Here is a 60948-nt window from a genome sequence, read left to right as displayed (position 1 = left end):
TCTGATGGTAGGGGGTTGGTTGCTTTATGGGAGGAATTTGTTCCTGAATGGGATGTGGAGGAGATGATTTGAGGTGTGAATGGCTTCTTGTCATGTCTGCAGTAGAAGCCATTCAGACGGTTGGCCAGGAGACGACTCTGTTCAGGATGGGTGGAGGGGCTCTTGTAGGCAGTCAGGTTTCTCAGACCAGTCCATACAGCTGAAGTGTCACCAGTAGAAAGGATGTTCTTCAGCTTCTCACTGTAGCTTCTCTTGGCTGCTTTGATCTCCTTTGTTAGTTTGTTCCTGGCCTGCCTGTACCACGCCCAATCTCCACTGCTGTGAGCTTCTTCCTTTTCCCTGCGCAGATTCCTGAGGTCTGGAGTAAAATATAATCATAATAAATAAAAACATAAGAGACTTCTTCATTGATTTTTTGTCCAATAAACAAATTAAAGCAGATTACAGAGAATCTGCGGGGGAATAAAAATTACTGCTGGACATAATGAAGCAGAATAAATAAAGGTTTTTAATCAAATGAGTGACAAATATGGTTTTATTTCTGCCCCAAACTGCAAATGATAAATAAAATTGTTTTTTTCTGCTCTTTCAAGCTGAATTAATGTAATTGTGTTACATGTGGTTATTTTCTGCAGTGGAAGCTACAATCACTTCTAAATAAACCACAAAAGGTCATTTATAGCTGTTACAGCCTGACGGTTTAAAATGTTCTCCTGCACTCAAAACCTTCTGTAATTAAACAACTATTTAAAATTCTTAAATATATGTTTCTCTTAATGAACAAATCTAAATAATAATACATTGCGATAATTTGGTTTTGTCAAGCAAAACCAACCTAATTTCTAACACCTGTTCTAAAAACATTCGTCTTCATTCAAAGCACCCAGACTGCATCTCTTCTGTGATCTTTCAGGATCTGAGGAACATGTTTGCTTCTACATGACATTTGATTTTGGATAAATCCATCCATCCATCTTAGTCTTCTCATTGTCTGAGTGTGGTTTACAGAAGAGGTCAGAGGTTACACCCAGCATTAGCAGTACTCCTGTGGGATCCCAAGGTGTTCCTGGACCAGGCAGGAATATTTAGTTCCTTCAGTTAGTTCTGGGTCTGCCCCTGGGTCCGTTTCCTGTGGGACGTGCTTGTGACTGTATGCAAGAAAAAGACAAAAGAAATTTCTAAAAAAATACAATTTATTAATCATCATATGGAGAGTCTGGATCATAGGAGGAACATATAAAGAAATTAGGGCTGGTTTAAGATGTTTTGTCCATCAGCTTGAACATCTGTCCTGAGCAGCTCCTCTGCAGCAGAGTTCATGTTTCTGGATCAAACCGATACTGTCATAAAATCCGCCCAGAACCAGGCTGTATGCAGAGCGTGGGAGTGGCTAGGTGAAAGTGTCCACTCGGCTTGCAGATCCTCAGCTGTGGGCACTCCACTCCACTCCAGTCCACTTCACTCCACTCCACGGTGATGTAACAGGAAGCAGTGGGCTGACTTCCAACGTCAAGCTGAAGCCGCTTGAGCTGCGCGCATAGATCCACCGGAGGTCCGCTGTGATCGGATCCCCGAACCGAACCCTGAACAGCAGCAGAGAACACTGGACGGAGCCGAACCCGCTGCAGGACCCCTGTGTCTGGTAAGGAAGCGGGAATGGAGTGGGTTTTGTTTATTCCCCTTCTTTCCAGGGATATTCCTGCCGATCGCGGTATCTGCTGACAGGAGTCTGTTTGGACCATCAGGCTCATTAACAGAAAAGGTTCTGGGCTCTGTGCGCATCTGGATCTGTCCCCATTTAATCTGCACCGTTCTGCTGTCAGGAGGTGTGAACGTGGAGGAGAATCCGCGGAAACAGCGTGTCAGTGGAAACCAAACTGAGCATTCCTGTATTAAATCCTGAGGGGAAACACAGAATGGCCCTTTAAATGGTTGCGGCAGATTGAGGGTTAAAAGCTAAAACCAGTGAGCTTTGTTATTAAACCTTCTACCTCTCATTGATCATAGCACTGCTGAATCAGCTGGAGGGTTTCTGCTGTACAAACCAGAGCTGCCATCCTTCCACAGATTGACAAATGGCCCCCAGAAAGCTCAACCCACCCAGGTTCTTCCACCACCCTGATTGTACTGGAGAGCAGTGGTGCGTTCAGCTCTTTCACCTCCCAGTCCAGCCATCATGCTCACCGCTGGCTAAATCCTCTGCACAGTTACATAAGCAGCAGCAGCAGATTGGACATGCTGGAAGTTTGTGGGCTGGACAGTGGAGATGCGGATGGAAGGAGATGATGGAGGTGCTGGTGATGGTTATGATGGTGTGTAGGAGGAGGATGTGAGGCACTCATGTTATTATGGTGGAGGTGAAAGAGCAGAGAATACTCCCAGTCCAAAGCTGGGTGGTTCTTCAGAGCTGCATGTGATACAGAACCCTGTCTCCTCTTCTGATTGAACTGGAACTACATACTGGCTTTGATTTCCACTGTCTAAAACGAACAGATCCTGAAGTTAGTCCCTGTGTGGGTTGACACCCTTTAAGTAGAGCGTCCTGTAGTCGTCTTTAGAAATCAAACACCATTTAAAGATGGGATGTTGCTTTTAAGACCTATCTGTCCCAAAGGAAGAGCTGATGCTCACCTTCTCTGCATAGAATCAAGCTTGATCCCAGTGGTGGCTGGACTCCACCAGGGCTGCTTCTGGTCTCTGATCCAGTCTGTGGTGTTCACGCACAACAGGTGTGGCTACATTTGGAAACCTCAGGGTCCCACCTTTGCTTTTTGGAGATGAAGTGGTTCTGGAGTGCAGTGCCATGTACAGGAGTTTGCAGTCCATGATGGCTGGACCGGTCTCCGGAAAATGAATCCTCCGCACGGTTACATAAACAGCATCAGCTATGGACATGCTGGACAGTGGACATGAAAACGGATGGTGATGGTGGTGCGTAGGAGCAGGATATGATGCTCAGGAGTTGTTATGATGGAGGTGAGATAACACCTCCATCATTATTGGGCCCAAACAAACTGATCTCTGTCATTGGTTCCCAAGTTGTGGTTGGTACCCCAATCTCAACTCACTCTAGGGTCTTTAGATGTTATCTAGCAGAGAAGTGGTCATCTTCATTGGTCATAATTGTTACAAGAGGTAAAAACATCAGCAGCTGTTTATTGTCATGATGCCCTCATCTGATTGGCTAAAGGTGTTTGTCTGCAAATTGTTTTTGTTTTACATCAGTGGCCCCTTTTCCGCCGAAAGCCCCAGAATTTAAAGCCCCAGGATTTACCTGGGTAATAGGAATCCCAGGGAATCTTTTCCCATTGCCACGGACCATTTATTTAAATCATCCCAATGACTTAAAACTCCACCTTCATTCCAGCAGAAGGCATGACTCCTTTACTCCGTTTAAAAGTTAATAAATCATTTTTTCTGTTTCAAGTGATAAATAATAGATGATGAGCAGCCTTAGAGTTATACAGTTGATGCATTCTTTCTGTTATTACTTAAGTTGCTCCGGATTCATAAGCAGGAAGAGTTTAAATCATTATTTTACTTTTTTTTTTTTTTTTTTACCAGCCTCCATTTGGCCAGAGTTGCTGCTTTACAACTGCATGATTCATTTACAGTAACTACAGAACACTGATTAACTAACACATTTATATTTCTTTTATTATCATCAGGTAAACTCATATTAGAGAACTACACATGTTTTTATTCTTATTTATTAGAATAAAAACTAGAAATAAAATGACCAGGGTAAATTTGTACTGAAACTGTACAAAGCCTGGGGCTTTCAACAGACAATGGAAATGGGCTAGTAAAGCTGTTACCATAAAATATGTAACTCTTTTAACTTTTTATTATCTTTCTATAACCCTAAACATTTATTTCATACCATCAAAGCCAATACATACACCCAGACACTCACTAATGAGAGAAATATGAATCCCTCAGAGGAACCGGTTCCGTTTGGATCTAATCAGATCCACATGCAGAGCAAAAACAGGCATGGAGGCGAGGTATCAGGAATGGGGTAATGTGTTATCAGGCAGTTGACAGAGCGTCCAACAGTCCCTTCAAATAGTGAGTGAAGGGCAGGTTTTTCTGAGAAGCATCAGGCAGCTTGACCAGCACTTGATGGAGTTTGATAGAGGAGGACCTCTGGGTTTACATGTGGGGGGGGGGGGGGGGGGGGGGGGGGGTAGAAGTTTTAGGGGTCTACACATCTTTAGCCTTGTTTTTCTTTTCCACAAATTTAGTTTTTTTCTCATTTATTTTCTAGATTCCATGTTTTACAATCCCACCATTTTTTCCCATATTGCATAACTTTAGCGCCCTATGATGTCATGCAAACCCACAATTTACCCACGTCAGATTCTGTCTGATAACCGCACTGTTTTATGCATCTACATGATGTCCTCTGTGTTGATTAAAAGCTGAAGAGCCATCAGGTCATTTTGGGAAAATGAATCTTAAATTGAAACATTTCACTTTGAGGAACACAAGCAGCAGTTTTATTGTTGGTCTGGAAAATGTTTTTTAACAGGAACCACTTCAGTTAGCTCTGGGTTTTTAGATGTCATAGATTTGATGAGAACATGTTTTTCCAGTCGTTAGAGCAAAAGAAGCAAAGACATAAGACTTGACTTAGACTTGGGAAAAATGACTTGTGAACATCTCTGGTTTGTGCTGGGGAAACATCCATGGGACACTGACGTTTTACTGCCGTTTAGTGTTGAGAAAGCAGCCATTAAATATGGGCATGTTTACAGCAGCGTTGTTTCCAAAAAATATGTGCAGTCTTTCTGTGGGGCATGGACCGTTCTCAAAGAGACGGCATCTAGGAGGTGATATCGGTGAAATCCTGTTCACACTGGAGCTGAATCTGGACCACAGTATTTCTACCACTGTGGGACTAAATGTTCTGTTTTACGACTTTAAGCTTTTGTTGGAATTTCTCTTTTTGCCTTTACTGTGTCATGAAAAGTTGTGCTAGTTTTTGTGTCAGTTTTGGTCTTGACTCGTCAGGTTAAAAAAAAAGCTAAATTCAGTGTTTTCTTTATGCTTAGATGGGTATCTGCCTGTGTGGGTCTGTGTGTGTGCACGTGAGCATGTTGGTGGGGGAAGGAGCAGTATTTTTGTTGATGCAAGAAGGGGGGTTCTCAGTACCATACGTAGGGAACCACTGATACGGAGTTTGGACCTTGTAGAGTGTGCAGGACAGACTGGCCTAGAGGAGCTCCACCAGTTGCAGTGTCTACAGCCAGGTGCTGCTGGGTATTGTCACACATTGTCCTGTTACCATGGCAATGCTGATTAGTTAGACATGTAACGAGGAAACAATTCCAGGTTGCAAAGTTGGACAATATAAGTATGTATGTAATTAAAATAAGGAAGGTTCTTGCCTTATTTTGTTTTACATACCATCAGGGTCTGATACCGTCCAACATGATGCCTGCTGGTTCCCTGTTTATGTGCTTTGTCCTGTTGCCAACATGGTTTACCGCTACAGGTTATAAATCCTTCTTTCAACTCTCCGCTGACCTCATGGTGAAGTTATCATGTTACTGAAAAACTCCAGCAATGATCCTATTGCTCTCTTTATGCATCACGGCCTGCGGTCGGTTCTGGATTCAGTTTCATGCAAAACCTTTTGAAATGTCTTATTCCTCTCATACATAATAGAGGAAAATTTCTCCCTGACCCAGTTCGACTGCGGCAGGGTTCTGCAGTGATGTGGCGGATGTTCTCTTGGTTCTGTGTTGTGGGAACTGTGCAGCTTTTAAAGGAATTATGGGTCATCTAACCTGAGAAGACTCTCTGAGAAACATGTTTTTTTACATATGTTTTAATTCAGATGGTGGATCTGTGGTGTAGTTTGCACAGTGGTTGCACATAAGCTGAATCTGAGTTTTTATTGTCCTGTGAAATAACCCGTTGCCTCTTTGGCGACATTTGACTGGAAGGTTCCTGTAGTTTAATGTTCCAGCTGCTTCAGACTGCTCTGGATCCTTCTTCTACTCCATGCTTTCTCATGCTATGAGCAAACGTCTGCAGCAGTCACTTGTCCTAAACCCCCAGTTAGTCAACTTACTCTGCTGTGAAAAATGGCCCATTATTGTGAAGCTCAGGCAGCTGCAAGCTGTGCTGTAACCTCACCAATATTACTGCAGTTAATTGATTTCCATGCTTAATAAAATGTTCAAATTACTGGAAAAATATGTGCTAATACTGGATTTCAGAAAGAGAACGATGTGATAGAAGCTGCTTTGGAGCGATGCAAGCTGCAGCTTTTTGAAGTCTTCATGATTTTACATTTTTCTATGTTCTGACATGGTCATCTTCTCAAATGTCCACAGGGTTCTTCAACATTCAAAAGTCCTGAATTAGCATTTCTCATGCATCAAGTATGGTAATAAAAAAAATCAGTATTGAAAATGTTCACATTTTAAGAAAAACTAAATATTTTTGTAACCAAATATGAAAATAAATCAATTCGTCATTGTTTTGTATTTAAATCAAAAGCTTATGGAACCAGTTTCCTAACATGGTCCCATCATGGTTTTATGTAAACAAACTTTACTTGCTAAAATCAATGGGGTTGTTGCAGTGTTGAGGCAGATGTTTCTTCAGATTATTTCTATTTGTTTACCTGTTTGGATGATTTTCATTATTTTTTCGTCTTTCTGGGACTGAAACTCCTGAGCCTTGTTTAATCCTTCATTGGTTACCCCACAGCTACCCATGATGCACTAGTGGCTTTTAAACCAGCAGCTGGAGGAAATGTTGAAACTTCAGTTTGATTTCTGACCCCAGTTTCCTTTGCAGGCCTTTCTTCATGCTGGACATCTGAATTTCTCTGTTTCTTGCAGCTGTGTGCAGGCTTACTGCTGTGAAGGATGGACTGCATCAATAATTTATCAGTGAAGTGACAGAAAATTAATCTTTAGCTGTTGAGATAAACGATGGACTAATTAGCTGCATTTAAAGGATAATGTTGTCGTAGTTCTGTTGCAGGTTTGTTTCAGAGCAGCAGATCTGAAGGTTCTTTTGTTTGTTGTTCCTCAAACTGAGACATCATGACAAAATATGTCCAATTTTCAGAATATTAATAAGGACTAAATGAATAAATTTAATGGAGAAAGTAAGGAGTTAGTAAAAAGTTTGTGGTTTGTGGTTTTGCAGTCAAGAAATGGCATAAAAGAAAGAACACCATCTCCTCTTTTAGTTGTAAGGTTTCACATATCAGGACATAACAAATGGATCTTGTTTTGATCAGGTTCTTTCTTTCTTTCACAACTGATTGCTCACTGACATTCATTTAACGTATAGATTAATCTAACTGACTGATTTAACAAACATGAAGTCAATGTAGAATAGCTATTTGTGAAAAAATAAGTAAATCAGCCAGGTTCTGGTGATCAGAACCATAAAAAAATTATCATCAGTGTGATCACCTCTATGAAAGCAGGAGTTTAATCAGTTTGCTGCTGTGGTGCACACAGCTGTGTGTTAATGCAAAGTTAGGGCAGGAAGACATCAGCAATGATCTTAGAAACGCAACTACAGCTGCCCATCAACCTGGGAAGGGTTATAAGGCCATCTCCAAACCATCTGACTCCATCGTTCTACAGAGAGGAAGATTATTCCCAACAAACATCTCAGACAGCTGCCAATCTTCCCAGAAGTAGACATCCCAGCAGATTCACCCCAAGGTCAGGGTGTGAAGCTCAGAGAGATGACCAAAAGCCCAAGAGCTCCATCTCAGACCCTACAGGCCTCTGTTAGCAGGTTAAAGTTTAAAGGTCATGTTGGAACAGTAAGAAAAACCCTGAACCAGTCTGGCTGTTTGGAAGGGTTGAAGGAGAAAGCTTCTTCTATCTAAAACAAGATGGCGGCAGGACTTGGGTTAGTAAAGCTGCATCTGAAGGACAAGACTTCTGGAAAAATGTCCTCTGGACAAATGAGACCAAAGCAGAGATCTTAGTTATTACATTTTGCAGCATGTTTGGAGAGAATTGAACACAACATATTGCCACAAACGTCTCGTACTGTCAGACACGGGGATGGAGGGATGATGATGTGGGCTCAGTTTGCAGCCACAGGTCACCTTGACCAACGTATTCTGGAGTCAAACATAAGGCTGCCTGGAGCCTGGTCCAAACTGGGTCATCTAAACAGAACAATGGTCAGAAAGAAATACTATTTAAAAATCCATTGTGCTCGTTTTTACTATACCATACCTCCTTTATGTATAAAACACCTCAAAATTAACCAAGGCCCACAAAGTGTTGATCATACTGTCTGTAAAAAAAACAAAATTAAACAAATTAAAAATAGAGTCAACCTCTCAGGATGTGCCAAAGTTTCAGCAAATAAATATGTTTTAAGAAGTTTCTTAAACTGAGAAAGAGATGAGGTCTGTCTGACATGCAAGCACAGATCATTCCACAACTCTGGAGCAGCTAGAGTGAAAGCACGCTCTCCTCCAAGTTAACGCTTGGTTTTAGGCACATTAAGGAGCTGCTGGTTGGTGGACCTGAGGAAGCAGGCAGGTTTATATGGCTGTAGCAGCTCACAGAGGAAGGGGGAGCCAGGCCATATCTGGCAATAGCTGTGAGTCCTCATCATTACAGTCAATACTACTCAATATCTGATACTTACTGTATGGAGCTTTGAGATTGATATTTATTGCTGCCCTCATTTGTAAACATGATCATGTGGAGTTTTTCATTTTCACGAGAAATTAAAATTCTTCTCGTACTTGTCGTCTTCCGCTTTATCGCGGGGGCAGCAGACTCTGCAGAGACGCCCAGACGTCCCTCTCCCCAGACACCTCCTCCAGCTCCTCCAGGGGGAGCCCAAGGCGTTCCCAGGCCAGCCGAGAGACATAGTCCCTCCAGCGTGTCCTGGGCCGCCCCCTGGACCTCCTCCCGGTGGGACATGCCTGGAACACCTCCCGAGGAAGGCGTCCAGGAGGCATCCGGTAAAGATGCCCGAGCCACCTCAACTGGCTCCTCTCGATGTGGAGGAGCAGCGGCTCTACTCCGAGCTCCTCACCCTATCTCTAAGGGAGCGCCCGGCCACCACACGGAGGAAGCTCATTTCAGCCGCTTGTATCCGGGATCTCGTTCTTTCGGCCATGACCCAAAGTTTCATGGCCAGAGGTGAGGGTAGGAACATAGACCGACCGGTAAATCGAGAGCTTCGCTTTTCGGCTCAGCTCTCTCTTCACCACAACGGACCGGCACAGTGCCCCCATTACTGCAGCAGCCACACCGATCCGTCTGTCGATCTCCCGCTCCATTCTCCCCTCACTCGTGAACAAGACCCCGAGATACTTAAACACCTCCACTTGAGGCAGGAACTCCCCTCCAACCTGAAGAGGACAAGCCACCCTTTTCCGGTCGAGAACCATGGCCTTAAAATTCTTATGACGCTAAAAAGAATTTCATGATGTTAAACAGTTTGACAATTGCCTATCCCTATCCCACACACAGTAGCAGAGCTACTATTGAGTGGCTGAAGTAGCAAAATACCAAGGTGTTGCAGTGGCCCAGTCAAAGTTCAGACCTCAACCTGAAAAGGTTTGGTGGGACCTTCAGAAAGCTACAAACCTCAAGTTAAGTGACGTTGAAAAGAAGAGTGGACTAAAACTTCTGTGTGAGACAGTAAGACAGAGAGCTAGAGCTGAGAGCTGCTGCTGAAGGAGGTGCTACAAGCTGCTGGATTATAGGGGTGTACTTAGTTTGTCACACACAGTTTGACCATTTTAACTTAATCTTTTTTGGAATCTGTTGTGGATGTTTTTGTACATTTAAGATCAGATTAGAATATTAGAACAAGATCCTTTTCATTTTGTCCTCATACTTGTAACATTTTCAGTGACCGAGGTGTACTTTCTTTTACCGCAACTGTACGGTTTTACTTTTACAGTAAATCAGCTTGTATGTCAGGCTCTTAGTCGGATGTTCGGCTTCCTGACGGCCAGTTTGTCTCGGCTCCAGAGCTATTTTTATCCCTGGGTTGTCCGTAGGGAATGGAGGAGTTCAGAGCTGACATTCGACGAGTTCAGCTGTTGAAAGAGTTATGTATTGCACAAAAGGAGTGAATAATGCATCAGCGACACGTTAAACTACCTGCTGCATCCTGAATGTGGCGGGAAATCACATGGAAAAGGATCTCCTGGAGTAAATGTGAGGTAAAGCTCTGAAAATGTTTTGATGGATTGACGGAGACAGAACTTGGAATGACTTTGGTCCTTGTGGCCCTAACGACATCCTATTGGGTTTTAACTTTTCCACAGTTAGAAGGAACACAGCTGGTAAGTGAGCTGTATCAAAAATCCACAGATATCTCGTGAAGAACCGCTTACCTGTTCAAGAATTGGAGAAGATGTACCACCAGCAGCAGGACGTGCTTGTTGTGTTTCTGGTCACTGATCAGTAAATCAAATTGGGGCAATAAAAGCTTTCTGAGAGCAACAGCTGGATAGGATTCAGAAACATCTCGGAGGAAGGAGGCCTTGTATAAAAGTTTTCATTGTTTCTTTCACTCGGAGCTGATATGTACCATTTACACCAGGATAAGTTATTGAATCCACTTTGAATCCATTTTAAAGCTGAAAAGTTTCACACCAAGGATCGTTCTGGGGGTGCAGTGCATGATGGAGCATGTTTTATTTTTAACTAAGTATTTGTGCTATGTTTTCCTTTGCGTAAAGCAGAGGCCTCTTCAATAGGATCATCTTTCTGTGGGAAGACCCTCTTTTAACCGCAGGACAACCGTCCTGTTCTTCAGCTTCAGTCAACATGTTAGACTGTTGTGTAATATTCAGACTTATCTCAGTGTTTTCAGATTTAAATCATATATTTGGAGCAAATATTTCATATGTGTAGCACCTCGCATGTGCTCGGAGTGTGTTCTTCCAGTGTCCATTCTTCTTCTTTCCATCATCTGAAAGCCTCTCTCACCTGCTGGTGTCAACCTCTGGACCAAAGCAGGACCCACTGTGCTCTGTTATCTTCACAGTGGACTCATGGTAGTTCTCAGCTTATCTTCTCCAGATCTCAAACAATCAGAAGGAGGAGTCATCAGAGAAAATAACTGCACCAGTCTTCTGGTGTCCTTCCTTGTACTTCCTGCCGACTTTCTGCCCATGATGGATTTCATGGACAGAAGTTACTTATTTGCTGCCCGTCTTTTCCAAGCAGGTAGATGTGACTTGCATATGCAGTCACACCTACCTGCTGCCACTGTGGAGCAAGCTCTGCACAGGTGGATACACAAGCCTGTAAAGACAGTCCTGGATCTTCCTGGACCTTCTTGCTTGTCTTCTCTGCATCTAAACCTCTCAGCTTGAAGTTCTTGGTGATCCAGAAAACATTTCTTTCATGTGCAATGTACTCTGCAGCAGTTTCTGGCATATGATGCAGAGTGATGATGGGTGCAGCTTCTTTTTGGAGGTAGCCAAATAACTTCAGCATCTGATCTGATTTCAGCTGGACCTTTTCATAGCTATACCTGGGCTGAAGGTCTGAGGGTACTGAAGCTCTAAACTAATAGAGCTGTTTGCAACAGGACTGCAGCTAATGATTATTTTAGTAGTGGGGGGGGGGTGGGGGGGTGGGGGTGTATAGGAACATTGAACAAAATGAGGAAAAAGGTTTGACTGGCCCCAGCATGAAGCAGAACTCCATGATGGTTTCTAAAGTTGGTCTGTCTCATGTGGTCCTTTTCTCTTGTTTAGTGTTGCTAATGCATTGGCAAACAGAACTGAAATGGCATTCGCTTCATCACATTTCTCACTGCATTGTCATGTCAACCTGATTAAACCCCCTAAAACTGAAGGAAGAATCAGTTGGCTGTGTGCCCAGAGATACAGCTCTGTTAAACGTTAAACCTCCCCACAGCAAAGGTGTCTGGCTGTGGCTCAATGCTTCATGACACGGCACCAAGTTTCCCCCAAGACCATCGTCTCTGAACAATAAAAATACCCACGGCTAAAGTCCTCAGATTTGTTCTGTCTCATGGTTCTGGTGTTTGAATTTCAGCTTCCTAGCAGACAACTATACTGGCAGAAAATGGAGATACTATTGTCCCCACAACTTCCTGCAGTTCATTGCACATTTCCATGGTTCTAGACGATGTGATGATGCAACTAATCGTTGCATCCCCAGTTTGCACTGATACTATCTGCATCTGAAAATCTGAACAAAGTTCTGAGTTTCTTCAGTTAGAGTATTGGTAAAGCCAAGTTAGGTTAGGCTTCAGCTATATAATCCAAAATGAACATAAATGGTTCAGATGTATTTAAAATGTTAAACCATGGAGTTCCTAATGGACACTGAGGTCAAAATTAAATATTGGGACCCCCATGGGGAATGTTTGACCTTTTAAAGCCACTAGAAATCTGTTTGCAGGACCAATGGCTCTCACAAGCTCCTGTTTATCATTTACTTTAATACAAATGACTCCAATTCCCAATTTAACCATCCACGTGAGAACTGTATAGAACTAATAGAGCCATCGAGTGGAGGGTTGGGACCATTTACTCATGTGACCTTAATGGTTCCATTGGAAGAAGTCTAGTTGCCTTTATGCAACCAGGGTGGTTGTGTCCCTAAAGACCGATGATCTACACCATTGAAAAGCCTAAATTCTGCGAGGCAAATATCAAAAGTAAGAGAATTTGAGCTACCACGCGTTAAGGAGTGATGCAGGCATAAGGAAATCACAAAATAAGATGGATTTTTGCCAAGGAGCAGAGAGATGGGAAACTGGAATAATGAAAAACATTAAAAGAGTCTGATGGGTCCCGATGTTCCAGAGTTCTGGGTGAAAGAAACATGCACCAGTCATGCATAGTCCCTACTGTACAGGGATGTAGGAACAGTGTAACGATCTATCGATCTACGATATATCTTCATCCATATTATGTAAGAAATCATGTCTGCCCAAATATACGGAATGAGCGGCTTTTTCTACCAGAACATGTTTTCATTGCTAATTTCTTTAGTTTTCCTCACAATTTACAACTAAAGCATCCAAAACTTCAAATTCAAAGGTTTTTTAATCAGAATTCACATTTATCCTGCGGACATTTATCATGTAATTTTAAAACTTGCAGCTGTGTTTTTTTCTCCCACAGTATATTTCCTGTGAATTACAAGGAGAATGTGATTCTGGTATGTTCGGTGCTGGAATAACATGTTGGAGATTGACTGAAAATGTGACGAGAACGTCTGCAGAAGCACTGTGTGTCCTTCTACCTGCCTATCAACATTTAATTCCTTACTTTTAAAAAAGGAAGGTGGTCTTTTCTGGCCCTGAACATGGGCACTGGACGGAGATTGGGAGTGACAAGTTCCTTTAATATTCATATACCCTTGGGATCCCTGGCTTCATTGTTCTCCTCTGGACGTCTATCTTCTGACGGTTCAGAGACTTAGTGACGATCTATGAGAACGTGTGGTATGGGAGTCTCCAGCAGCAGCAGATCATTAGTTTTTTCTCCTGCGAGTGTTAGAAGGAACCGTGGTAGTAAACAGATCCATGTGCTGGCCCTGAGGACGCTGGCATGCTGCGGAGGGTGTGAGTGTGATGACATGAATGCTTTGGTATCTTTTTTATTGTCTGCCTTTAAAGCTCAAAAACAAACACCTCCCTCTGGTGTGTATGGTTGGAGAATCAGGTTCTTGTCACGTAACAAAGATCTGCTTTTTACATTATTATTCCTACAGAGTCGCTGTGTTGTTCCATCTTTTCTCTACATGTGTGGAGCTGAAACTGCTTCCTAGACATCTGTTGGTGACCTCGGTGGACAGCTCCCATGCCCTGGGCTTACTCCACATCATTTACTTCACATCATTTCCATTCTCAGTTAATGGGAAGAATGTGAATGCATGAGCTATAAGCAGCCGTTCTGCGTCTGTCCACTTACCCAGCCCCTCCTTCGTTTTCCCATTTTCTCCGCCTGGGACCATGTTTGCAGAAGGTCAGAGCAGGGAAGCAGGATGCTAAGCTGACAGGAACTTAGTCCTTCCTTTGAGGCAACAGAAAATTGTTTTTACTTTGTTGTTTTTATAAAATGAATTAGAAGAAAATATTAAATTCCAACTAAACTGAGTTGTACAATAATTAAAAGTAAGCTCCCACAGTTTCAGTCTGTTTAACAAAAATGTGATCCAAGTGATTTTATTTAGAACAGAAAAGCAATGCTTTCTACTGTTGCTAATTTAATGCATTGATTATTAAAGCTATAATAATATTTTATATAATTCATTATATATATTATTTATTATTTTTATGCATAGACCTAAGCAAAATACAGAACAAACACCTGTTAAATGTATTATATTTCAAGTGCTTGTTGTGCAAAATATACGTCCTTTTTGCAGTTCTGCTGTTTTTCGGATAACAGGAGTGTAACAAACTGATGGTAGCTGGTTCATTAGTCAGGCTATCTGCTGTGGTAGAGTCTGCAGTCAGCTGCTTAACATACGTACTGTTTGTAGTTTACCAGCCGAAGTTTTAAAACAACGTAAGCTTAAACAGAGTGATGGGTGGAGCTCCTTTAGTTTTCACATCATGACTCAATGTGTTTTTGTGGCTGGAAATATTTTTAGCTATCAATATTTGTCTTTCTTGTAAGTAAGGAAAAAGTGTACCTGACTCATTTTAGCCAGCTGAGTGACAGTGCTCAGCCGCAGGAGAGAAAGGGCCAGATCTACACTAATCTATGCTCCATGATTAAAAACACCACCATCCATCCTCTATACCTGCTTCTTCGGTGCAGAGAGAAAAACGCTACCAGCGACATAGATGAAGATGGTTAACTGGGAAACATAGCAAGCAACGACAGTAGAGATTCGGAGAAGCAAAGCATTCCTGATTAATGACGAATGTGCTGTGTTTATGCCTGCAGAACTCATTTGCAGGCCCAAAAAGGTATGTCTTGATTCTACAGCTTTTAAGAACCAACTTCTGCTGAGGCTTAATGAGAGATTATTGTCATTTTGCAGTGATATGTGAATTTCTAACAAGAGAAAAAAGATTGGATTAGATTTTGAAGGTTCCATGTTGACTAAGATGTTTGAAGCTCTGTTGCTGAAATGCAAAACAGTTTAGAAACTACAATCTGTGTTAAATGGGCGTATAAGGTTCGTGCTGAGAATAGCAAAGCTCTGAATAAGTCTCCAGTTGCTCATGCTCAGTTCAGTCTATATTATCCTTGCCTTCAATTTAGTTTGCAGCTAAACTAGGCCACGTCAGTCATTATTTTAGCTTCCCTGTACCAACACACTGCAGGTTGTGAGCAAAAGAGGAAAACTAACCTATTTTGTTTGGTAGAATTATCAAAAGAGTCATTTTCTATCACTGGAGTTGAAAATTAGTTTTTATTTTGAACTTGAGCACACATAGAACCTGCACTTACTTTTAATCTCTACTTTTAATTTTACCAGAGTCTTTTGTACACAGGTATCTGTACCATTACTTAAATAAAAAATCATCTGGACACGTATTAGAACTCATAAAAATGAAACATTTCATTGTTTTTCAGAGATAATACAAATTATTTCATATACTGAAGGTGGATATGTGGTTAGCTGCCTTCTGATTGCAAAAGTGAAAATGGGTCAAATTGTATTTGTATCATAAATGTTAAATCCCTGTAAAGTCAGGAAAGAAAATGCTAAATCAGCTCAGATTTATCCCTGTATTCCACTGCTCTTCATTTATGCAAGATCTGTATTTGCTCTATAATTGAGGTGCAGCTACGCTAAAGTAGTGTTTGAAATGCAGATCCAGCTCCCATCCCATCTAATGTTGACAATGTGGTGAATGAGTTGGTGAATATTTCAAGCACAGCAATGGCCTTAATGCAACTCTCCCCTGGAGGTTTTGGATGCTAATGGGCTTCGATATCTTAATGATCTTAATTGTGGGTTCCTGTGAAACTGTGCATCACGGCTGCCAGAGGACACCATGTTTGTTTTTGCATTTTGTTCCCTATTTCTATCTTTAAAAGAAAGATCTGGTGGTCTTGAATAATCTTCTGAACAAGGAATATTTTAGATTTGTAGCATGTTAATTATCCTTCGCTCTTCCATTCCTCTTAAATGCACTTTTTTACACTGAGCTCTCTTTGTAAAAGAAGTGGACCGCAGAAGGAAGATCGAACAACTACTGAATGCATGCTCCGTGGATAAAAAAATGAATGTTTGCCACATTTCACTTCTGTCAGATTAAAAAGCAGATTTAAACAGGTGTTTTGTTTAAACATTAATGCAATTTGCATGATGAATAAACAAATCTTAAACTTCTCCAGTCTCCAAGACAAAGTAAAAAGAAAAATATTTCTGAATATTTCTTATAAGTAGGATTTATTTACTTATAAATCTGACAAGGCAACTAAACATTGTAAGAAAACCGCTGGGAGCTTATAATGAAATCATAGTTTGATTCATCTACCGATTATCAATAACAGGAATGGAACAAACAAAGAATAAACATTACTTCAATTGCTCTAAATTAAAGGAACATTCTCTGAAATAAAAACATTCAGAGCATCATTATTTAACTAATTTAGTGTGATGATCATTCAGAGCTTATTAGATTTACAGAAACCACAAGGGAAAGGTCTCCAGCATTATTCTGATTCAAATCTAGCTCTAAGAAGGAAGATTAGGTAAGGGGAGCCAGGTCTGTCTTCAGAGTACCTGCACTCATCCACTTTCACAGCCTGCAGAACATCAAGGACCCCCATTTAGGTCCAAGTGGGAAAATGTTGCGCAGTCGCTGCATCCTAGGACCATTGGCAAAAGGGTCATCCAGGAAAGCTCTCCGCCTCTCCCCCTTTTTGCGGGACAGGGAACCTCAACAGTTTTTTGACTCAACTCTGGGGTCACCTTTCAGACTGTGTAATTTTTAGTTTAGGTCTTCTGGGTCACAGTGAGGCTGGTAGTTAGTGTGACCAATCAAAAACAAAACTGTTTAAGCAGGCAGAGCCGCCATAGCAGGGCTGCAGCTAATGGCTATTTTAGTAATTGAGTATTCTGTCGATAGGAAAAGGTGCACCAGCAACAGGGAGAACCGCAGCTTAGAGTCAGGTCATCAAGAGCCACTAGGCACAGACGAATCCTGCATATGGGCTACAAGCGTCTTACCTGGGCTGAGGAGAAAAATACCTGGACCGTTGCTCCAAGTAGTCCAAAGTCCTCTCTTCAGATGAAAGTAAAATTTGCATTTCATTCGGAAATCAAGGTCCCAGAGTCTGGACGAAGAGTGGAGAGACACAGAATCCACGTTGCTTTAAGTCCAGTGTGAAGTTTCCACAGTCAAAGATGATCTAGGGTGCCGCGTCATCGGCTGGTTCTGGTCCACAGTCAACGCAGCCATCTACCAGGAAGCTTTAGAGCACTTCATGCTTCAATTTGCTAACAAGCTTTATGGAGATGCTAATTTATTTTTCCAGCAAGACTTGGTACCGGTCCACACTGCCAAAGGTACCAAAAGCTGGTCCAATGACCATGGTGTTAATGTGCTTTATTGACCCGCAAACTGGGCTGACCAGAACCCTATAGCAAACTACGGAGTATTGTCAAGAGGAATAGTGAGATGTGACCAACTACACACGCTGCAAAGCATCTGTGACACCAGAACCAACAAAGCAGATGTCCTGAAATGACCTGAAGTTCACTATCAAAGCAACTTGGGCTTCCAGAACATCTCAGCAGAACCACAGACTGATCTCCTCCATGCCACACTACAGTGATGCAGTAATTCATGCTAAAGGAGCCCAGACACAACTAGACTCATACAACGGTTTGGTCATAACTGGGCTGAATTTTGATTCCTTGTCATCAAACATCCTGGGACTGCAGGGCGATGCAGCAGGTGAGAAGTCAGCAAATGTTATGCAGACCCTGTTTACCCTGGATAAGTTTGTGCAGGCCAGCAGATGTAATGGGTGATGTAATCTCTTGTGTGAAGTTTACGTGACTAACCACCTGAGTGAAACTCTCTGAGGTACTCCAGATAATAACGGGCCACCCACAGTTCGCACAGCTCCCACAGATCCATAATGGACTTGTTGTGCCTCAGTGGAGATCAGCCTCTCGGCTTTCAGTTGCAGTCAGGAAATAAAAAATATATGATATAGTACAATAGAGTTTTTTGTTTCAACTGGCCTAAATATGATTGGCCAAAAGAGAATGGTGCATAAATGTGAAATGAAAGGAGCATGCTTGTTTGAAATGTGAAAAGTGTAGTTCTTCACTTTGATATGTATATTAAAATTCAGTGACACCAAATGGCCTCAAGTCCAGCTGCGTGTGATTTAACTTTAGCATAAATGCAGTTGTTCTGTTTCTGGCCTCAAAAGTTATTTAGAGAACATCGTAGAGCAAACAGCATCATTAAGCCCAAGAAACACAGCAGACAGGTCATGGAGAAAGCTGTGGAGATGTTTAAAGTAGAGTTAGGTTCTACAACAACATCCCAAGCTTTGGACATTTCCTAGAGCTCTGTTCAATCCATCATCTGAACATGGAGAGAGGATGGACCACCTGCAGACCTACCAAGACATGGACGACCACCTAAACTGACAGGCTGGGCAAGGAGGGCATTAATCAAGAGAGGCAGCGAAGAGGTCTATGGTAACTCTGGAGGAGCTGCAGAGATCATCTGCTCAGGTCAAGCTGGAGAAGACTGGAAACTGGGCGGAGGTTCACTTTCCAGCTGGAAAACCACCCTAAACATACAGCCAGAGTTACAATGACATGGTTTAGATCAAAGAAGCTTCACGTGTTAGGATGGCCTAGTCAAAGTTCAGACCTAAATCCAATTAAGAACCTGTGGCAAAAATTTTAAACTGATGTTCATAGATGCTGTCCATCCAACCTGAGGTCTAGTTATATTATACTCTAGATGTTTGAAGTTGGTAGAGACGTCCCCTAAAAGACCTGCAGTTGGACCAGCATTGAAAGGTGGCTCTACCAAGTATGAAGACAGTTTGAGAAAATACTCTCCATTCAGTTTTGTCAGTCAGTCAGTCATTTTCTACCGCTTATTCCATAGTGGGTCGCGGGGGAGCTGGTGCCCATCTCCAGCAGTCTATGGGCGAGAGGCAGGGTACACCCTGGACAGATCGCCAGTCCATCGCAGGGCAACACACAAACAACCATGCACACACTCATACACCTAAGGTCAATTTAGAGTGACCAATTAACCTAACAGGCATGTCTTTGGACTGTGGGAGGAAGCTGGAGTACCCGGTGAGAACCCACGCATGCACGGGGAGAACATGCAAACTCCATGCAGAAAGACCCCAGGCCGGGAATCGAACCCAGGACCTTCTTGCTGCAAGGCAACAGTGCTACCAACTGCGCCACCGTGCAGCCCATCCATTCAGTTTTGGTCACATAAAATCCTAATGAAACACATCAGAGTTTAACTGTAACATGACTAAATGTGGAAACGTTCTGTATTCTTTTGCACATCGCTATTCATATAAGTCGCCATTTATATATGGCGACTTGTCCAGGGTGTACCCCGCCTCCCGCCCATAGACTGCTGGAGATAGGCACCAGCTTCCCCGCGACCCACTATGGAATAAGCGGTAGAAAATGACTGACTGACTGGCTGTTCATATAGTTGTATAATGGTGACTGTGTTTCATTCACCAGAGAGGATGGCTTCATCCTTCCAGGTTTGTCCTACAGAATACAGGTCCTTCTCAAAAAATTAGCATATTGTGATAAAGTTAATTATTTTCCATAATGTCATGATGAAAATTTAACATTCATATATTTTAGATTCATTGCACACTAACTGAAATATTTCAGGTCTTTTATTGTCTTAATACGGATGATTTTGGCATACAGCTCATGAAAACCCAAAATTCATATCTCACAAAATTAGCATATCATTAAAAGGGTCTCTAAACGAGCTATGAACCTAATCATCTGAATCAACGAGTTAACTCTAAACACCTGCAAAAGATTCCTGAGGCCTTTAAAACTCCCAGCCTGGTTCATCACTCAAAACCCCAATCATGGGTAAGACTGCCGACCCGACTGCTGTCCAGAAGGCCACTATTGACACCCTCAAGCAAGAGGGTAAGACACAGAAAGACATTTCTGAACGAATAGGCTGTTCCCAGAGTGCTGTATCAAGGCACCTCAGTGGGAAGTCTGTGGGAAGGAAAAAGTGTGGCAGAAAACGCGGCACAACGAGAAGAGGTGACCGGACCCTGAGGAAGATTGTGGAGAAGGGCCGATTCCAGACCTTGGGGGACCTGCGGAAGCAGTGGACTGAGTCTGGAGTAGAAACATCCAGAGCCACCGTGCACAGGCGTGTGCAGGAAATGGGCTACAGGTGCCACATTCCCCAGACCTGGGCTACAGAGAAGCAGCACTGGACTGTTGCTCAGTGGTCCAAAGTACTTTTTTCGGATGAAAGCAAATTCTGCATGTCATTCGGAAATGAAGGTGCCAGAGTCTGGGGGAAGACTGGGGAGAAGGAAATGCCAAAATGCCAGAAGTCCAGTGTCAAGTACCCACAGTCAGTGATGGTCTGGGGTGCCGTGTCAGCTGCTGGTGTTGGTCCACTGTGTTTTATCAAGGGCAGGGTCAATGCAGCTAGCTATCAGGAGATTTTGGAGCAATTCATGCTTCCATCTGCTGAAAAGCTTTATGGAGATGAAGATTTCATTTTTCAGCACGACCTGGCACCTGCTCACAGTGCCAAAACCACTGGTAAATGGTTTACTGACCATGGTATCACTGTGCTCAATTGGCCTGCCAACTCTCCTGACCTGAACCCCATAGAGAATCTGTGGGATATTGTGAAGAGAACGTTGAGAGACTCAAGACCCAACACTTTGGATGAGCTAAAGGCTACTATCGAAGCATCCTGGGCCTCCATAAGACCTCAGCAGTGCCACAGGCTGATTGCCTCCATGCCACGCCGCATTGAAGCAGTCATTTCTGCAAAAGGATTCCCGACCAAGTATTGAGTGCATAACTTTACATGATTATTTGAAGGTTGACGTTTTTTGTATTAAAAACACTTTTCTTTTATTGGTCGGATAAAATATGCTAATTTTGTGAGATAGGATTTTTGGGTTTTCATGAGCTGTATGCCAAAATCATCCGTATTAAGACAATAAAAGACCTGAAATATTTCAGTTAGTGTGCAATGAATCTAAAATATATGAATGTTAAATTTTCATCATGACATTATGGAAAATAATGAACTTTATCACAATATGCTAATTTTTTGAGAAGGACCTGTATGTTAAGTTTGAAGCAACATTTGAGCTTAAACTGCTGCTAAAAAATGGACTGGTTTGAAAGAGCTGCATGCGAAAAAGAATTGGTTTGAAAAAGGAATCTAGTCTCATTTAGAAAATTGACAGTGATCTAAGACTAACTGTGTTTCTAACTGTTAGGAAAGCTTTCTCTGACGTCTGTTGTCTGTTGCTGTCTGACGTGACACATGTTCTTTGTCACATAAAAAACGGGCCTGGCCAACAAACAGCTGGGGAACTTGGCAGAGTGGGCGCTGTGTGTTTGTGAACATTTTTTTGTGTATTTCCATTCATGCATGACGGAATATCTGACCTTCTAATGGCTGTTTCCAATTTACAGATCACAGTTACACAGTTATGTTTTACACTCCCTCTCTGAGTGAGCCCCTCCTCACCGGGTAAAGCTCTTGTAACTCCGAGCAGCATCTCTGATGGGAGAGACGCGAAGCGACCTGCAGGTCAGATTCATCTGCGGTCCATTGTTGGACTAATAACCCCCCGCTTGCCATCATAATTATTCTTGTGTGTTTCCCCTGTTACAGCCAGGGAATTTTGATTTGTTAACCAAACAATGAAAATGGAAGGTTGCTTGTTGCCAGGGTTTGTGAAGGACAGGAATGTGTCCTTAGCTTCTGCTGTTGGTTTCAGTAGAAACCTACCTTTTTAAAAACCGGTACTGTAGGGTGCTAACGTTTAATCTACATACAGTGGGGGAAAAACATTTTTAACATCTAATTAATCTTTTTTTTTCTGGACTTTGGTTGATTTTCTATTTCTACAAAATTATGTTGCCTGAGAGCTGTGTGGATATAGTACAAAAACAAATGGTGTCAGATATGTTTTCTCTTAACAGATACTCTGCACATAAACAGCATCACTGCTCTCAAGCAGTGTTTGAAATGAAAACCAGCTGGTTACCACCATGTCTATACCTGGTTTTCTATACACAGAACATGATATAGTGAGTGAGTGAACAAGGGCTCATTTATGAAAACCAGCTGCAGATGTTCATCAGATCAATGTGTTAAGATAGCAACCGCTGGCCTGGAACAAACAGTATCGCTTGGTGGAACAGCACAACACTAGATTAGTTGGGGGGGGGGAAAGACCAAATAATCATCTTCTGTTTTGGAGCAGTATTTTTACACTGTATGCCGTATTGTTGGAGGTGCAAATGGCAAGCATAGCTTTTTTACGACTTGGTTTTAAACAGTGCTGCAGTGATAATGGTTCATGATGTCATTGGGGCACCACATAAAACTGTATGCATTGCATATTTTATACACTTTATGTCCACCATCCTCCTTCCATGTAAATTTCAAACATTTGCGGATGCAACAACTTACTGTTCTTTTGGAAACTGACTAAGCATCTTCCTAATAAGTAAATTATATTGAAATTCTTCCTTACACAATCATGTAAGCCAACATAGTTGTGTGAGTGATCCTACCTGAGGAGGGAAATATGGCTCCCCCCCCGCCTCATATGATGATTCTGGCATGCTCCAAATCCATAAAATGTTCCCATCCTTCGATTCATATGTTGTGTTCTTTAGAAACCCTTTTTGACTTTCTTAGTGTCTACTCTGTGCACCATTGTTTCACATGAATGATGAGTTATCTTCACATTTGCCTGCACTTCCACCAATATGTCAGAAAATCTCAGGGTGCATTGTGGGTAGAGTGTTAGCTCCTCATCTTGATCATTTGTGAGAACTGATACTCTTTCCCATTTAAAAGTGTGGAAATGCTTATCAGTTGGTTTGTTTCAATTGCTTGTAATGTTATGAGTATTTTTTTAGATTGATAATTTTTTTTCTCTTATGTTTAATCTTGCCTCTGATTAGCTTTCAGTTTAACTTGAAAGCTAGTAGGTTGTGTCAAAGTAGCTGTTAGCTTTGCTCTAATTAGCTTTTGGCTTGGCTCTGAATGGCTGTAGACTGATCTGAATACATGTTCTCTCTGATTTGCTGTTAGCTTGTCTCTTAGTAGCCATTAGCTTGATCCCTGTTAGCTGTCAGCTTGTCTTTGATTAGCTCTTAGCTTGTCTCTTAGTGGCCATTAGCTTGATCCCTATTAGCTGTTAGCTTGTCTTTGATTAGCTCTTAGCTTGTCTCTTAGTAGCCATTAGCTTGATCCCTATTAGCTGTTATCTTTTCTTTGATTAGCTGATAGCTTGTCTCTTAGTAGCCATTAGCTAGCCATTTGCTGTTAGCTTGTCTTTGATAAGCTGTTAGCTTGTCTCTTAGTAGCCATTAGCTTGATCCCTATTAGCTGTTAGCTTTTCTTTGATTAGCTATTTGCTTGTTTCTGAGTAGCTGTTAGCTTTCATATGAGTAGCTGTTAGCATGACTCTGTTTAGCTTTTTGACACTGAGTCGTTCCACTGCTTCAACACAACTGAATCAGATGGAGGGTTCTCCACCAGGCCTCTGCAAGACTTCTTGCCAAAATGAAGCGCTATATGACGCAGCTGAAACTGCTGTGTTGAATCAGGGACACATCTGAAACAAGCAAAGCACTGGGCTTTATGGAACTGAGTGGGAGACCCTTGGTTGAGATCTGTGTTTTTCTGATACCCTGATGTCTTTTTTTCTGTTTTTGATAACATTTTCATTCAGTGACATTTGAAAACATATGCTAAGAGCTTATTTTTAAGCCATCTGATGGCTCTGTGACATTGAGCTTCCAGTTTTAGGCATGCTAATCCTGTGGAGATGTTGAGCCACTGGACAGAAATCGTTGATGTGGAGACTGTAACAAGAACGAATAAACATTCTTGGGGCCAAGATTGGCCATGTGAGCAACCTTACTGGCAGCTGACCATGTTCTAGCTTGGTTCTGATAGTTTGTTGAAAATTGCAAACCTTTATGAGATTTTTACTAACAGTTTCATCATTGTGGTTCTGTTGAATCAGTAGTGTTTAGTCAAATTTAAATTGATTAGCATTGTTAAAGTTATTGTGAGCCACTAATTTTGGTGTTGAGAATCACCTTTAGGTTTTTTTACATTTGTTTTTCTGATGTGTAATGTATATTCTTGTCTTTATCTTCATTGTGACTGGGATGAAATTCAATTCTTTGCTATTTTTTAACTAAGTGTTTAAATAATTATAGATACAGGTTTTTTCACCTTATTTATGTATTTGATATATGTATTTGTTGGATTGTGGCACTGTTGGCTCTGGATGGACAGGAACATAGTACAGTTATTTTATTTAACAACAACCTGGTTCTGGTTCTTATGAATATCAGTGTGAAACTCCTGACTAAAGACAAATTAAATGGAAAAAGTGAGCGAGTTTCCTCAGTGCCGTATGGCTCCCTGAGTAAACATATTAGCCTGTAGAGGAGATTAGTTCCTCCTGAGGGAGATGTTTCTGTTTGAATTCTGGCTCGTCTGCTGTCTAGCAGCCTTGAAGGCCCAGTGGCCTCCAGCTTCAGTCCAACCAAACCTCCAGAGCTCAGCCTTTTAAAGTGAAGGGTGTAAACACACATGATTTAGAGCTCCTGTCATGTTTCAGGTTTGGTGACTGAATGCTAACTTCTTGATGATTTTAAATAGGACAGAGAGGCCAAAATATGAGCTGGTTTTCATGAAGTATTTGTTGTCTGAAGCATGTCGTTATTATTGTTCTCTCCCAATCTATCGCTTGTTTTTCCCAGTATTAGATGCAATCATGTGCCTGTTGTTTAGATTAATACATTTTGTTTGTTTCAGATCATGTAAGTGTTGAATATAATACATTTTCTGACAAATATGCGTTTTTCCTGGTTAAAACGATAACGTGATGTTCAGTCTCTGTAGGAGATCAGTGAAGCAGCATTCTGGGGGGTTCAGTCGTTTGTTTTCCATTTCAGATCGGAAGCTGGTGAATCATTACCTGATTCTGACATGGCTGAGAGGAAACCCGACGGTTTCAGATGGAGCTGGATGGTCACACTCGTGCTTTTGTGCAATTTAACAACGGTAGGACAACCCACCTCAACACACACACACACACACACACACAAATACACGCAGCATACCATAAGCAGGTCTACTCAGAATGCTCTATCCGCTCATCAGGGGCAGGAATCTCATGTTAATTTGGGCTTTCTTTTAATGATTTATCTGAACAAAATACAGCAGCAATGATTTTTAAAAGCAAGAACTTGGTGCATAATTTGAATATTGAGTAAAATATCTGAAATGACCATAAAATAAGTAAAATAACACTCATGAAAACAGGTTGGTTCTCATTCTCTCCTCAGGTCAAGAAATTAGAGTTTTTAACAGACCTTTACATGGGTTGATGTTATATATACAGGATGAAATGAATACATACAACCTCAGTAATATCTGATAGATTTTTCCTAACAAGATGCTCCTGGAACAAACACTCTGTTGCCATCAACAAGCTTCTGACATCATTCTGGCTGATATTTGACCAATCTTCTTAGCAGCATGGGTTGAGTTCATTTTTAAATGGGGACTTCTGGCAATTGGGCCTGAGATTGGAGCCATTGGAAGAGCTTGATGTCATCCTGCTTTATCTCTTCCAAAACCAGTTTGGTTGGGATCACTGTTCTGTTGGAACACCAAACTGGGTACAAGTTTCAGCCATCTAGCTGTTGGTTTGGACTGAAGGAAAATAACTTGGAGGTAGTGCTCCTTCTTCATCAGTCTATCCATTATGCTAAGTACCAGTATCACCATCCCCCCAGCATTATGCTCCCACAACCATGTTTGGCAGTTGGTCCAGTTTTCCCATGTTCCAAAGCCTCACTTTGATTGCTCTAAACATTATTCTCACCATTGCGACACAACAGCTCAATCTTGTCTCGTCTAGAAAACCAGAAAACTTTTCTCCAGAAGACATTTGGTTTGTCTAGGTGGACACCTTCTCTGGTCTCATAGAACAGTTAAATTGGTGTTCCAGTAGTTTCCAGTTCATTGTAGATTTAAGCTTGGTAATTGCTCTGTTGTTCCTGAACATCTTAACCAATTTCCTTTCATCTGAGAGTTACTGTTTGGATCTTCTTCCACACTGTGACAAACTTGTGGATCACCTGAATAACATGTATTTCTGCATAGTTGATTGAACTGATGATCTTGCAATGTGCGGGGTTTTGTTTTTAGAAATGGCAACAAACATTTTCTAAATCTGTAGTTCTCCTTCTTAGATCTTCACTGAGTTTCTTGAACGTCTACATGTTGGTCAACCCAATGAGTGCTGTAAAGTAATTCCCTTTTATAGTGCAGTGAGAGACTTCCAGCTGCTATCATTACTAACAAGGTTTGGTCTGGTCAAGTTAAGACTTTCTTTAGGTGAATACATTTGAAGCCGTATGCATAACTTTGACCCTCTGTGGATTAGGGAAAAAAACATTATATCCAAACTTGTGTGTTTTACTTGTAACATTTTGTAACATTTTTACATCTTGTTGACTTACTTTCAGTTCCTGGTGAGGGCGAGCATGGAGGTTAATGAAAGCCAGCAGCAGCATCCCAACAACGTCTACCATGACATCGGAATCACCAGGAACAAGATAGTTACGGCCCAGTTTGAGTGCTACCAGAAGATAATGAAGGACAACACAGATGGCAGACAAGGTAGTTTCATGGTTTCACACAAAATATACGGCCAGATCACAACCTGGTACTTCATGTTAAACTAATCAGCTAATTTAAAAGCAGATACATTCATTTGGAAAAACTGTTTAAAGCAATTTTTGCAACATTAGAAAATACCATGATATTGTTCATAACAACGACTAATATTAGACTGGTGTTGTGTGGAAATTTGACAAAATATACAGTTAAGCAAAAAATAAAAAAGTTTCAGGCTATTTTTGTAACAAATAAATAAACTACACTGTTATTGGGGGAGGCGGGCCAGTATATCAGGGAACAGGTACAACTGTGTTAGAACCAGGAAATGTGGCAGCATATGAATCCGACTCATTTTTTTATTTTTTAAACCTCTTTTTTCTGAGTTTTCACACATAAATTAACAACAAAAGAGAATCCGAGAGAATTTAACAACAAGGACAAAAGTGTGATGGGTGCATGGCTGGGTTCTCGGTCTGCAGCGGTCAGGATGATTCAAAAGTGGTCCGAAGAAAGAACTGTGCTGAACCAGCGACAGAGTCATGTGTGGTCAAGGCTCATCGAAACATGTGGGGAGGCTGGACCGCTTGGACTGTTCAAATGGATGAGCTACATCCATACCTTACATACACACTCTATCCACTGCTAAAAGAACCAATATGTCAGCATGAGAACTGGACCACAGAGCAATGGAAGGAGGTGGTTTGGACTAATGAGTCATGCTTTATTTTTACTTCAGGTGTGTGTGTGTGTGTTGGTTACCTTGGGAACATGTTGCACCAGGATGCACTATGGGAGGAAATCGAGTCGACACAAGTAGTGGGATGGTGTGGGCTCCATTCTGCTAGGAAACCTTGGGTCCTGCCATCCACATACCTCAGCGTTGCTGTAGAACTGTGGCTTTCAGCAATATAACGTCTTCTTCCACAAACCAAAACTGGGTCGGAAATGGTTTGGGAAGCGCATCAACCAGTCTGAAGTAATGACATGGCCTTCAGATTTCCCAGTCCTCTATCCAATAAAGCATCTGTGGCATGTGCTATAAACAAGTCCGACCCATCTAGGCCCCACTTCCAACATCCAGAACTTAATGGATCTCCTCCTAACATCATGGTGCTAGATATCACAGCATGTCTTCAGGACTTTAGAGGAATCCAAGCCTTGAGAGGTTAGCGCTGTTTTAGCAGCAAAGGGTGGACCAACACACTATAACCAACACACAGGTGGTCATAATGATATGTCTGATTGATATATTTAGTAAACTGGCATATTAAAACATGTCCAACTTAGAAATGTTTCTGTGGTTTTAGAATCCATGTGTAATCGGACTTGGGATGGATGGCTGTGTTGGGATGACACTCAAGCCGGGATTACGTCGGAGCAGCACTGCCCGGACTACTTCCAGGATTTTGATCCTTCTGGTAAGATCTGCTGCTTTAAGATGAGGACAACAACAAACATGATCATGTTCTGTCTGGAGTTTCCACAGCCTAGACTAAAATACCATCACAGCTAAAATACCACAGAACTGCAGCACATTTGCTTGATATTAGTTTCCAAGTATCCACTTTGTTTTTAGTTGAAGCACAGCTAGCTGCTGGGCTTCCTTCCCTTATCCTGGGCAATCATGTGGTAACAGTGGAAAGTAACCACTCACTTGTAACAGGAAGAATACGGTTTTGTTTTCAATTTTTTGTATATATGTATTTTCATCTTCCAGAAAAGGTGACGAAGATTTGCACTGAAAGTGGTCACTGGTTTATGCATCCTGAGAGCAACAGAACGTGGACCAACTACACACGCTGCAATGAACACACTAATGAAGGCATTGTGGTATGTGACTTCACCATAAAGGGCATCTCTGCACAAAGGTCTGAAAAACTGACCTTTCAGTTACATGATGATACTAAAAAGGTTACAAATGTTTGTGATGTGGCATTTTGAGTTAGATACCAAAGTCAGACAACATCACAATATTAATCTTGCTTGTAGCTCACGATAGTTCCAGGTCCAACATTAGGATGTCCAACGTTAGGAAAAACATGACAGACAGTTAAAGAAACATGAACAAAGTAGCCAAAAGCTGCTGCAGAGTGATGCCGTTATGCTTGGAACACCAAACACAGGCTTCGCTGAATAACACAACCTCCACTGATTCCAGCTGGTGATGGAAATGTTTGCAGAAGGTTTGTATGGTGAGGAGGAGAAAATCAGCAGAAATGTTGTCTGAGAGGAGGAGCTTAGAGACTTAACAAACCGGCAACCTACCCAGGGATTTAAAAGCCCTCTGATGATGAGCCCCGTCTAACTGTAATTCATTACAGAAAGGAATGAGCCCTTGGGGCAAAAAGTCCAGCAGCGTTCACATAGATGTTATTTTTGTTCCAGTTCAGACTAGCATTGTTATTCTGGTGTCAGCTTTTTTCATACAACTCTATCATCAGAATACTTTATATCAGGGAGCGGTGCAGCTGTTCTAAAAGTCTAATTTAATCAGACTGCTGCGGTTTGTCGACATCATCACTAAAAACATTTATTGATGTCAGTATTTTTTGTAGACATATATTTCTTAGGATTCCGTTGTTTTAACCGCTTAAATTTCTTAACAAATGTCTGACAGTTTCCCTCCAAAGTGTTGTGTACAGTGATTCCCTTCCCAGCAGTACCTCTGTGTATGTGTGTGTCTGTACCTTTAATTCAGTCCTTAACTCCCTCATTAGACTTTCTGTCTGTGATGAAGAGTTGTGGAGTTAAATCCGTCTTCTTATTCGTTGCAGACTGCGATGAATCACTTCTACCTAACCCTCATAGGACATGGACTCTCTCTGGTTTCCCTCTTCATCTCACTGGCTATATTCTTCCATTTCAAGTGAGTCCCTAATATCAGTCTGCCTCAGGTTTGAGTCTAATTCGTTGATTCTCATCTGAGCGAATAAACATATCTCTCCTTTCTTATAGAAGTCTGAGTTGTCAGAGGATAACCCTCCACAAGAACCTCTTCTTCTCTTTTGTTCTGAACTCTGTGATCACTATACTTTGGCTGACTGCCGTGGCAAACAACCGGGAGCTGGTGCAAAGAAATCCAGTAAGTTCATTATTTGGTTCTACTTCGTCTTCATATCACTATCACACTATCACATAAATCCAGGACTAAAGAACATCTGGAAGAATACTAAAACATCCAAAGATCTTCATTTAAAATTCCTAAATAAGCAATAGGCAGTTACCATAGGTTGAATGGTTATTAAAAACCCTTTTGCTGTCGTATCAAAAATAAATGATGAGTAGTGATGCCATACACTTTACAAAAACTACGAACAGTGCAAGTTACATTTAGCCATCCCTGTTTAAATATATTTCTGTAAATTAAACCCAAAATACAAACTCAACTGCATACCATATTATTACACATATAAACATTATATAGTCTCATTATTTTCTGTTTAGTTTTATAACAGTCACACGTGTGACTTAGTAGACAAACTGCTGGCATGTTTTCCTACAGCCACCATGTTTAATGCTGCCATGTTCTTCAGTGCGTGTTTTATGTTTCCTCAGATGAGCTGTAAAGTGTGGCAGTTTATTCACCTGTACCTGTTTGGCTGTAACTACTTCTGGATGCTGTGTGAAGGGATTTATCTGCACACCCTCATCGTCGTGGCTGTATTTGCTGAGAAGCAGCACTTGATGTGGTATTATCTGCTGGGATGGGGTAAGCGGGGAAAAATTCATCAAATAAAATTGCAAAAATAAAAACACATTTACAGTTCTGTCACTTTATCAGAAATCAACTCATTTTTTCAGGCTTTCCTCTTATTCCTGCTACCATACATGCTGTCGCCCGGAGTTACTACTACAATGACAAGTAAGTTACCACAAGTAATAAATATGTTCAACATGACAAATCATTGTGCTGAACTGCTGTAAATAAACATCCCCATAATGAGTCCCGTGTCCCGTGATGTGCTAATATTGTTGCGTAAACTTCTCTTCTCCACACTCCTCTACAGCTGTTGGATTAGCTCCAAAACATCGCTGCTCTACATCATCCACGGTCCCATATGTGCAGCTCTCCTGGTAAGACGGCTCACATGAAATCAGTCTGTTGGCTTGCTGGAGTTAAACTGATCCGTTCCATGTTGTCTCCGGGCACACTGTTTTTATTGCACAACGAGCAGAGCGATCTGGTTCTGGCCTCTTCTGAGCGAACACTGAGCGGGGGGGCCCCACAAGAAGGACACAGTTTTCGAACGTGTTTAATTGTGTTTGTCTAGTGAAATCGGTTCATCTGAGGATCTGCTCACTGCCCCCCAGGCCTGTTCTGTTTTTATAAGAATTTACCCAATCAGACAACAGGACCTCTTTCAGAGGAAATGGGTCAGCCAGGTCTTGGTCTGCCCTTTTGAGTTTACATTTATAAAAAACCTGTTTGGATTTCAGCCACAAATACATTTTAATATCAGATGTTGCCTCCAGACAGGCAGACTTCCCTGTAATATTTTAAAGTGGTCTTTTCTCATTAGTTGTTTCGACTTTCTGAACGTGTTTCAGGATTTCTTTCAGACTTTGGCTTGTTTTTCTGTTTGGTCTTTTTACCTGACCATGACAGCATAATGGACACCGTCCTGTAATTCATATGGTGGCATCCTGAAAAAAGCATTGAACAGCTCTGAACACGAGTGTGTCACGAGAAGTATGTATGTTACTTTTGATGTGCTCCCCTTCTTAAAATAGCATCTTCACAGTGTTCTGCTGCATTGAGGCAAGGCTGGTTTATTTCTGTAGCACCAATCAGACGCAAGGCAATCCAAAGTGCTCTGCAGGACGAAGAACAGAGAGAGAAATAAGCATTTCATTAAAAAGGTTTTGGAATACAGATATTATTAATGAAACAGTTCATTAGTCAGATTGTTTCTCAGCAGCTGATGTAAGCAAACATGTTTTGGGTCCTGATTCAATGGAACCAACAGCTTCTGAACATCTCAAGTTTTCAGGCAGTTTGTTCCAGAGGTGAGGAGCCTAGAAACTAAATGCTGCCTCACCTTGTTTAGTTCTGGTTCTGGAAACACTGAGTAAGCAGGTCTCTGAAGACCGGAGTGGTCTGCATGGTTCATACCTGACAAGCAACTCAGAAAGGTGTTCCAGTACCAGACCTTCTAGTGCTTTATGGACCAGTAGCAGAAGTTTAAAATCTATTCCTTGACAAACTGGGAGGCAGTGCTTTAAGAACTGGTTCTGATATGATCCATTTCCCTGGTGTTGGTCAGGACTGAGACTTTTTTTACAAAGACCAGTACAGACACTGTCGCAATGATCTAACCTACTGAATCGGACTGGGTCTGCTGCTTGTGCCTTTATGTCGTCGTTAAACTTTATTCTTTTTCATGGCGAAGGATCGACCAACTGCCTGGGAATTATGTTTAATTGGGCTAAGGGCTTCCAAATGATGACTTTTGTGTTAAAGAAGGGACAATCACTGTAAAATAGTCAGTCCAGATTTTATTTGTCGGATTTTGAAGTGATTCCAGTACAAAATAACCATTGAATCAGTACTTTACAAGGTTCTGGTGCCGAAGATACTCAACAGGTTCGACTTTTTATTTTATTTTGCCAGAAAGTAAATTCTACCTGCTTAAAATGGCTCCCAGGAGGAAGTTCTTTGCAGCTTTTGGCAACCTTAAGAATTTCTGTAGAGATTAGTTAAATTAATAGTGTTAGGGTTAATCCATAAAATCTGGGGTTTGATTCCTGACCTCTGGACCTTTCTTTTCTCTGTGCTCAATTCCTGTCTGAATGCTGCAAATAAATACAACTAAGGCTACAAAAAACCTGGAAAAAAGAATAGAGGTTCCAGATTGGGTCCAATGATTAAAATCCTTGTGGAGAGTAATGTGATTTCAGTCTGATGTCTGGGATTCTTCGTCTCTTTGGTTGTGAAAGTGTTTGGTAGCATCATGCCAAGGTCTAAAGAGATTATTTAAAGCCTTTGACAATAAAACCGGGTTTATAGTGTGACTAGAGATTTTTAAAAGCAGCAGTGTACTTTTTGAAACACTCTGACCTCTTTCAGATAGACGTTCTGTCCTTTGGTTATAGTGAACACATCCAGCAGATCTGCTTGCAGACATACAGTGAAGATCTGCAGGCAGTCAGTCTGCTCTGAAAACAAAAAGCTGCATTTTACTAATGAACAACAGAGTCAAACCAACAACCTTATATTATAAAGAATATTTTGTGTATTTTCCTGATTGCCTTTTCCTTCAGGTAAACTTGTTCTTCCTACTAAACATCGTCCGAGTTCTCATCACCAAGCTGAAGGTGACGCATCAGGCAGAGTCCAGTCTCTACATGAAGGCAGTGAGAGCTACTCTCATCCTGGTTCCTCTTCTGGGAATTGAGTTTGTCCTGCTTCCCTACAAGCCTGAAGGACGGGTCTCCTCTGAAATATATGACTACATAATGCACATCCTAATGCATTACCAGGTGAGCAGCCGGCCATCGGGCCTGACTAACCTACTGGTTTTACTGGCTGCTGGTTACTAACTAAAATGACTGGAAGAGTCATGTATAATGAGTCAATGCTGTCCATGTTTTATATGACATGCACACAAACAATAATGTGCGAGTCATCTAATTTATTATTGGTTAAATCTTCTTACATGATCTCTCTTGTCTTTCCTAAAAGAGGATATTATTTGACCAAACTGAACTGTTGCCTGGATTTCCAGCCTGTTATCTCCTTTCCTTAACAGAGATGTGTTTATGTTTTAAGCCAGGGGGCCCCAGCAGGAAGGAAGACGTGAATTATCTGTGCTGTAAACAGTTGGATGTTGACGAGGTGTTATCTGATCAGTTCTCCCAGCCTGGACAGTGCAGGAAAATATATTTTGCAATAGGAAGAACAAGTTTTCAGAAGGCATTTGTTTCAAATCTGAAGCTTATCCACTTTGTAGCACTTCAGCAGCTTCAGTGGTTCTCCTACAGAAGCCTTAATGTCAAAGGAGTAAAATACTTTTTCATTTCAGGGTCTGCTTGTGGCAACCATCTTCTGCTTCTTCAACGGAGAAGTAAGTAGGACTTTTCACCTTTTCAGCTTGCTTTTATCAAACTCTTCCGTACTTCACCACACAGCCACTTTACCTTTAAGTCCAGTAAATAAGTATAGAGCAAAGCATGATGGAAACTTGGTTGTGATTTCATTGGTTCCAACTCTCTGTGTGACCCTCAGCATCTTGGGCACCGTGATCTGTGTTGGGTGTCACCTTCAACCTTCCGACAGGCTGAATATCTTAATAACATCTAAACTGTGAATTCATAACAATAGGAAGCTAATGGGAAATGATTAATGCACACACTGAAATGTGATAATGACATAAGCCAACATTAGGAGTGCTAATGTAGTTATGCAGAGAAAGGTCAGCAGTCCTCCTCAAAACAAAAGCTTATTGGTATTTACGAGCAATTAAAACACCTTATGACCGTTTAATTTTCACCAGGCCAGCAAAGGACGTCTAAAGCCTGGAATGCCCTTATCTTCAATAATCAAAGTCCATATATATAGCATATTGTTCCCTTGACCAAAGGGCTTTACAAAGAGCAAAGTTTAAAACTATAGCAAAATAGAACCAGAAAATATTCAAATGAAATCATATAAAACGTATTAAATAATAAAACAATCACAGTCAGAATCTGACCCGTGCCTCCTCATACCCAGCCCACACAATCCCACAGAAAAAAATGAACTCTCCCACAATGTAAAACATGGTTTTCTGTTCAGGTCCAGGCGGTTCTGAGGCGACACTGGAACCAGCACCACATCCAGTTTGGCAGCAGCATTGGAAACCACTCGGATGCCCTGCGCTCAGCCTCCTACACGGCTTCCTCCATCATCGAGGTGCAGGGCTGCTACACCATCGACGGTCACACAGAACACATGAACGGAAAGGGCTTCCACGACACAGACGTGTCCATCCTGAAGTCGGACAACACCTTCGCCTGACACCTGCGCCCTTCCTGACTCTGTCCATCCCTCCGCTTTCCTAACAGCCGCATCATCATGCGTCATGCGTGGAGACATGGGAAACTCTCTCTGACTGTCACGTGTCAGGAAGTGTGTGTGGAAAAGACTCTCAGCCACATTAAGGAAATGTTCACTCCACCGGTCTGAGCGAGGGGAACTCGGTACAGCTTCTCTTCCACTGTTCTGTTCAGCCGCTCCACCTGGACTCTGTCACATTCTAACCCTCCTGATTCATTAAACTAATGCATAATTACTGCTGGTTTACGCTTTTGGCACCATGTTGTGGACAAAAGCCCTTCGGTTACGCTGTAAAAAACTTTTTTAACACAGATCACGCCAAACCCGACGCTCAGATTAACCCCCCTCTTAAGTCCGTGAAATAATGGAGATATAATATTAAGATCATACCTAAACCTAGGATCAGACCTAAACATTCGTTTCTAAAATATTACTATACAGTATTTATTAAAGGCCTTCTCCGCTTTATTTTGAATCAGACAGGTGACAGTAAATGTGCTGTAAAATCTTCTCTTTATGACTGAGAGTAAACGTGGATTTTAAAGAGTGGGAATGTGTCACATTCTCGCTCTTTAGCCTCAGATTGAGGCTAAAGCTGTTGGGGTAAAGCTGCAGATTGTTGGGTGGCCGAGGGCTTCAGGTCTGCGTGGAACGGTGAACTTTAGGACACTTTGTCCTTTATCAGGGTCGAAAAATCTATACGTTTTACCTCAGGTGTTCCAAACACACAACAGATTCCACAGTGTTGGTCTTTATTGAGGATGAAGGAAAAACAATCAGTCAACGTGTGAAAAACTAAGTACACCCCATGATTTAGACCTTGTCCCAATACCTATACTACACCCGACACCCCTCTTTGAAGTGTGTACTTTGTAAAAGTGCACATAGGGGTTGAAGTGCGCAAGTTAACAGCGTGCAAAATTAGAGAATTGGGACAGTAGGGGTAATGCAAAGGGGGCAGAGCGAATTGGGACACACTAGGCACTCAAACCCATCAACGGGAACGCGCTGTTGACACAAGGGTGGAATGGCGAGTATTGGGACAGGGCCTTAATATCAGCTCCAGGTCAGGTCCGCCATTTGCAGGATCATACCTCCATTTTGTACCTGTAAGCATTATTTTTACCCATATATGAAATCATAGCACAGCAGTGTGTATCTCTTGGTGTTTTTTTTATTCAGAATTATGGAGATAAACAATCATAAGAAGCTCAAATTCAGATTTTGTCTAATTTTATGTAGTATTTTCTCTAGATCGATTTTACTGTTTCCATTGATTGTGGTTCTGATCCCAGTTTGAACCAGTCGACTCGTTTGACAGACTAAGACCCCTGATCAAACCAGAATAATTCAGACTGACCTCAAACTTTGACTCGAGTCGCAATTAAGTAATAAAAACAAAGACTTCAGACTTGACTTAGACTCGTGTTCTGGAACTTAAGTCTGATGAACAATCTTGTCCTGTAATCAGGAGTGAAGGCGAGGCGGTCTGTAAGCTACACACTGCCGATGCTCATGGTCTCCTGTGAAACGGTGCGCTGGATGTTCAGGACCACAGGCTGTCATTTGTTGCTTCATACCAACAACACACAATCTTTCTCCTACTAATCGCTGTATTAAATGACTTTGGGTCGTTGCAGAACACATTGAATCCAAACTTCCTACGACATCCTATTCTGTTGCTGTTAAAAGTTGTTTCGAAGCTGAACCGTGCAGAATGTTTCTGTGCAGAACCGAGTGCACAGAGCAGCGGTCCAAATTTAAAACGAGACACCAAAGCAAACAGCGAGGGACCACTTGTACACTGGATCGTCTTTAAATCTCCACCCCAAAGTGATCTTTGTTTTCAACATACTTAAAACTTCCTAAATAACAACCTTGACCATGTTCAGGTGGTTTTATTGTTGTATAATTTATCCAAGGATTGGCTATACTTAGTTATACCTGATTATCCTTACTAATTGACAATAATCAAACCAAATCTCCAGTCAGTTCTTACCAGCCGCTCTATGAAGCCCTAAAACATAATAAAAGCAAACTGCCATAAAATTTTAAAAGATTATTTGTTCACTGCTGAATAAAGTAAACATAAATTGTTTCTCTTGATCGAAGCGTATCCGAAAAAGCACCAACCTGTGACTTTAAAAGGAGGTCTGCACCGAGACTTTAGTGGACCTTTAAACCCCTTCATCGACTACTACACTGCTCCCTGCTGTTTGTTGTAATTTACAGAGTGGAACATGTTTAATGTTTAGGCTTCACTACGGTTTGAAATGCAGATTTACACAACCCTGAATACTGGCATAAATGAGGGAAAAGCTGGTTCAAATAAAAAAGCCTTTTATTTGAACCAGAAATTCCAGATTAACATGTTTTTTATCAATTTCCCTAATTTATCTCTTACCATGATGGTAGATTTATTTTACCCATGCTGAAAATATTACACTGTATCAATGTTCCAAATAATTTGAAGCAACTCGTGTTTTTTGTTGAATTATTCGTTAAAAGATTTAAAGACAATTGTTAAAAACTTATAAATTAGGTCAAACACAGGATTTAACTTCCTAACCTACATCGATCCAGTGTTGTAGGAAGACTCATTTCATGAGAAAAGGTTTATTTTATTCATTAGAGACTTGACTTGGACTTGGAGAAAACGGATGTGTGAACATATCTGACTAGAGTTGAAAAAAATATTTCCTTTCTGAGGACTCTAAATAAATTACAGAGTAAAGAAAAATAATCAAAGCAGATATGAAATGTGTTGGTATGAATTGATGCATGGTCAGTGGAAATGACCCGAGCTTCGACAAACATTGGCTACAAAAAGACCAAAACTGCAAAAATGGTGAAGAGATAAAATGGCCAGCACTGTTCAACAACTTTTAGAGGCAGAAATCTCTCGAACGTTGCAGGAAATATGTCAGCGTAGACGTCAGAAATGGTCCCAAAATGAACCGAGAACTCAGAAGATGTTTGTCCGAGTAAAACATGTCGTGCAGGAACCCTGTCCTGCAGGTTGATTGTGTGTTTCTCAACAGCTGTTCTTCTAAAAGCGTTATTTTAAGGCCAGTATGGATGAATTATTACAGTAAAAATAGTTTTTAGTATTTCTTGGAAAGCAGAATGAAAACAGAGAAGTATGAAATTGCAATAAAATGGACAAAATCCAGAAGCATTTAAAGCATTTTCACAAAAGTCACACCAAAGAGATAAAATATAACAGGAGGAAAAAACCTATTGTTTCCACAGTTTAACAGTGCAACCATGCAAATGAAAAGAGAACCAGGTATATTTTAGTTTGAATTCATCTCCTTTAACCGTTGATTTGAATGAAATAACTTCTGTGTAAAGATCAGATGTTTTTAGGTGTATGGTTGCTCTTCAGCATCATCAGTGGGGAAGAAAAACAAGTTCTGGATGATGACAGGACTTTGTCTTCTCCATGCATTGCTACTCGGCTCACAGACGTCCCACAGCCTGTTTTTCCCTGGATTTTATCGATGTTTTTAGGTTTGATCAGTAATGCTGGGAACACCTGTCAGTTTCAGCTGATGTAAATAATTTTGTACATCTAATACATTTTATCAGAGAACAAGCGAGACAATGCCTGCATGATTTATATATAGACAGTAGTTCTGTGAATTCAGAGGCATCCAACCACTGCTCCTGTGTGTCATAGAGAGGTGGTGGCCACGCCGAGCAGAACCTCTCTTCATGCTACTGTATCCGCCTGCCGCTCCGACCTGTCATCATCCCCGTCACATTGTGTCACCTCCCCATTGTGCCTGTGTTAGAAAGCATAAGGCTGATAAGCTCCAGTTGTCTCGCACACACTTCAGATCCTTCAACAAAATCATGCTGGTTATTTGTTCATCGATTGAATGTCTCCCTTTTCATTCTTTAATTCAACTGTGATGACTTACAGGATTTAACGCAGACCAGGAAGAGTCATGTCTGCAGGAAACAGTACTCTGACTCATTAGAAAATATGTTGATGATGAACTGCCTTGATAAAAAGAAAGTACACCCTCGTTCAGTTCTGTTGTTTTACATGTTAGGACCCGATCTGGTCATTAGCAGGTTCTGAAGTTATTTACATTTAACCTCAGGTGTGAAAAACAGTTTCCACTGTGTGAATGTTCAAAAGTCAGCCCCTTGATCCAGCAGCCTGTAGAACCAATCAGCAGGTTTTCTGTCTGACTTTTTCCATCTCTCACATCTTTGTGGCGGACTTTGGGTCCACTCTTCTGTCCAGCTTTGCTCAATTCATTGAGGTTTGCAGACATTTGTTGCTGCACAGCTCTGTCAAGGTCCCACCACAGCATTTCAGTCAGGCTGAGGTCTCAAGCCTTAACTATTTTCTTTGTGTTTGGGATCACTGTTCTATAACTGACCCAGTTTGGACCAGGCTTACATCCGATTCTTGAATACTTTGGTAAACAGAGTTCACGCTCCACTCTCTTACTGCAAGGTGTCCAAGTTACATGTAAAACAAGCCAGATCGTCTTCCCTCCACCACCGGGCTTGACCGTTGGTAACAGCTGGTTTCTGCTGATATGCTATGTTTCATTTTCTCCAAACATAGTTCTGTGCATTAAGGTCAAACATCTCTACTTTGGTCTCCTCTGTCCAAAAGACATTTTTCCAGAGGTTTTGTGCTTCATTCAGATGCAGTTTGGAAATGTCCTGCTGCCATATTGTTTCTAGAGAGAGAGGCTGTGCCCTTGGTGTCTGTGCATGTAAAACCCTTGAACTGAAGGAGGGTGTACTTTCTATTGACAATGACTGTGACCTTTTCTATATCAACTCTGCAAGATTATCTTTCTAAACCTTGACAGCACTGTTGTTAAAGTGATAATCCAGAGGTTGGAGTCGTTCCATCAGACATATTGTACCAGTTCTGATGCTTAATCTTTCATAGAGCTGTAGTAAACTCATCCAAACTGTGGTATAGCCAAAGGGTTTTGGCAAAGTGTTTTAAGTTTTGTGTATTTATGTATGAAATATTTTTTATGACTCTCCAAAGAGTTTGTCAAGTCCCCAGTGACACTGTTGTAAAGGATGACAGAAGCATTGATGACAATGTCTGTAGTTGTTGTTTCTGATGTACTGTATCTAACTTTAATAGTCTCAACACATTGACTCCACACTGCTGTTCGAATGTTAATGGTTTAATTTTTATTCCTTGGATGTGAAGAACATATATATATATATATATATATATATATATATTTACATATCACTGTTTCTCTTTTTAATATGTCAGTAAATTAGACAATGTTGCTATCTTGTGTATCTGCATACTAAAGCAGTATAGCACAGCACAAGCCCTTGAGTTTTTGGTTTTTATTGGCATTTCCTGAAAAGACAATGATGTTTTGGCATCACAATCATGATGACATAGTCAGGAAGTTTTTCCCGGGGGGTGTAAAGATGAGAGACGGTGTTAAAGGGGTTGCCGACACGGAGGAAACCTAAACAAGTGAGTGAATGGTGTTTCCTTAGACTACTCGGAGAAACCACGGGGGAGCCTGCTAAACATCAGCAAATTACACGTTACCATACATGTTCCCTAATATTGACATAAAAGGCAAACAATCGATTATTTCTAGTAAAGGATGAAACAGCTATCCATTCCATGAAGTGAAAGTCAGTCACCATGTGTCATTGGGTTGTTTTAGATTTCTGCACAAATTAGTTCACATAATTCAGAATACTTCAATATTCTTTCATTATTTAAAGACCATCCTCACCAGATTACAAACCACCACATGATGCCCAAGATCTTCATGGCAAGTCGGATGTGACTGGATTGCTGAAAAGTTGAACATCCTCATTTCTGTGTGAAGGCAATGATGATGCTGCTATATGCTCTGTACTTATCCAATGGTTAACACAACAGGAATGACAGGATTTTCTCACACCAAACACCGGAGGTTTCTGTGCCACCACCATCAGTTTCAGCCAAGATGTAGAGGTTTGAAAACACAATTCGTATTTCATTCAGATATTCAGACGCATGAAAGGATGCAAGCGAAGCTGTTTCTGTAGAGAGTGCTATACAATGCAGAACCTGCCACCTTGCAGTGTATTTTTAACCTGGTTAAGTACTCTCTCTCCACACCTCTGAGGGTGTAATCAATGAAAATCTGTTTCTTACTCATTTGATGTGAGCAAATCAACCGATGATCTAATATCTGAAGTTTTTTTTACACTTCTTACGACACCATGGCCGTGTTTAGACAGCTTGAAAAACTTCCTTCAGTATCCCAGCAACCGACAAGGCTGAGCCTGGTTGCAATTTGGAGCTGTGTGCGTTAACCAGTTTCTGTGAGCCAGGGCCCTAAGCATGTTCACCCCCCTGTTGAAGGCTTCTTTAGTAGGGGAACTCTCACGCCCTGTTTAATGAGTGTACGACATTCTTGATTTGCCCCTGAGATCCATCACCATCCACCTTCTGGCTGACTTTTACCTTGTAGTGGAGTCTTGATCTGGTGACAAAAGGATCTAAGCCAATTATTAGAAAATATACTGTCATAAAACTATTTTATGTAATTGTCACATTGGCAAATGGCATCATTTGACGTACTGTGCAATACAGCACATAGCACGCAGAGCTACATGCTATGCAATAGTGATGTTCGTACAGCTGTGTTGTAGGAATCCCTCACTTAGGTGGAAAGCAATATAAACTAGTGCCTCTGCAGGTTTTATCATAGTACAGCCTTACCCACCAGTCGACAGCCTGGAGGTGGGACTGGATTATGGAGAGATTTTAAAACTATGTCTGAACAGGCTAAAAATACTGTGAAAATGCCCATATTATAAAACATTTGGTGACCAGACATCCGTCCCATCAGGTTCAGGTGGTAAATAATGTTTGGGTTACAAACAGGTTATTATGCAGATCAGGTAACTGAGGTCTGATCACTCAAAAAAAAAGCATTTCCCCTCCTTGGAAATCTGAACTTCCAATGCAGGATTTGAAACCTAATAGAAAGTTTTAAAAGGCACAGCACAAAATTAAGAATATTTGACAACACAATAATAAATTCTGCATAATGAATATAAGGTTTACTGGTGTCTGGGAAGGTTGTAAAACTAACAGGGAGATTAATGGAAATCAACAAGGATTGACACAATGGTCCGAGTTTCTGGGCAATTTCTTGTCTTCAGTAAAAACTAGATGAGCAACTTGTGATTTTTTCCTCACCCAGATTAACCTTTTCCCTGAAATATAAACTCAAACAAAGGGAGCTTTCCAACTGCAAGGAGTTCAGCCTAATATGTATGACTAACGATCCACAAGCAATGATGGATGCTAACGTGGATGCAAAGGTTGAAATAAGCTTTGAAAATGTTAATTATCGTCTTCAGAACTTAAAACCGTTACAAATCTGTATATATTTCATTTGATCTTCTTCGTTCGTTTGATTTCTGCTCATGTTCCCCACTCGTTAAAACATTATTCTGCTATCATCTCCGCGTAGATGTTACATGCCGTCTAATTAATCTAATGTAGCCATTTTTGATTCTGATGGAACAGACTTTGAACAATCTGCAAAGTAGATCAACAGAGCAGAGGACCTCCTTTTATGACCTCTTCAGACCTGAATCAGGGTGGGGATTTTGTGTCGGCTTGTTTACTACACATCATAGTGGAACGTACCTTTGAACTGAGCAGCTGCAGACATGTTTGGGCTGACTGGTGCGACTGGAACCATTATTAGCCTGCCTGGCGATCATTCTTGTCAGTTTAGGTGGACAGTGAGGCTGTTCTGCAGGTCCTGTTACTATAAATACCACCCCTCCACTGTCCACACCTGCTTATCTGTGCAGGCTTGTGAGGGGCCTGGTCCCTATCTCCACTGGTCACTGGGCGAGAGGCGGGGTCCACCCTGGACAGGTCACCTGTTGGAAAAAAGGGAAAAAAGTTTTTTTTCACATTTTTTGTTGTTTTTTTTCAAACTTCCACATTTCAGATCATCAAAGAAATTTTGATATTAGAAATAACCTGAGTAAATGAATAAAAAATGCAGTTTTCAAATGATGAAGGGAAAAGCTATCCTAGCTAACCTGACCCTGTCTGAAAAAGTAATTACCCCCTCAACCTGATAACTAGTTGTTCCACCCTTGACAGCAACAGCTGCCGTCAAGTGTTTGTGATGGACGATAAGTCTTGTACATCACTCTGGAGGAATACTGACCCGCTCTGCTTCGCAGAATTGTTGTAAATTAAACACGTTGGAGGGTTTTTCCAGCATGAACAACTTTTTGATGTCATGCAACAGTGAAGAGCAGGACCCACATGCAGGCAGGAGGCAGGAAGGTAAAAATGAACTATTTTACTTAAAAAAGGGAAATTCAGAAACGTACAAAAGTACAGTCCAGGGGGAATCCAAAATACTAAATCACAAGATGAACACAAGAAAATAGGCTTTCAGTAATAATAGGTGGATCTGACCAACTGAGAGATATTTAAGGTATAGATGAAATTACTGAACAAGGAGCAGGTGGTGATTTAGAAACTGGGTGTAGCTGTGAGGGAAGACAAGTAACTGAAGCTGAACTGATGTAATGGGAGAAATGGCTGATAGTCCACACAGGGAACAATGGAGCAGAATATACGTATTGTAAGAATTATGATTATTGATTAATTAATATTTATCAAGAATTATAATTTAAAATCATAATTTGAAAAAACAAATTTCTTAACCAAAAATCACTTACGAAAAAAAATCAGAGATGTCCTCTGGTGTTGTGATTATGGGCTCAGAGCTCTTTAATAATTACAATTAGCTATTCATCATTAATAATTGATAAATTATTAACCAAAACCACCAACTGTCACTGTTTATTCAACCGCTTCACCGAAGGTGGGGGAACTTCGATCTTGTTTTGACATTTAAATCACTCTTGCATGAAATAAACACAAACGCTTCTCTTAATTATACATATGAGGATTTATTGAAGCCAAATAATCCTGATATATCATTATTCTGGTCCAAAAACCTTCATCTAACTAACAAGCACCGTTCTACACAAAGGGGATAAAAATGACTACCTAACATGATAATGATAATAAAAGAAAAACATATATATGCGCATTTAGTGTCTATGAAGATAACCCGCAGTTTTATGGATGAAATGTGCAATTTGGGTTAAATGGAAAGAGAAGTTCTCCTGGTGCTGATGTCTCGATTCCAGCGGTCAGCTGGTAAAACGGTGGTGCCACGCCCCTTTAGCCTCTTGCAGCTGAACGCCCAAATCTTGACAAAGGCTCATAAACTCTGAGACAGGAACTCTGTGGAAAATCTCCAGCCATAAAACTGGAACAAAGAGTGGTCAGACCACGAGGTACAGACTGCAGTTGCTTTGAATGGAAAACTTTTAAAAGTCCAACTTCTAACTCCTGGCTGATATGAGATCAGCCGGACAAAACATTAACCACACATAATTCAGCAGCAAATCAAAACACAGCTCAGCATAAAACACTTGAATCAGTATTGCATGCAACGAGTTAATACCTGAGATTAACTACTGGTGATTCTAAATCACCTTCACTATGCCTCATCCTGCCCAGACCTCTAAATGCACCTATCTGATTAAATATAAAAAGAACGAAATTACTTTGACGTTGATTTCTTCTCTCCACTGGTTGAGGATGGATGAGGTCTGACGAAAAATGAGGGGAGGGGACCACGCGTCAGTGATCAAATTAAAGGTAAAAAAATTGTAATTTCTCATCCGTCCAGGAGGGGAAAAGATGAACCGTTAGTCGACTGCATTACACAAGGAGGAAACTCAACTCCTTGGAAATAAAACCTCTGTGGGTTTTCACCTGCGCCGAGTGTTGGCGCGGTCTTTGATCGGCGAATAAATCTACCGATCTTCTTGTATCAGACAGATTTCCAGCTCTCAAGCTCTTCCAGGAATGGCCTTGTGGAGCAAAAGTTTGCCTGTGAGCTTTTGTCTCTCCAGATATGCGCCTCCGATGCGTCATCCTGTGAGACACGCGGGAAATGGCCCCAAAACTCTATTTTTCAGCGGATTTATAATCCCGGAGACGTCAGAGCTGTGATGTCTGTTGAGCTGCGCATGTGTCAAAATGTGCAACCAAAATGGATGACTCCAACAGTATAAAATACCTGAGTACAGTGCAAAAGCAAAAGGAACCTTAAAATTAGAGAATAAACTCAATATGTAAAGCAAAGGGTGACAAATCCTAAAATAAAGTATGACAGTTAAATCTGACCAAGATGTTGGTAATACTAAAATCAGGACTTTGACTAGGCCTCTCTGTCATTCTGTTTTTTTAACCATGCAGAGGTGGACTTGTTGCTGTGTTTCAGGTCATTGTCTTGCTGTAGAACCCAAGTCAGCTTGAGCTGACTTGGGTTCTACAAGGTCAGACATTCTCCTTCAGGATTTTGAAGCACCAACGCAGTTCCAGAACATTACACTACCACCATGTTTGACAGTAGGTAAGACAGGTTTGTTCTCAGTTAGTTTGACTCTCGGATGTAACGGGATGCATACCTTCCACAAAGTTCCACTTTTGTCACAGAATATTTTCTCTGAGGGTCAGCCAGATGGTTTCTATATACCAGACTTTGTGGTTTCTTTTTGGAAATTGGAACTCTCCCATTGATGCCATTTCACCCAGTTTCTCATTCTTATTGTTGAATCATGAACCGTCCCTAACCCTTAACTGAGGCAGGTGAGGCCTGCAGCTTAAGATGCTGTTCTGGAGTCTTTTGTGACGTCCTTGATGCATCATTGATGAGCTCTTGAAAACGCTTTGTTCGGCTGGCCACTCCCTGTGATGTTTTCCACTGTTCCATTATGTTCTCTTTTGTGGATAATGGTTCTCATTCTGGTTCTCTGGAGTCCCAAAGCCGTAGACATGGCTTTGTAACCCGCTTCCAGACTGATAGATGTGAATTATCTTGTTTCTTATCTTTTCTAGAACTTTAAATCACTGTGTTGCTTTTTTAGCCTACTTCATGTTGTCAGATAGGTTCTATCTAAGTGATTTCTTGCTTCTACAGTTCTGGAAGTAATCAGGCCTGGGTATGGCTACTGTGAAACACCCAAAAAATGTGGTAAGTTACAGTTAATTCATTATTTAAAAAAGCAGGACGGATACTTTTCACACAGGGCCAGGTTGGTAAGGATTGATTTTTTCCTTTTATAAATGAAACCATTAGAAAACTGCTTCATGGAATTACTCTGATTATCTTTGTCTGATTTTATAATTTGTTTGATGATGATCTGACACATTTAGGTGTGACATAAAACTGAGAAGAGAAGTAACCTGTGAGCAGAGAACATTGAGAATCAGATCAGGTTCTCCCCATCCAACCTGGACTCTTCATGAACCACCTCTATGTGGTGTTTCATTGCCAGATTTCCAGAAATCTCTGCTAGGTTTATATGCTGTTCCTAACTGACTAAGACAATTTCTGTTCCGCGTGGCTATCTATATGTTAAGTGAGTTGGATCAACCAGGTGGCATGTCAAAGTCAGGGCTTTCAGCTCCATGGTGGACGGTTGTAAGGAGAAACATCTGCCTCTCTGGCAAACAGTCATCACAGTAACTCTCAGAAAGCACAATCCGGATTTTCTGTCCCTAAATCCCTTCTGTTGTGATTTGCTGAGGAATAGCTTATTAGAAAACATGATATCATGTTGATAGAAATGATCTGAATCAACCCCAGCTCTGAACAAGTTACTGGGTCAACCCAACTACAGAGGCAGAGCCTGCTTTTTCCTGGAAGGGACCCTACAAAGGTTGTTACCGATGGGTATGTTTGTTGAAACAAGGAACAATGCCAACTTAAAATCAACTACAATGGTGGAGATAGACCTTTTCTGTGGGCATTTGGTTCTGCTATGATTGATATGCAATGCCACAACACAGTCGCCCCTAAAACTGTTTAGTTTCATGCAAAGAGCTTGAATATCTTTACACAGCAGAAGAGTGCATCACCCAGTTTGTAAAATTATATCATGGAAAATTGTATTATGTTTAACATAGAAAACGGTCCACTTGTGGAGTCAGCAGGAGCTGGAGAAAGGACACACACTCATCTACAGGTCCTTCTCAAAATATTAGCATATTGTGATAAAGTTCATTATTTTCCATAATGTCATGATGAAAATTTAACATTCATATATTTTAGATTCATTGCACACTAACTGAAATATTTCAGGTCTTTTATTGTCTTAATACGGATGATTTTGGCATACAGCTCATGAAAACCCAAAATTCCTATCTCACAAAATTAGCATATTTCATCCGACCAATAAAAGAAAAGTGTTTTTAATACAAAAAACGTCAACCTTCAAATAATCATGTACAGTTATGCACTCAATACTTGGTCAGGAATCCTTTTGCAGAAATGACTGCTTCAATGCGGCGTGGCATGGAGGCAATCAGCCTGTGGCACTGCTGAGGTCTTATGGAGGCCCAGGATGCTTCGATAGCGGCCTTTAGCTCATCCAGAGTGTTGGGTCTTGAGTCTCTCAACGTTCTCTTCACAATATCCCACAGATTCTCTATGGGGTTCAGGTCAGGAGAGTTGGCAGGCCAATTGAGCACAGTGATACCATGGTCAGTAAACCATTTACCAGTGGTTTTGTCACTGTGAGCAGGTGCCAGGTCGTGCTGAAAAATGAAATCTTCATCTCCATAAAGCTTTTCAGCAGATGGAAGCATGAAGTGCTCCAAAATCTCCTGATAGCTAGCTGCATTGACCCTGCCCTTGATAAAACACAGTGGACCAACACCAGCAGCTGACACGGCACCCCAGACCATCACTGACTGTGGGTACTTGACACTGGACTTCTGGCATTTTGGCATTTCCTTCTCCCCAGTCTTCCTCCAGACTCTGGCACCTTGATTTCCGAATGACATGCAGAATTTGCTTTCATCCGAAAAAAGTACTTTGGACCACTGAGCAACAGTCCAGTGCTGCTTCTCTGTAGCCCAGGTCAGGCGCTTCTGCTGCTGTTTCTGGTTCAAAAGTGGCTTGACCTGGGGAATGCGGCACCTGTAGCCCATTTCCTGCACACGCCTGTGCACGGTGGCTCTGGATGTTTCTACTCCAGACTCAGTCCACTGCTTCCGCAAGTCCCCCAAGGTCTGGAATCGGCCCTTCTCCACAATCTTCCTCAGGGTCCGGTCACCTCTTCTCATTGTGCAGCGTTTTCTGCCACACTTTTTCCTTCCCACAGACTTCCCACTGAGGTGCCTTGATACAGCACTCTGGGAACAGCCTATTCGTTCAGAAATGTCTTTCTGTGTCTTACCCTCTTGCTTGAGGGTGTCAATAGTGGCCTTCTGGACAGCAGTCAGGTCGGCAGTCTTACCCATGATTGGGGTTTTGATTGATGAACCAGGCTGGGAGTTTTAAAGGCCTCAGGAATCTTTTGCAGGTGTTTAGAGTTAACTCGTTGATTCAGATGATTAGGTTCATAGCTCGTTTAGAGACCCTTTTAATGATATGCTAATTTTGTGAGATAGGAATTTTGGGTTTTCATGAGCTGTATGCCAAAATCATCCGTATTAAGACAATAAAAGACCTGAAATATTTCAGTTAGTGTGCAATGAATCTAAAATATATGAATGTTAAATTTTCATCATGACATTATGGAAAATAATGAACTTTATCACAATATGCTAATATTTTGAGAAGGACCTGTATTAAGTTGTGTTGTCAAATTAAATTCCTTATCGGGTTGAAAAGCTGTTTTCTTGCTGGTTTACAAAATGCTAAATGCTTTAAGCAGGTTTTAATAATAGGATAAAGGAAGATGGTCAATGCTGGAGACTGACAACCAGGTGATTCAGGCTGGGAAAACTTATTTGGCTGAATTTTAAATATTCTCTAATAACTCATCAAAATGAAGTTTTTTCCTAGATTATTGCCTGCCGAGTTGTAGTCTGATACATCTAAACAAATTCCAGTGCAGTGATCACCTGATGACCAAACAAAGTGCAGCTGTGCGTCATTTTCTGTCAGTTTAAATGCAGCTGTTCTGGGAACCACATCTGAAATCCTGCCAAAACACGGCCGACACCTAAACTGACATGCATTTTTCAGAGGAGCAGCCAAGGGATGGATGGTAACTGGAGAAGCTGCAGAGACCTACAACTCAGGTGTGAAAATCTTTCCACAAGACAACGTTGGTGAGCAGAAAAACAATGCTGAAGGAAAACCAGAATAAGTCTTGTTTGCAGTTTGTTACAAGTCATGTAGGAGACACAACAAACATGTGGAAGAAGGTGCGCTGATCAGAGGAGATGATGCTTGATGGGAGATGGATAGAGCTAAATCCAGGATAATCCTGGAAGAAAGTCTGTTAGAGGTCACAGAATATGGAGAGCCGTTTCGTTCAAAATTAAATAAATAAATACTGCTTTTGATAAACTATTAATAAATATCCCCATGAAATAAGACAAAATATTTGTTAAAAGAAATTTTCATCTTATTTTATTTAATTCATTTAAAGATTTATTTAATTTACTTAAAGATGTATTTATTTATTTATTTATTTAACAATGCAGTTTTATTTTGTGACACTTTTATTTTGTAAAGCGACTTTACGTATTTCAATGAATTTCACTTTTTAACCTCGTTTTTCATTTTAAGCTCTTTTTATTTCATGTTCTTATATTTAAATGAGGGGGCGGAGTTTTATCAGTGGGGCGGCGCTGAGACAGCAGGACCGAGTTCAATTCGTGGCTGTGGCCGGCAGAAGCATGCCGCTGCCTGCCAGAAGACAGCCAAATAACCCTACATTGTTCCCTAATTGGACCCATTCAGTGTTGCATAGCCTTCAATAAAAATCAGCTTCTCGTGTCTCTTTTGTTAGCCCCTTTAATATCTCATATAATCTGTTCTCATTTTATGAGACTAATAAATACGCTTCTGCAATTATTAGAGTTCATAATTATTTTGGTAAATGTAGTTCTCCTTTAATTATTAATTAGGTTAAGGTATTTGAGACATACAAAGAAAGAACATTTTTCTTGTCAAATGTTTCTGAAATGTAGGCCATGTGCACAAAAACATACAGTTGAGATGAGTTTTGTTTTCCATGTTTGTTAGAAAGAGGTCTATTAGAGCAAAAATGGCAAAGCTGCTACTTTCAGTGTTGAACTGTCTCTCCCAACAAGAATGCACTCATAATTTCATTACAAAAGCTGCTCTCTAATGAGTTGAGGGGTTCATCCAGCTCCGTGTAGCTGTGCAGCACCACGAACACGTTCCACCACCAGCCTTCTCTCTAACAGATAAAACTTCCTCAGTTATCAATATACCGCTGCATAAACCAGCCTGATGCACAACATCAACAAATAGGTTTTCCCAAGTTCATAAAAGTGGCAAAACATGTTTTTGCAGTTTCTGTCTTTTAGTCTTCAACTGTATCCTCCTGTTTTGTGACCTGAATAAGTAAGGCTGTACTCCTCAAGAGAGGCTGCTGCCACTTGCTTTTAGCCGCCCATAAAGCAATAGTCAGGTAGCTCAAAACAACCGGTTGCACCTATCAATATTCATGCATTCACAACATGATCCAAATAAGGAGTATCTGAAAAACAAGTGCTTTACTGTGTGTTTCAACAACCTAAACTGTGATTCAGACAGTGCAGATAGCTGCAGGTTATGTTTTCAGTCTGCCACATACGTCACCAAGTTTGTACAGTATACTGTGTGGTCTGATGAACCCACAAACACCTGTATCCACACAGTATAGATATGGCGTGTTTGTAGGCTCATCAGCATGGGCCAGGCGATCTCTGAAAATAAGTGATTCAGGGAAATGAATGGAAATTTGGCTTCATACATAACAAAGAAAAAACTTTTTCTATTTTTTATTTTTATTTTTTATTGATTTATATGTTGTGCTTTAGTAGGAAATGCTGCATTCCCGTCACAGGAGGGGTTATTATGGGATGATGTTCCCATTGGAAAAAACAGTTTCCTGCTTCTGCAGTGAAACACAAGTCATTTCGCATTTAACAAAAAAGGTCTGAAAAACCAGATTTCAACTGACTTTTGCTTTGGTATCCGTTTAGTTTATACTGTATACAAAAATACTAAATGTGTTACTTTTAAATGACAAAATTAGGATTTTTATTGTTTTAGAGGAAAAAGCTGTCCCAACCAACTGGGGCCTGTCAGAAAAAGCAGTTGACCCTAAACCTAGGCTGGATGGGCAACCTTTGGCAGCAACAACTACCATAAAGAGTTCGTGATAACTGGCAAATAGTCAGTTATCCAAAACAGTTTTCACAGGAAATAAGTGAATATGGGACTTATGGCATTCAGGATTCATGGTTCCATCAATTACAGAAAATTGTCCAGGTTCTGAAGCAGCAATGCTGCCCCAGACCATCACACTACCACCACCATGTCTCACTGTCAGCATGATGTTCTTTCTTTTTGAGAAGCAAGATGCTGTGTTATTTGTAACGGAGGCACACGCCTTCCAAAAACTTCTACGTGGGGTTCATCGGGCAGCAGTGATTTCTGTTTGAGGTCAGGTATTCAAAATGATGAACTATGACCTTAACTGAGGTAAGGGAGGCCTACAGTTCTTTAAATGTTGTTCTGACCTCCTGGATGAATCGTTTTTGTGCTGTTGGAAATGTTGTTTGAGTCTCTTGAGTGTACAGGTCAGGTAGTAATCAGGCCAGGGTGTGGCTACTGAAATTGAACTCTGCTTTCAGAAATTGTGGTTAATCACCAATATGTAATGATGTAAAAAGGGGGTTTTTACTTTTTCACCTCACAACTTTTCTCTAGACATTTATAAACTATAGCTAGTAATCAAGGTATTCAGATTATTATATCAGACCTTATAATGAAGGTTGTTCAATTAACGATAGGATGCTGTAGTGCTGTAGTGTAATACATCCCAGTAAAACATCTTCATTAACCTGAAGTTCCTATGTATGCACTAAATATTGGATGGTTTCATTGTTCGCTATTTTATATATGTTTTCCATGATATAAGCAGTTTTACAGCTCAAAACCCTAAAAAGACTCTTGTTTGTTTCTTGTTTGGCAAGTTTTTAAGTCGGTTAAACTCTTACATATTTTTAAATTGCTGACCATTTTATCTATTAAAAACTAGTGTTATCTGTCTGTTTGAAGGGTTTACCAGTGTCTCTGGTTCTTGTTTTGATTGAATTCCCTCCTGACAGCAGAGGAAATTTGGCAAACATCTGCTGAATTAATATATACCTTTAATAATATGCAGTTTAATTTGTACAGAGAATCAGGAAAATACAGATGCTTATATGAATAGGTGGTACTGAGCTATTATTTTAGAGGAGGTTATAAAAGCCATGTTTCTGTGCCTGAGTGAATATATTTGTGGATGCAAACCAACTAAAAACATTTGATATATTCTGTTTATTCACTCAGGTTTGAAGGTCCCTGTTCCACCAGGTAGGAGTTGGGCTACACCCTGGTTGGGTTTGTCAGGCCATCATTAATCATCAGTCAGTCCTCAGTTCACCTAAAGTGAATGTTGCTGAGAGAAATTTTCACAAATAAGAATAAAGCTGGCAGAACGGGGCCCTTCAAATTAATTTACTGAGTGTTTGTCTGAGCTTAGTTTCTATCTCCACCCACTCTTCCAACCCTCACCCCAGAGATGTTCACAAGTCATCTTTTCCCAAGTCCAAGTCAGGTCTCAAGTCTTTCGCCCCAATGCAGAGTCAAGTCTGAAGTCTCCAACGACTGAAACAAACCTTTTCTCGTCAAATCCACAACATCCAGGTCTCCTCTAGCCTCATTGCTGTAGGTTCTGCAATCCAAACATGGACTGTTTGTCCTCAGGACTAAATTATTAAATGAACAATTATTTTCCAATCTTTTAATATTTATTTACATTTACCTTTAATTAATTTAATTTATCTTTTAATTTAATTTATTTTTTAACATTGAACTCGCTATACGATGAACTGTTAAAGGGTGATATGTATTATTTAGAAATAGTTCAAATTTACTATGTACACTATTAGAAATATAAATACGTATTTATAGTCTAGAAATGTAATAAAAAGAGATTTAAAATCTGTTACATTTCTGCTTCTATTTCTTTGTAATGACTGAGTTAACAGTTGTTTCTCCCAGTCTGCATATTGTCCCCTCCTTCATTAGATGTTCCTCTAAATCTGGTCTGGAGGGTTTTCTTCTCCTCACTCTGAGCTGCAGAAGTTTTAATAATAGTAGGAAACTATTTTCTAAATCCACATTAAATCCACATTTGTTCTCAATTCTAAATAGTAAAAATGTTCAAATTTAAGGTATGAATTACAAAATAATGAACGAGGCAACGTGTAGGAAGTAAATAAACGAGTTAAACTACTGAAAGAATGGAGCAGGAAGTGCTTTTATTTTGGTATTTCCATCAGGAAGTGTCTTTGTAATGTAGCAGCTAGCTTAGCAGCAAGAAAAGGTCGGAGGTCAGTTAAGTTTATTATGTTCCTAAATTGTCCAAAGTCATTTATTTCAGCGTTCAGTTGGAGAGACATTCATGTGGTCATTAAGGAAAAGGTTGTCATGAAGCATTAACATCCCATAATAATCCACCAACATCACTGGCTAATAATCAAGCTCATCCTTTCACAGTAAAACAGTCTGGAGCTTCCTTTCACTCTTCATTAACGGAGATAAAAACTGGAAGTAAGACTCAGACCACGAGTCCAAGTCAAGTTATCAGAGCACATGTCCAAGTCGAGTCTGAAATCTCTGATTTTTGCCACTTAAGGGGGATTTGAGTTGCCATCTCTGCCTCACCTGGCTCTCTCTATAGCTCACCTTGCTATTTTCACCTGTACCCTGGTCTCTCTGAACCCCCAACTTGCTTTCATTATACCATCAGTTTCCTCTCTTTACACCTCTCTTTAAGCTCTCTCCCAGCCCTTTAAACAACCACCCTGCTCTCTGGAAACAAAAACCCCTTGTTTTTTTATATCCTCAGCCATCTTTTTGTACCTGCACCATTCTGTCTATGCCCTCAACCGACTTTCTTTATATCCCCTCCCCTCTCTTTGCATGCCCACTCTACTCATTCTACATCCACTCTGCTCTGACAGGTGCAGATATCTGAGAATCACTGTGTTGCCTCCACCATGGTGCTGTCAAGGGTTAGGGGGTGGGGGGTGGTAACCAAGTCTTCACATTCCTGGAAAACACTCTGGGAGGGCTTTGCGGTGTCGGTTGTAACATTTTGACCCAACAATATGTTTTCTCCTGAGTCAGTGATGGTAAACAATGAACAACTTTATTTGAATGCATCTAGAACTTGCTCATACATTAGGGTGCAGAAAGTGCTGAAGGCGGAGTAAAACGTAAAGTTGCTTCTGCAGGTTAGGTCCCTCTGCAGTCGGCTAATATGAAACTGTAGGTAGAGACGGTCTGTAACCGTAGAAGAGGATATTCCACCAAGAGCTGAAACTTTGCTCAGGAGTAATTTGAACTTAGTTGTTTTGCAAGAGGACGGGTTTAATGAGACTAAGAGAACTGATCAGGTAGTGGAGATATTTCTCATGAATCTATTCGGATTAGGGAGAAAAAAATATATCCCCAATTAAGATTGAGTGTTAGTAAAAAATCTAATTTGGATGCAAAAATTTCCTTCTGGTTCAGGGGTGTTGGACCACTTGTTTTCTGAATATTGGACTACTTGCACAATGCGGGACGTCACTATGTCTTTCCAACGGCATCGACCAATTTGTATCCAGGACAGTCGGCTCCGACATATCCCGTCGAACACTACGACTGATATTACGAGGCGTCCCAAGTCTGATGTCACAAGACGCTATATAACAGGGCCTCCATTTTGAACACTCGCCTTCAGCTGGAGACCGGGTTCAGTTACCAACATCTGAAGCATCACCTGGAGAAGAGTCCCGAGTGGATTTCATTTATTCTCTCTCGTTGGCCAACAAACAATTCATATCTGAGGTTTCTGGACTAGGAAGGCCAGAAATTTCACTTTGCCGATTGAAGACGTAAGTTTAATACGTAACTAAAAACACGGAGTTTTGAGGAGACGAATCGCCACCGTGTTTCATCCCAAGTCGACTTAGATGGTCAGATCATATTTTTCCTTTCCGCCAAGGAGGCCAGAGGATGAAGACTGACCGCTTTTCCTGAAGTTAATTGTGGACGCAGTTAACTTCCAACTCCACCCCTTCCTCGCTCGACCCCGCTCAGAAGAAAGCCGACAACAAGTAAACCCCATCCTTTATTTTATTTCTTTCTTAGAAAGCCTGGGCAGAGTAGGAGGTCTTAGTGCGATGAGATTCGCTATTTAAAATCTAATGTGTTCTGAATGATATGTGCATGTAACCTTGTTATTGAAACTTTGATGTGTCGTGTTGATGTCTGGAAGCAGCTGCGCTCCCAGCTCTGTGTGTGTTTTGTGGGGTATTGAACACCTGAGAGGTGCGCTGTGAGACTGGACTGTTAAAATAACCTCATGGTGAAATTCCCCATTTTCCTTCGTCTTCAACCTCACTGCTTGCTAGCTTGCCGCCAAAAGTTTTATAACTCTTTGTCTGGTCACCTCGCAGAGTTGGGGGAGGTTTTATGACTGAGTATAACTGAGTTACAGTTGGAGCTGCGCCCCAACCTCCACTCACCACCACACCCCTTCATCATATTATCATTTTTGCCATAACTGCTGGTTGATTCCATACACACCCACTGCTGTTTTGCTTTATTTTCCTAAGTTAGATATTTTTACCCTTTTATGTAGAACTTTGCATGTTTGAGTACGTGAAGATTATTAAATCGGAAGAATGGATTGTATCTGGCGGTGATTTAATAAATATTCACATAGATGATAACAGAAGGCGTTCTGTGTTTATTTTGTGTAAGAGTGATTCGTCAGTCAAGATAAGGTTAAAGTTCCACACGTTTCGGCAGAAACGGTCGATTAAACAGTGACATCTCTGGTAATAGTTATTAATTATTACTGAGTATTTAACGATTGTAATTGTCAAAAGCGTTGAGCCACAATTATAACACCAGAAACATCTCTGGTCTCGATTCATAAATGAGGATTTTGGTTAAGAAATTGATTTTGTCAAATTATGATTTTGTATTATAATTATTGATCAAGATTAATAAATCAATAATCATAACTCCCAACAGGGGTGTCATTTTGAAGTGGACTGTCTTGACTTTCTGTCATTCTGGAGTTTATTCCAACTCTAACAGAGGTAAAAGTCTCTGTCAGCAGCGTTCTGCTTTATTTGTTGACCACTGAAAATGTTCTAGATTTGTCAGTCTAAAAGCAGCTTGCAGAGCTTCTGAGAATCCTTAATGCACATCCTCCTGAAGGCTGTTTGGCAGCTGAAGCCAGACAGTGTGATGACAGGTGTACGGTAACAGAGGCAGGGGCACTGCAGAAAGTGAGAAAAGAAAGAAGAGCACTCACTGAGTTTTTGCTCAAGGACCTGTATGTCTGCACAGAAATCTGTTGCATGTTTCTGTCCTTCAGTGAATAGAACATTAGACGTACTTGTCGCGAGTAATATGCATGTGTAAGGTTTGTGCTCTGCAGACCATGGCGCTGTTGACGCTATTGCAGCTCTGCAAGCTGTGAATCCATGGCAACTTAAACAGACTTGCTGTAACAGCCGTACTTCCTTTGCCCTTGGATTTAACACCAGCGGTTCAGGGATTTAACTCCATGCTAAATCTGTCACTTGAACACTGGAAGTGTCCAGCACTCCAGCTGGCGCCGATCCCATTGGGACTCCTTCCATCGGCTCTCAGAGCACAGGAATCATTCCCAACCCGGTTTTATATGCGGTTGGAAAACAGTTTCAGTATAAAAGGTAAAGCTCAGAAATAAAACTTGTGACTGAACTTCCAAACAGGAAAAGAAAACTTGCTCATTTATTCCCTTTTATGCTTTAAATGCTCAATCATTTGAGCATTTCATCAGCTTGTCCTCTGAACATCCAGAATTATCATAATTGAGCTGGAACAATTTTCTCTCACTCAGCTTGAACACTAAAAGTTCATCACATCTGAGGTTTGTTGTCCTCTATAATGAAAGCATGTTGCTAATCTGCTTGCAAAGACAAACTCAATGAGCAACTAATCTCTGTACTGATGCTGCCTGCAGGACAGTTTTCCAACTCTGGGCTCCAGTGCTGACATAAAGTCTGATTCAGGATTTGTTTGTTTGTCTCGCTGTAAAGACATGATGTGTTCCTCTGTATGTGGTTCAACAAGTTGTGTATTAAATAAATTTACAGTCATGAGAAAAAATGAGGACCACTTTCGCCTGTATGTTTTTCTAACATATTTTGACAATGTGGACATTTAATTAAATCCATTAATAAAAACAAAAATGTTTAACTGACGAAAATACATTTTTAAGAAAATGTAATAAGAAAGCTTCTGGTGTAATGTTCTTTGGACAGATGGTATAAAATCCATTTATTTGAACAGAAGACTCCTGCTACTACTAAAAATAATATTAAAAGTAAAGTTTACACGTCACTGCATGAATATTTTCTTTTATATTGATTGGGTTGACCTGTTTTTTTACATCTGTAAGTGCATTGGCTAAGCTAAGCTTCTGAAAATGATCAGATAATGATCTGAAAAAAACAGCCAAAGTCCAAAGAAGAACTTCGAATGATCGTTAATAAGCCTAAAGACCTATCGGTCAAATATGGTTCAGTTAAAACGTCTGCTATTTTGAAAAGATTTTGCTATGTCAATGTAAGTCATTTTCATTTCTCATTTCTATTTTAGACCATTTTCTTATTTTTCATCATTTTTGTTATGAATTGAAAGGAAAATTTCCCACCAGATTTCATCATTTCATCACAGATTTTCTTTGCCAAATGACCACGTTTCCACAAGATTATCACATTTTGTTGTCTGACAGTTTGTTGCTCTTGCCTTATGGAGACAAAGCACGGTTTTCCGCTGTCAGGCCTGTCACTCAGCTCGTTAAACTGGAACATTTAACAATTAATCAGCTTCCTCCAAATGGAGCAGACAGAGAGACGAGGCGGGAAGGAGGAGGCTTGCTTGTGGAGCCGGCTGTCCAGGACGTCTCCTAACAGGACAGCCTGTAGAGTCCAGCTCTTCAATCATGCACGGGAAAAGTTTGTCTGAGCTGCTAGCAGCTGACAGGCCCAGAGTCTTCCTGCGATTGTGCACAAACTCTGCGGTAAAATGCACATTTTCTCTGCTCATAGCTGCAGTGATAACAGAGGTTCTTTCCTTAACATGAAAATGGCCTCAGGGAAAATAAACATCACATATATGAGAACTGGTTTAAAAACGCTGCATATTAATCTGATGTGCAGTTAAAATCCACTCTGTAAGCCTCACAGCCTTAAAACACTGCCTGAAGAAATAGTTATGTTGTAAAACATGAAGGATGACATGTTTATTTTACTGCTTTTATTTAATCACCATAATCAGTAAATCATTGAGGAAGCTTTTAAAAATACATTCTGATGTGTATTTTAACCCCTTTAAGGATGTTCTTTGCTTCAGGATAAAAAAAGAGACTTTCAGCCCGTAAAAAGTTGAACCCCAAGGAAATAGATACCAAGGCCTGATAGATAAACATCCTGTCCGATGTTAGAGAGTCCGGCCTCATGTGCAGACTATGGAAAACCAAACTGGATGATATCCTAAAATATGTCATTAAAGGCTGCAGGAACAGATGAGAACAAAGCCCTGAAGGCCCAAAACCAGACAGTTCTGACCGACCCATAGTGAAAAATATCTTTTCCTGGAAGCATCCTACAATGATACATCTTAACGTTCCAGTTATTCATATCGGTAACTACTGCAGAGCTTCCACACAGTCCGGAAAACTCTGGAAAACTCTGGACAAGTATGGAAAAAAAATACATTTTCACACTTTATCCCTAAACTAATTTCAAAGTCTACAACTTGACTCTGAGTCAAACCAATTGAACTTTGACAAGACAAATGTGTCGGAACAACAAAGAGTCTTTTAAAGGACATTTTGTTTGCATTCGGTTCACGTTATTTAGACCGAGTTTTGCCAGATCCATGAAAAAAATCATAGTTAATCTTTAACATTTTGTCATGTTCAGGATTTTCAGTATTTTACTGCCGTTTCATAAATATTTCCAACAAAATGTATTTCAGAAATGTGGGAAATATCTAAGCAGTAGGAATAGCAGACCGGAAGATATTAAATGTGTTTTAATGTCACAGTCTGTCTTTCTGAAACTTGATGTCCTTTTTCTGATTATTATCACCAAGTTGCAGAGATTTTCCTTTGCTTGTTCCAACCATATTCCTCTTCATGTTTAATCCCTGGTGCGTCCCTCAGATAAGACGTTTCTATAAACAGGGAACGGGTTGTTTACAGAAATCCCTGGTCTCTCTTATACTTGAATGCAATTAAGGAAATGATACTGAATTCAGCTCAACTTCAGTGTGGGAGTGCCGCTGGGCTTCTGCGTCAGAAAGCAGGACAGAAAAGGGAACGTTTATTGCTGCATATAAATCTGAGATCAGGAGAAAAAAAAGAGACTGACTCAAAACATAAATTTATATTCATGCATTGAAAACCAAAGATAAGATATTCATTGAAGCTAATGGAGCAGAAGAGAGGAGGAGGCATTTCAAAATGCACATATGTTCTTTAAGGCCGTTGTAATTCTAGCAGTAACAGTTCAGACCAAATGTGAATAATAAAAACCTTACGAAGACATAAATAAAGAACACAATGGTTTTCTCATTAAGTCATTTAGCAGCAAAACTCTTTTTCTTACATCCTAAAGACTTTTCTTCTATGACCAACCAACAACTGATCTTCACATTTATCTCTGTGTAACTCCTGCTGCAAGACCTGAAAAACAGCTTCTAGAAGCATCTTCAAGAACTAATAGAAGAGACGGTTTTACACTCATGGACGTGCTGCTGTATGCAAACAAATATGCCTCAGTAGTCCTCTCTGGCAGACCAGGGAGATGGTCCTGGTTTCTAAAAAGAGGGAGAAGATTGTGTGTTTTTCATCTATTCAGAGATCATTCTGCTCAGCCTCAGCCTGGGATGTCTTGTAAGAAAAGGTTCCAACCAAACCTGTGTGGCATTCCTCCTAGCTGTGGAAAGGATCATTCCCTCACAGACTGAGGGAATGACGGGAATTTGTCCAGTCCACTTTGGTTTTCTAAACCCAAGGAATCCGTACCAGTTGGTCCCATTGGTAAGCCAAACTGACTTTAAAGAGAACAACTTTTGACTGATTTCAGGTGAGGATGGTGAGGGGTTTGTGCCTTTTTATAAACCTTGTGTAAATATCAGGTTCCAACTGTAAATAGACTTTTATTTATTGGTGTTTGGTGCACAGAGAAAATAATCTTAATTTGCACGTAACTAAACAGAACTTCATCCTAAATACTAGAAATATAGACGTAATTCATGATGAAAAGATTCTTCTGCTGCCTCCAAATAATGTAAATGGTAGCTGAATGTCCTCACTGGTTGTTGTTAATGATGACATACAAACAGCTCACTGTGGTGTCTGTCTGTGGAAATAAACCCAATGTCTGACGCAGAGCTCTCGTCTTCTGGTGCTGATGATTCCAGCGCTGCTGCATGAATGACTCATCATAACAATGACTAACAGAACATGCCCCGCGAGCTCCCTTCAAGTGACAGTTAACTCTCTGAATATAATCAGCTTTCATTATGTTGCGCTATGAAAAAAGAGACCACCCACAGCTTGAAGCACTCACAGCTTTCAGGAATAGCTTCAGGGATGGACCAGCCTCCAAGTATTCATCGCTTGCACACTGAAGGCCCTGAGAACTTCAATTCAACATGGTTGGAAACAAAAACTTGTTGACCTCTTTGCAGTTTGTTGGCGAGGTCTTCTGGGATGACCAGAAGACATGACCTTCAAGCCCCAGGCTAGATGCAGTCCGAGAGATGGGCAAAGCAGGTTTATGTGGAGTGATTCTTATGGGA

General features: G+C 40.8%; 1 protein-coding gene and 1 long non-coding RNA gene across 7 annotated transcripts in view; both read left to right on the top strand.

The window, feature by feature from the left end:
• The first annotated feature begins 793 nt into the window (after nt 1-793).
• LOC124871267 (calcitonin gene-related peptide type 1 receptor) lies at nt 794-40260 on the top strand. Of its 5 annotated transcripts, XM_047370446.1 has the most exons (14): nt 794-1642; nt 21642-21759; nt 25161-25269; nt 26742-26895; nt 28203-28313; nt 28613-28725; nt 29670-29761; nt 29851-29977; nt 30451-30604; nt 30697-30757; nt 30903-30969; nt 33157-33375; nt 33918-33959; nt 34670-40260. In XM_047370446.1, exons 3-14 carry the CDS (start codon nt 25195-25197, stop codon nt 34889-34891), a joined length of 1437 nt encoding a protein of 478 aa, XP_047226402.1. In that variant the 5' UTR covers nt 794-1642; nt 21642-21759; nt 25161-25194; the 3' UTR covers nt 34892-40260. The 5 variants fall into 5 exon arrangements, with proteins under 5 accessions (XP_047226402.1, XP_047226401.1, XP_047226405.1 ...); XM_047370445.1 differs by lacking the exon at nt 21642-21759 and having other exon boundaries at nt 796-1642; XM_047370449.1 differs by lacking the exons at nt 794-1642; nt 21642-21759 and adding an exon at nt 10077-10189.
• An 8730-nt stretch (nt 40261-48990) lies between these two features.
• LOC124871922 overlaps nt 48991-60948 on the top strand; it is a 16623-nt gene continuing 4665 nt past the window's right edge. Inside the window, exon 1 of one of the 2 annotated variants that reach the window (XR_007039161.1) lies at nt 48991-49097. This is a non-coding gene — a long non-coding RNA (uncharacterized LOC124871922). Of the gene's footprint in view, nt 49128-60948 lie in introns of both variants that reach the window. The other variant, XR_007039162.1, reaches the window with a different exon arrangement.

Source organism: Girardinichthys multiradiatus, chromosome 7 (assembly GCF_021462225.1).
Source record: "Girardinichthys multiradiatus isolate DD_20200921_A chromosome 7, DD_fGirMul_XY1, whole genome shotgun sequence".
Taxonomy (NCBI): domain Eukaryota; kingdom Metazoa; phylum Chordata; class Actinopteri; order Cyprinodontiformes; family Goodeidae; genus Girardinichthys; species Girardinichthys multiradiatus.
This window is presented reverse-complemented; position numbering and strand designations above follow the sequence as displayed.

What these genes read in the sequence shown, in the direction of transcription:
- LOC124871267 (XM_047370446.1), top strand. Translation starts at nt 25,195, where the DNA reads ATGGCTGAGAGGAAACCCGACGGTTTCAGATGGAGCTGGATGGTCACA. An exon ending in TTTTGTGCAATTTAACAACG is followed by an intron (nt 25,270 to 26,741) that starts GTAGGACAACCC and finishes ACTTACTTTCAG; the next exon opens with TTCCTGGTGAGGGCGAGCAT. An exon ending in CCATATGTGCAGCTCTCCTG is followed by an intron (nt 30,970 to 33,156) that starts GTAAGACGGCTC and finishes CTTTTCCTTCAG; the next exon opens with GTAAACTTGTTCTTCCTACT.